Genomic DNA, 64,872 nt, shown 5'->3' with positions numbered 1-64,872 from the left:
TCAACTTATGATGTATCAATTTTTTGCTGGCTCGGTGTCCTGAAAGGATCAAATATTATGGCCTAAGCTTCTCAGATCTTCACTTTCTTATCCCAGTACAAATAGACATGAATCTTCATTTGCTTTCAGAAAGTGCAAATTCAGGAAGGGGCAGCTCTTATCTATCCATCCCTCAACATAGAAGGCCCTTTCTACACCTAAGGATTATCCCAGGAAAATGGAGGGATCATGCCTGCCTGCTCCCGGGATCCCCTGTGTGTCATTTGGATGCCCAGGGAGGATCCTGGGGAAAAAGGCAGGTGTAGAAATGGCCTAAGATTTCATGGACAGGGTTGGTATCAAAACATTGAGAACCTGATGGGTAAGGCCAAAGGTCTATCTAGTCAAACATTGTGTTCCCACAGTGACTAACCAGATAACTATGGCAAGCACACCAGAAAGACATGAGTATAATAGGATTCTCCTGCTAATGTCCCTGAGTGACTGGTATTCAGAAACATGCTGTCTCTGATCCTGGAGTTAGTATAGAAGAATATATGAGAACTTCATTTCTTGCTCACAAAACATGCAAGCGTGTCCTGTTTGAAGCTCTGAATGCAAGTGCGAGCACATGCTGACCAAAAATATTTGCACTGTCGAACACATGCCCACATCCGTCTCTTTCCCATTTTGATTTGCACCAATGTCCTAATTTGCACCAATGTCCTCTGTGGACTGAATCAGCCCCGCTTTAGTCTATGGAGGAAAGTTTGGCAAATTAGCAAATATGCACAAATTTGGGGAGATTTGCACAATTCTCCCATTTGATCGCTGCTCGATTTGCACAAGTTTCCAATTTGCGAAGAAGAAGCAGTGAACATAAACACAAATGGGAATTATGCATGGGACAAGTGGTGAAGCAATGTTTGGAAAATCAAGGCTATCCCAAACATTGCTCTTTCGCCACCTTGATAGCCAATTATCCTCTATTCCTTTTACCCTAAAAATTTGTTTTAAAAATGATACAGATTTTAACGCAGCCCATTGAACATTCTAGGCAATATGGTTCAAATTCATATAACTTTGTCGTAATGGCTTCTTTCTAAACTTTAAAATCTAAAGTTTCCTGAAGGTGTTCTTTTGGAATGAGCTATGCTTGGAAATACAGATCTTTTTTAAAATAAATAAAAATAAAGACTTGATCTGTAAACGATTAGGTTAATCTCACAAGGAGAATAATTTCCATGTAAACATGTCTATGATAGGGCTGTGGAGAAGAGATCCTTTGTGAACATCTTGAAGGAATTTTAAATGGCAGCTGTTTCACCCCTGATATGATGTTCTCATTTGAAGGTTTTTTGGTAATTGTTGAGGGGAGGGGTCTCTCTGAGTGTAGGGTTGTGTGTGCATTCTGCTCCTACCTAACGACATGAATTGTATATACGCTTTACTCTAAAGGCGTAAATAAACAATGAAATTCTGTGTTAAGACAACCCAATTTGTAGTCTAAGGAGAACAGAATTCCACAACCTGAGTAAGTAAGGCAAATTTCTGCATATTTTGCTATTCTGCATAATTTGCAGTCCATTACTATGAAGCGGATCCTGAAGTTAGTCCCAAGGAGGTCAATGGAGTTGACTCTTAAGTAGGCATTCATCACACCTTGGATAGCTCCGTTAGATTTCTGAATGGTCCTTATTGAAACCAGGAGCAGATTCACTAGTGACACCGGAGCCACCAGCTTCCACTGCTCCTCAGTCATTGGGTGGGCCAAGAAGGCATGTGGGGCATTTGAAGAAAGCGCCCCTGATTCACTCCCCTTCTAACATTTGAGATCTCACCAGGCGCTGCGATGCAGTGCCAGTCCCATGGGCATTCTGGACTTGAAAAGGGTTCTGGGAGACTGCTGGAGAACCTTGTGGCTTAGAAAAACGTATGAGGAAGAAGAAGGGAAAAACCTTCAGACATCTGCTCTATAAAACTAAGAAAGGTAAACCAAGGCCACCCCAAGAAATTCTCAGAAATCTTCCCTGTCCCCTGAAAGCAGCCAAAAATCCACCCTTTTGCTGGGATTAAATCATCCCAGGAAAGGGGGTTACATTTTTAACATGGCTCTCTTGCTCACATGATTCTTTGCAATCTAAAATTAGGAAATCTGCTTTTTGATTTTTCTTTTAAAAAGTGATCTTTCAGGATGCCATACTCTGGCCCCACTACCAATTCCTGCAATTTAGACATGGCTGAAGAATACAGACTTGACCATCTCATGCCATGTCTTTTTCTTTCTTTGTTTGTGTACACAGTGTATAGATATAATGATGTAATAAGAAATGTGATTTTGAAAAATCCCTTTGGCAAGAAATTAAAATATATTCAATGAGCACTGCCCATTGTTTTCATTTCATTTCCATGCAGTTTTTGAAGTGTATGTATGTTTTACATTAATATGCAAAGAGACATCGATTTATATTTTATACATCTCTCCTAAGTGTGGGAAAATAATTTCTACTAAATACCATCTCATTATGAAACTATGCAAAAAAACATAAAGCCTGTGATAGTCTATACTGCTTGAAGGCCCATTTGGAAACACATTTAACTTTAGTAGATACACCCATTCTGGTGCATGATTTCTATAGCAGTCATTTTCCAAGACAGCTGATGGGCGAAGGAAGATATGCAATAAGATAACTCATAGAATAGAATCATTGAATCATAGAATAGCAGAGTTGGAAGGGGCCTACAAGGCCATCGAGTCCAACCCCCTGCTCAATGCAGGAATCCACCCTAAAGCATCCCTGACAGATGGTTGTCCAGCTGCCTCTTGAAGGCCTCTAGTGTGGAGAGCCCACAACCTCCCTAGGTAACTGATTCCACAACCTCCCTAGGTAACTGATACATGAACGAATGCATGTAGAAAGCTCATTTTGATAGCAAAGTATACTTTAAAAAAAACAAGTCAGGATAGGTAGAAGAGCTATTACTCGTCATTGTAATCACCACTATCGCCTAGTATATAGAATGCCAGACTTGGACTAAGAACACCCAGGTCCAAATCCTTTCAAAGAGAAGACTAACCATTCTTTGAATAGTGGAATATCAAATGGGAGAGATGGCCACCATACTGTATAATACAGTGACCAAGGGTAGAATATAATAGGGTGCATGCATGTGCAGCAAACCCTGCTGGCCCTGGTCTGCGCACTTCTGCCCCCACTGCCCCAAGTCTGCATGCATCCCCTACCATGCGCAAGCCCTGATGCACACAAAAATGTGCATTTCTGAAAGGGTCCTGACGTGCCCCTTCTGAAAACGGGGACTTTACACATGTGAGAACTTGCCCCCGGATGTGTGATATTGTGATTGTGCATGGGCATGGGCTGATGGGGCTGTGCGGGTGGGCTGGCCATGTACGCATGTCCCCTATTGGATACCACCCCAAGTGCCCAGCTTTCAGAGGGGAGTCCTCTATTTGAAGGTGTCCTTAGTTTTAAAGGTTGTTCAGTGAAAGACATTTAAAAGATAAAGAACCATAATAACAGAGAACAGGGACCTTCAATTATGGTATTTCTTCAATTTGAATCATAGCCCATAGCTACACGGGGCTCTATCACATGATGCACAGGGGATCCAGGGATCAGGAAGGGATGATCATTCCCTTGCCACGGGATCTCGCCCTCCACTTTGGCCCCGTTTTTTCCGTGGTCTCGGGCAGAGCCCGAGACCGCAGACCAAGTGGCCGGTTGCCGCGGGTTGACCCGGCTCCTTGCAATTCCTCGCGAGGAGCTGGGAGCTGTGCCCATCGGTGGTAGGGTGGGTGGGAGGGAGTGGGGGAAATAATTTAAATTTAAAAAAGGACTTACCTTTTGCACACGAGCGCTCATGTGCTGCTTGCCCTTTAAAAATAAAAAATGGCGGTCGCAATGCCTCTCCTTCTGAGGTCGTCATGCGTCGCTTGTAAACAGAGGAGGGATCTCGCATTAAACACAACGTGAGATCTTCCCTCCTCTGTCACGGGATAGCAGGTAGGTCTAGCTAAGGCCATGGTTACTATTTCTAAATTTGCATCTATGTCTGAATTAGCATATGCAAATTGGTGTCTTTCCCCCTATTGTTTTGGTAATGCATTTCCTCGTGTGTGTGTGTGTGTGTGTGATGTATAAATGGCCACTCTACTGTTTAAAGAGAGCACCCATGTTGTGGTTCAATTCAGATTGTGAGAATGGCACTAGGAAAAGTGGGGGTCATCTCTTTCCTGATGAAAATACCTTCTCCCTTGTAGCTGTTGGCCCCATTAGAGAGCCAGTGTGGTGTAGTGGCTAAAGTGTTGGACTGGGAGTCAGGAGATCCGGGTTCTAGTCCCCACTCGGCCATGGAAACCCACTGGGTGACTTTGGGCCAGTCACAGACTCTCAACCCAACCTACCTCACAGGGTTGTTGTTGTAGGATAAAATGGAGAGGAGGCGGTTTATGTACAGTATGCAGCCTTGGGTTCCTTGGAGGGAAAAAAGGATATAAATGTAATAATAATAATAATAATAATAACAACAACAACAACAACAACAACAACAACAGCCTATGGCTTAAACTCTACCCCTCCCAGTGCTTTGGTTAAGATCTGAATCCCCAGCCCATGGCGGCTTCTAACAAAATGTAGAGCGATAGCTCTGATCTAAGATACTTGAAGTTTTGTCTAGTTTGGTCCTTGGTTGATTGTGAACACGACTCCTGCAACAGAGTTATAAATACAAGACGACAAATAACCAAGTCTTTTTTTTCTATAATAATTTTTATTCATTTTCAACACTATATAAACATAGATAAACATTTCCAAAATATAACTGAAACAAACACAATAAGAAAAAAAAAATACATCAAATATCTGTTGCATACATATTGAATAATTGTTGAGTACAAATATCAAAAACTATTACATATGCCTTATCACACTACAACATCTTCATTCTTAACATAAAAGTGCACCCCCCACCTCGGGATCATTCTTGAGTCCAAAATCTAATCATTTCTTCTGCTGGTGGTTAATAACCACAAATAACCAAGTCTAAAGCTGAAGAGAGAAAATCCAGGTAATCCTACTACACATTTGCCGATTCTGGCATGGCATGACCCTGGGCTGTAGGCCTCAACCTCATACAAGTTTAATCTTGGCCTATCCCCAGCCTCAGTCAAGATCGGGGGGGGGGGGAGGGTGAGCAGACGTTGGCTCTTTTCCCGGTTCAGAAATGCCAGGCGCCGACTTGCGCCCATTTCCAGGCCGCAGGAAGCTGGCAGCCTTCCCAGCTTCTGCTTAGATAATCCAAATGCAATGAAACGGCTTCAGATTTGGGGGCTTCTGGAAAAAACAAGTGCAGCGTTCTTCTTTGAGGGCCTGTGTAGGTACACACAGCTGGTGTGTCCACACACACCACAGCACACCACCAGCACCACCACAGAAAGACGCAGAAGGTAACGTCGGTTTTGAGGTGTCTTTTGGCTCAGATCTTTGCCCCAATGGTATCTTCTTCCACTGAACAGAAGGATTGGTAGGGGAGATGTTAGGGGGCTGTTGGGTAGCATTTTTTTTATTCACCCAAGCATAAAGTAATTGCTTTTCTTCTTTCTTAACACACTCAATAGCAGTGGAGGGCATGAATGGCAGTTTATTGTTCTTTTTGTGGCTTTGATTCATAACTGTCCCTTTTAATCAGAGGCAGTTGCTATTTTCAAATCACTGTTCCTGGTAAATCGCTGTTCTTGTCTCTTTTGTTTTTCCTCTTTGGGATGCTTTGTTCAATTTTTGATTGTAGGAATTGCTACAGTGGCCATTCTTCGGATTTCTCCAGTGGAGGCTGGTGGATCCAACCTTGGTGGGGCTGTAAATCCATTCTGTCTTTCAGTCAGAATCAGCCAGAATTCTAAAGGAGCTTTCTGAAAAGCTGGACCCTTTCCCCAAAATTGGTTCAGCACTTTGGATAGCTCCTTTAAAATTCTGTTTTTTTCTGACTCAAACCCAGAGTCACCAAACTCAGAGCCACCAGCCACCACTGGATTTCTCCATTCATCTCTTTATACCACGGATTCTATCCAATGCTAGTCTAACTTAAGCCCCATTCAGTTCAAATATATTTTAATACTTTTTTGACTCATGAATTCTGTCCTGACATTTGGAGAAGTGTGAAATCTGATGGCTTTCTGACTGGTGCATTAGTCCTGGTGTTGTAGATCGGATTAATTCATACTGGAATTCGTGCAGACGGAATTCCAGAAAACACCCCATTTTGAGGGTCGTAAAAGCAGATGTAGTTCTGTCGTTTCCTTCCTAATGATAATTCAGCTTTCTCTGGACATGCCATTCTTTCTACCTTCATGAAAATATGGGCAAACTCTATGCCCAGTAAGTCTTCTTATTAGTTATATTGTCAAAGTTCAGGAACAATTTCTTGGAAAGAAGACTTTTACCCTGCTTCCCTTTCAGGTTCCTGAGATGCTGCTCTACACATATATACATACATGAGAATTCACTGGAGTCCCGCCACTCCAATATCCCACTGCCTCTCCCCATAATCTCGCAGTGGCTGGGGTGATAGTATAAAAGAAAGAAAGAAAAGAAAATCAGGAGCCTGTTTCATGGCGCAGGGTTTCATGGTGCCACCTCTTTCTGAAACCCCATGGTTTCCCTCTTTCAGGGCTGCATCGAGAAGGAGCACGGGGTTTCTGGGTAGCCATCCAGGTACCAGAGCCACCCCCTGCCCTCTTCCTTGTGGAAGGCGACAAATCACCAGTCGCCTTCCACCAGGCATCGCCCCCCTCCCCCTGGACTGGCCCCGGAGTGACATCAGATAGCTGAAGAGCCATAATGATATCGCTCCAATTGAAAAAGCCGGGGTAAATCCTCGACTTCTTCAATCCACAGCTTCACAGGAAAGCCCCATGGTGCTGTCAAGCTGCGCTTGTGTCATCTAACTGACGCAGTACAGATCTGCAGCCACCACAGGGCTTTGCCGTGTATAGACAGACCCCAGGAAGAGAGAGCTGGTGGATCTTCTACCTTGTGTGGGGCTGCTGAGGATGACCTCAAGAATGGGCTTTGCCTGCATGTAATATAAGTAGGGCTGTGCAGGGACTCCCCCCCCCGATCCACCTCGGAGGCCGATCTGGAGTCCCCAAAACAGCCCTGATCTGCCTCGGGGCTGTCTCGGGGGTTGCTCATCCACCGTGGCATTGAAGCTGAGGTGAAATTCGGACCCTCCGAGGCGACTCAGAGTTTTCTGGGTTCCGGCTACGCAGCCGGACTGTGCAGACAGCCATGGCCTACTTCCAGGCTTCAGAGTTGTCGGAGTGGAAGCCGCCGGACGCAAGCCGCCGCCAGCAGGTAAGTGAGGAAGGGAGAGGAGGGCTTACCTGCTGCCTCCACTGGGGAGTGGGTTTTCCCCCCGAAGCCCAGGCAGTATTGTTGGAAGACTAAATCCACTTTTTTTCCTGCCCAGCTCTCAATCTCTACATGCAGTTTGGAAACAGGGCATAGACAAGTGAGACTTCCCTTTTGTGCGGGGGTGACACCTTTTTGGCTACCTCTCAGCAACATCGGCACTCACAGCCTCAACATCAGAAATAGAAGTTATGGTTGTTTGTCATGACATGCCAGCGTATTTGGAATGCTTCACGTCACTGGAAGCCCCTCCATTGTTAAACTTTTCCTGCTCTTCTCACTTTCCTTCAGTTTTCCATGCGTGAGTGAACATTTGCGGGCTGCTTGCTGCTTTGCCTTTGTCCAGGGATTGGTTCTAGAAGGATTAGAAAGGGCCTTAATAATGTAGCCAAGTTGCTCACCACAGTGCTCTCTCACTGCCTGGCTAGAGACAGCTAATTTGCCCAGCTTGCAAGTCTGCGAAACTATTTATTAAGAACTGCTTGCTCCGGTGACATCAATCTGTAGGGTTGTGCTGCCACCTTCTGGCTGGAGGATTGTAACAGCAACGGACGTTTTGACGGTCATTGATTTTCTAGTTCAAAGAGAACCATTCTGGTATTGTAATACACGGACAACACATTGTTTACTCAGTCTCACTGAATTCCTTGGAGATTGCTGTCAAGGAAGCATGCATATGCTGCAAGAGCATATAGTTTATATGCTATATTTTATATTATGTTTTTTGCATGCTAAAAACCTGACTTCCTTGATCAGCAAAGGTGATGAATGCCTAGGGCCATGACACTACTAAACCCAGAGTGTAAAATTACCTCACTGAAAGGCAGTGTGGTGTAGTGGTTAGAATGTTGGACTGGGACCAACATTCAGGTTCTGCTCCCCATTCGGCCATGGGTGACTTTGAGCCAGTTACTGGCTCTCAGCCTAACCTACCGCACAAGGTTGTTGTGAGGGTAAAATGGAGCGTTGGAGGATCATGTAATTTGTCTTGGGTGCCTCGCAAAAGGAAAAAAAAAGGTGGGACAGAAATGTAATAATAAATACAATTAAAATGCAAACAAAAACTGACCACTCCCCCCACCCCCATTGTCAGGTGTACTCTTTTTCTTTCACTCCTCCTCATGCTAGACACTGTCTGTCTGTCTCTTGCTTGCTGGTTTGCTTGCTTACACTTACTTCCTTGCTGGGCAATCTCTCTCTCTCTCTCTCTCTCTCTCTCTCTCTCTCTCTCTCTCTCTCTCTCTCTCTCTCTCTCTCCCTCTCCCCCTCCCTCTCTCTCTCTCATTCCCCCTTGCTTGATGTACAGTGGCTCACTACCTCTTTCTTTTTCTCCCTACTAGTGGGTTGGTCTGCCAGAACCTTCCCAGGAAGCCCTGCAGACAGTAGGGGTATGGGGTAGGGATGGGTGGGGCAGAAATGAAATTGGCCACTTAAAATTGTCAAAAAAGAGGAAACATGTTGCCAAAAACGAGGACAAAAGAGAGCACCAACTTGCATAAAATGTGCATATACTAATTTATAGGGATAGATGCAAATTGGCAAATAATCATTAGAATTTAATTAGAAATGCAGTGCATCTCACCCTAGTTTGGACAAATAACTCAGTGACCTGATGCCCAGGTGATGTTGATGGACAACCGTTCTTATGGTTCTTTATCTTTAAACTGGAAATGGACTGGGCAGCCCTTCAAACAGAGAACAACTTCAAATAGAGGATGGTCCTTGGTAAAAAAAAAAAAAAGAAGAAGAAGAAGAAAAGGACACATGACTACTCTAAGTTGTGCTGAGACAAATGCCAGACAGCATCTGCAGCTGCCTGTAGCTAAACAACTATTTGAATTCTCCCACAATTGGCTTTGATGGAGCATTGCACCGTGTCACCAGGGGGTGGGGGGGAATAGGTATTATGTGGAATTCAAAGGGCCATTCTCTGCAGAAGATGTCCGGAGACTTTCCCGACACTAGAAAAGATCTAAAGGGGTCCAGGCCAGTCAAGGCAGGTGTCAGTGACAGTGGGTTGGCCATTGCCCCTGGGCTCACAGCATTTGCCTGGCTGTGCTATGGATTGACGCCTGGCTTCATCCTTCACCTCCAATCCCCTGGCCCACCTCTTGGCTCTTGATTCTGGGTTCCCAGATCATCTCTGACTGCTGCCTATGGGGCATTGTGAAGCTCAGCAGGCCTGGACTTACGAGCAGAGTTTGTGTCATGCAATAGATCATGCGCCAACAAGTCTTCTATACAGTGGTGGAATTCCATAGTTGATATATAGGTCTTTCTCTAAAGTTCATAGGTGAGCACTCCAGAGTAGGTGGTCTGGATTCTGTCAGTGGTGCAATGCAGGCCCTTTACCCCAAAGTGGAGTCCAAAACTTCAGGCAGTCGTGTTGATTCAGATCAACAAACCAGTTCTGGCAGTTTTCATCTCCAATAGGAATGGGTCATTTGTAAACCTAATGACTCTTAGTTGCCATTCAAGACCAAGCCAAGCAAAACACTTTGCTTTACAGCTGGGAACAATCTATTGCCTTTGGAAAGATTCATCCCCACCAGCAGCAGCAGCAGCAGCAGCTAATCTGATGATTGCAGCTAAATTCACAGGGAACTGGGAAGCCTGAGAGGGAAGAAAGATGCCATCCGCATCCACTCTAATTAAACAAGTGCCAATGCGGTGTTCCTTGAGTCCACTACACCACTGGATTATGTGGATGCAAGAGGGCCATTCTGCTCCTCTGTTTCTTTATTTCTGCACTGATTAGATGGGCACATGTTGACACAAGAGAGGTTTCCCAGAAGCAAATGGCTAGAAGACCACTGTAACCAATGGGTTCAGAAGTATTATGTAATTCAGTTAATGGCATTTGGAAAACAAAATATCCCACTTGAACCTGGGTAGGGTGGACGTTCGCTGTCCTATCCCAACCTCTCCTGCCCTCATAACTTCCCCAACTCCTGCAGAGCTCCTAAAAACAAATAGATCATTGATCTCAGAGGTGGATTTCCTAATGTTTGAGAGACCACTGATAAAAACAACAACAGTGAAGCCTATGAATGACAGCCTAAATATTTTCCTGGACTTGTCCTACTTTCCAATACTTCGCATTTAAAAATAGAGATGTCGAGTCACTGCACCTAAAAAAAAGATATTATAGAGCTGGGAAAAGGGCAGGAAAGGGCAACTAAAATGATTAAGGGGTGGAGCGTCTCCCCTATGAGGGAAGGTTACATCAATTGGGATTGTTTAGCTTGGAGAAAAGGAGGCTAAGAGGAGACATGACAGAGGTGTACAAAATTATGCATGGTGTGGAGAATGTGGATAGAGAGACATTTTTCTCCCTCTCTCATAATACTAGAACCTTATGAGGTCATCCCATGAAGATGATTGGTGAGAAATCCAGGACAAATAAAAGGAAGGACTTCTTCACACAGTGCATAGTTAAATTATGGAACTCACTACCACAGGATGTAGTGATGGCCACCAATTTGGATGGCTTTAAAAGGGGGTTGGATAAATTCCTGGAGGCAAAGGCTATCAATGGCTACTAGCCCTGATGGTTGTGTGCTATCTCCAGTACTCGAAGCAGTAAGCCTGTTTGCACCAGTTGCTGGGGGACATGGGTGGGAGGTTGCACCATGTCCTGCTTGTTCATCCATGGTCAACAGCTGGTTGGCCACTGTGTGAACAGAGTGCTAGACTAGATGGACCCTTGGTCTGATCCAGCAGGGCACTTCATATATTATTATGTTCTTTTTTTCAACCTTATTTTTACCTCAACAATAAATGCCCCCTCCCCCCCGGCACCCAATTAGATACAGTCTAAGGTTCATTTCTGCAAGCTCTCTGCTGTATTCATGTCCTCTGCAATACCCAAAGATCAATAGCTGATCTAAAAGCAAATAGTGTGTTTGTTCTTTCAGTTAAAGATATACTGGAAATCTGGACGGCTCCTATAACATGGGACCAACAGTTCAAAATTGGCTGCAGCATGTGTGAAATGGCTACACTGGGCAGTCCATGAGGCCCTAGTATTCATGCACATACATCCATCTGCAAATGAGGCAGAGATCATAGAATCATAGAATAGCAGAGTTGGAAGGGGCCTACAAGGCCATCGAGTCCAACCCCCTGCTCAATAACCTCCAGAGATTTAGGGCACAATCTTATGCATGTTTAGACACAAAAATGGCCTACAACTCCCAGCATTCTCCAGCCAATAGGACTTTTTTTCTGGTGGGGTCAGGGGGATGGAATGAAATGAAATGTGAATACCAATTTTTTTAAAAAAAACAAAAACACAAACCTAGGGTTTTCTTATTTCTGCACTTTTAAACTAACTGACCTAATCTGATTTCCCCAGAATCATAAGAAAAAGTTATGGTTTAGACTGTGTGCTTGTCCAAATTTTCTCAGCTCAAAACGCATACTTTAGAGGGGAAATGTGTACAAAACGTGCTTTTTAGGGCAACCGCATTCAATACATGTGCATGTTTTAAGGGGAAATGTGAGCTCTTTGAATGCAGTATTTTGTGTGTGTGTTTTATATATGAAAAAAATCTCCAAAAATGGGACAGAATGGATTTATTTGATTGCTTGATTGATTGATTGACTGATTTTATTACATTTCTGATCCATCCAATAACTAATGTTCTCTGGCTGGATTTGTGATTGAGCACATTAAAAAATGTCCTGGAAACAGAACTGACTTGTTGATCCCTAACTCAGAACAACAAATAAGGAACATAATTTACCAAGGCCGCTTGTCAGGAATTTGGGACTCTCCTTGACAAATAGGTACATTTGGAGCAAAACTGTTCTTTTCACTCTGATAACTCCATTCTCTCCCCGGTCTCTTCCCTGCCACATTCCCAGACAAAGCTAAGGAAATCCTAGCACAGAAATCAGTAAAATACTCTAAACAAAACCGATTACATTTCAAAACATTGGATTTTAAGTAGAAAAGCTCAGCCTTTGCCATCCTTGCAAGTCAACTGCCTTTCTCTGAAGTCAGTAGGAGACTTTTCTGGAGTAAAAGCATTGGATCTTCTAGATACAAAAGGGACATTCCGCTCTCCTGTTTATTTATTTTTTCAGCGGCTAGGTGGATACATTTTTTTATGATCTCGGATGAAATGAAGAACAAACGGTTGGAAACAGTGAATGTTTTCTATCTCAAAGCAAACCACAGGGAGTTTTCAAAGCAAGGTCACAATTATGCCAGAATTGCGTTCAGAATATTTTCTACCTAGATCATTTTTTATAGCATAGAAAAATATGTGGATTTCCTTTCGAGGTAGAAATAGGGAAAAGACAGGGGTGTGATTACACAAGAAAAACTAAACAACATGTTTCCCCCTCTTATTTGCTTAGGCAATTGAGAGAGTTAATGATTTCCCATGTGGACCTCAGAACCACCTTGCTTTAGGAGAAAATGCTGCACACATCATCCAACATCAAATGATGCCCTCACTGTTTTAGAACTGGACCTGTAACCCAGGTAGGCTACCTTTTTCTTCCTATTGGGCATAAGGGAGTGGATTGATTTTCACTGGACACATTGCCAGTCAATTTGTGCTAAAAGATACTTAATGGCACATGTGGATTAAGAAGACAGGTTTGGAGCACTGCTATGTGGGTTCAAAGGAACACAGAGGGGTCATTGGAGTAGCTTATACATACATATTGTTAGTTTGATGTGCAGTCATGTGCTGACCTCTCACTGGGGAACTCTCAGCAGTATTTGTACGACTTGCTTGGGTTGTCAACTTTTCAGCCAGCCTCTGTAGATCTTTAACAGCAGCTTCACTTGCAGACCTTTGGAGCTGCCATGAAGGAACCCACCAGCTCATTTCCTGCACATCAGCCTGCTCTTAAAGGCAAAACTCCTGCAGGGGCTGAGTGGAACATTTCTGTTGGCAATCCTCCTACAGCGAGTGGTATGAAATGTTCTCTCTGTGTTGGTTAACTTGTTATGGCTGATTTGCATGCCGAAATAGGCAAACTGGTAACTCTACCTCTAAAAGAAGGTGGAAGATAGGTATAAGTTGCCATGTCAAGATGAGTAGGGTGACCATATGGAAAGGAAGACAGGGCTTCTGGATCTTTAACAGTTGTCTAGAAAAAGGAATTTCAGCAGGTGTCATTTGTATGCATGCAGCGCCCGGTGAAATTAGCCCTAGGTTTCGAACTATGCGCAAGAGGAGAATCCAACTGAAATTACATTTGCGCAAGTGCAGATACGCAAGTGGTCATGCATTATGCTTGCGCAATCTGTTGTGCAACCACTTGTCCACAATGTCAGTGCAACCCATTGTGCAACTCGTTGTGCAAGCAGTCATGGTTGTGCAAGCATAATGGGTAACCTTTGGGCAACTGAATGATTCAGCTGAACTCTGCTAATACTATTTGAATTTGAACCTTTGGATACTGTGTGAGATGTTTCGGACTACAACCCAACCGCCCCATCATTTCTGACCATGCTGCCTGGGGTTGATGGGAGTTGAAGTCCAAAACATTTGGTGGGCACCCAGTTGGGGAAGACGGGTCTGGAGAGGGAACTTGGCAAGGACTCTTCCAAAGGCAAGGGCTCTTTCAAATCTTGTAGTGAACAGTTTTCTCTCCCCATGTTCGTATGATATCTGAAAGGGGCCAACACTTGGTGATTCAGTTATCTCTTTGATATCTGCATGGGGTTGACTTCAAAAGCTTTCTTAGCTCCAACAAGCGGAGCCTGTATTTGTACACGAGGGAATGAACTTTGCTTTAGGCCATGAAATCTTAGCTGCCAAACCATAGGCCAGGAGTCCATTTTTAGGATCAGCCAAGGATTCAATAGAACTAAAATCAAGTCAACCCAAGATATTATCAACTTTTGAATGGATGTTATATAGACACAACTTGCAAATAGATAAATATAGAGATATCTGGTCTGCTTTTCTTGAAATCGTGGTATAACTCTCTCCCCTCCTTTTTTAAATCAACTGTACATATGATGGGAAATGACGATATATACTTAATGTATGGGTTTTTTTTTTTCATTTTCACAATGTATTTTCTGTTTTGTTTTGTTTTGTTGATATTCACAATAAAAATAAAAAGATAAAAAGATAAAACTTTACAGAAACTAAAGGATTGTTTACTTAATAATATCCACGTTTCAGTCCCCATAAAGTGTTTTACTTTTTATGCAATGTTCAACAGAGAGGAGCTATCATTCAGTGGCAAAGAACATGATGTGCACAAAGACATTCCTGGAGAAGTTTTATTTGTTTGTTGTGAGAATCCTGCTATTCAGCTTCAGCATCTTCTGAAGAGCACAGATGGCACAATAGATAAACATGGTTTATTTATTGTATTTATTTATATACACATTTATATTCTATTTAGAGTCTAAGGGCATGTCTATACCTCCCGGCATTCTGGGAGGGAGGAGGAAGGATCTCGCAATATTGTGCTTGCTAGATCCTCCCCTTTGCACAGACGTGTGTGCGCCATCCCGGGAGGAACGAGTAATGTTGCACCCGCCATTTTTTTTTAACAGACGATGAGTGCACGTGCGTTCCAACAAAAATGTAAGGTATGTTTTTTATTAAAAAAAAACCAACCAACCCAATCCCATTCTCCCCACCCCACTCCTGATGGGCATGGAGCACCTGAAGAGCTCCGTGCCCGCCTCCTTGTGTTTACTCACGAGGAGCCGGCACAAAACCAGGATAGCCACTCACTCCTCCCGCAGTCTTGGGATGATTCCAAGACTGCAGGGGGAAAAGCCATCCCAGTTATACGGGGAAAATAGAGGGATCATCTCTCCCTGCCCCCAGGATCCCCTGTGCGTCATGTGGATGCACAGGGATGATCCACGGGATAAGGCATGGTGTAGACATGCCCTAAGACTTGAGGTGAAGGGAAAAGAAGGATTTGATGACACACACCCCATCTACACCTCCCCTCTCTAGGTGGCAAACCAACGAAAACCTGAATTCAGTGCTCTATCCGTTGTTCTGAACTATGCCAGCCATGTTGATCATGATATTTTCATTTATTATTATTATAATTATTATTATTATAATTATTATTATTATTATTTTAAGGGTGCTTTTAACGTAGAACATTCTGAAGGCAGCGTACCAGATCAAAGAAGTCCAGAGCAATGTAAAATAAATACCATAAAAATTCAATAAATAAATTGTCATTGGGTAGTGTCCTATTGTGCAGCTCATGCAGCAGCACTTCGTGTTTCTAAAAATACTCCAAAACGAGCAGACCATTTGTTCCTGGGAAGGGGGAGGCCAACGTATCTCACAGAAGAGTGATCTACCCTGATCTGGAAATAATCCACTCATTTCTAGAGTTATTTTTAGAAGTGCCAAAGCCCCATTGTGCAAGCAGTCACTCCCACAAGTACAACAGAATCAGCTGAGGCGGAGCGGCCCTATTGGATACTGCCCAATAATTCTATAGACACATAGCTCATGGTGTGCAGTTTGAATAAGTCATGAGCAAATCCTCCTCCCTACCAATGTGCATTGTGGAGTGGAGGCTGGTGGCTCCGATGTCAGTGGGGCAGCGAATTCACTGTGGGATTCAGTCAGAACCAGTCAGAACTCTAAAGGAGCTATCCAAGGTGCTTCCACACCTTGGATTGCTCTTTTAGAATTCTGACTGGTTCTGATTAAAAACCGGAGCAAATTCGCCACCCCACTGACATCAGAGCCACCAGCCTCCACTAGTGCCAGGAGCGATGAATCTGCATTGTCAGCATTCAGGGAATGCCTGACTCAGAAGTACTTTCAGACTGTGGCACTGTGAGGCCTCAAGAAGGGTCAGGATCTAGGAGATGTAGGTCTGGAACTGAGAGGGGAGGGATTTGGCTATCCAGTGGGGCCAAAAGTATTTACAGGTTTTGCAGGGGAGGCATCTGAGGCAAACCAAAAAGTGAAGAGTGTTACAGCAGGTGTGTGGTCAAAACCAGCTAAGGGGGCCCTTGTGAATTGCCCAAAAAAGAGGAAATGCATTACCAAAAAAAGAGGTCAAAAGAGGACACCAATTTCCATAAAATTGGCATACCCTCGTTCTTATGGGTAGGTACAAATTTAGAACTAATATTATAATATAAATGGAAATACAGTAAATCGCTCTCCAGAACATGAAAGACTTTGACCAGGTAACCTTTGTGCCTGTCTATTCAGTCTTCTGTAGAGATGCAAACTGCAGTTCTTATGGTTCTGGAAATGGACCTTTTACTGAAGACAGTCCTTTATTTGAAGGGTTGATAGAAGATGTTCCTCTATCAACAGACCTTCAAATAGAGGAGCCCTTCAAATAGAGGAACATCCCTTATCAACCCTTCAAATAAAGGACTGTCTTCAGTAAAAGAGGACACGGCCACCCTAAGCCCAGCTACCAATCACGATCCAAGGCAGTAATTCAAGACAGGAAGCAGAAGCTTAGGTAGCCTTCTCACATCAGAGCTAAGATTGTCAGATTGAGAAGCAAGCTCTAAGATAAGGGCTTTATATAGGGCCTGGTCTGTGATTGGCTCTTGGGATCAGCTGACCTGGAGCACCAGCTAAGCTATCAGGGCAGCTCAGATGGCACCCTCAGAGCACGGAGCTCAGTCTGCCAGACTTGCAGTGGGAAACGGGGGTCAGGAGGAAAGGCACCTCATCCTAACTTCCTGGAGGTTTGGTTCAAGATCTCCTCTCCCAGTGCTTTTCATGCATCAATGCAGCATCCAAAGATTGGTTGGTCACAGCTCAGGTTGCGACGTTCTACCAGTTATCACAATGCTCAACATCAGGACGACAAGGGCTCTCAGGATTGGATTGCTCAAAGTAATTTCTAATTGAATGGTTGAGGTTTCCTCTCCCCACAACTGGAAAAATGGAAACAAAAGCCTGTAAAGAAAGAAAAGAAAGAGTGAGAATGTTGTATAAGTCAATAACTTGAGGGCTTCCTTTGTGGGAAACAGGGAGATCATTCAAGACAAGAAATCATGGAACCAGTGGACACTGACGTGGAGAATATGAATGGATTGGTCATGGAAATGGAACCTGAAACGCAGTCTTTGAAAGATCAAACTGACCTGGAACTCACAACCAAGACGAAAACGAAATGCTGCAAAGGGCTTAAGGTTGAGTAGATTCCTAATTAATTATTATAGTTTTTAGAAAGCATTTTTCTAACATAATTATTTTACTTTAAGGTGTCTTCCATGCAATTTGGTGTTGCTTGGCACCATATTTAGTGCCACCCTTTTTGTCTGCCCCTTCCTTATTAGGAAAGACACTTCAGTATTTCCAAAGAACTCTTTATTGGTTAGTTCCAGTCCCAGGCATAACTATCGTTCCTTTCTCCTTCTACTGTGCTTCCTTCACTCCCCCTACCAGGTTCCACCTAGGACAAACTTCTCAAAACTTAAACTAACAGGATACAAGACCAGCATTGATGGGATTCAGGCACTCCTACTTTATTTCTTGTTTTATATTATTTTATTTATTTGCCACCCCACAATAAAAAGTTCACCCAATGAAACAGGTCAAAAACAAATACTATAACAAAAATCTGAAATGTGTAAAATGCCTTGGGGGAAAAGAAAGGTCTTTGTCCCATGCCAAAAAAGATAGCAGTGTGGATGCCAGTCGAAGCTACTTGGTGACAATGTTCCATAAATGGGGCACCATGACTGAGAAAGGCCATCTGCCTGTCTTCATTCATTGGGGGCACCCAAAGGAGGGCTTCTGAAGATGACTTAAGGGTCTGGGCAGCACATACAGGCATGTCTGTTGCCAGGAAATCTGGCCCATTTTGGGCTCGCCGGATTTTCATGGCGCCGCCCAACTTGGCTTGCATAGAATCATAGAATCATAGAATAGCAGAGTTGGAAGGGGCCTACAAGGCCATCGAGTCCAACCCCCTGCTCAATGCAGGAATCCACCCTAAAGCATCCCTGACAGATGGTTGTCCAGCTGCCTCTTGAAGGCCTCTAGTGTGGGAGATGGTGGGAGATGGCATTTGTGAGATGGTTTTCTTCTCCAAATCGGGGAACATTTTCGTTGTTCTTTTTGTTTGTGTTATAGCAATTTGTGCAAATGACAGCTGAGAATGTGTGCAAATTGCTACTTACGCAACTGCTCCTCCCCAAATTTTGCGAACTGGCCCAACTCAATGCAGATCAAGATGGGCCAGCTCACAGGAAAACAAACCAAAGGCCATGGGACCAATCTGATGAAAGTTGGAGGAATTCCTTTGGCATCCATAGTAGGTACATAAAGGAATAGATGTTCCTTTAGAAATTCTGGCCTGAAGTCATGTAGGGCTTTTAAAGTCAACACAAAAACATTGAATCAGGCCCAGAAACTATCTCTAAGATAGAGCAGCTGCTGGAGCCCTGCCATCATATGATCATATTGACTGGTCTCAGTTAATAGCTTGACAGCTCTATTTTGGGCTTATTGAAAGTCAAATGTTCATAGCTTTGGGGTGTTCCTGAACCTGAGTAACTACAGTTCACTTGTCACTCTTAGGCCATAACTAGACCTAAAGTTCATCCCTGGATCGTCCAGGGGTCAAACCTGTTCATCTAGGTGACACACAGGGGATCCAGTGCTCAGGCAGGGGCAAACCCTGGATGATCCCAGGATAAACTTTAGGTCTAGCTGTGGCCTAATACAAGTGGGAATTGTGGTATAGAAGCCATTTTGGAACTTGGGGATCAGATGACAGTGTGCAGAGCCGGCCAAGGTTAGATCTGTTATCTGTTAACGTGACTGGCATCAGCACACAGCATCCCTCACACTGGGACTACCTCTGCTCACTTCCTTTAAATAAGTTTCCCTGCTTTGGTGAGTGCCAGGCTGATGTTAGGAAACAGAGATCAGTAGACAAGAACAAAGAAGGAGGAGAGGGGATGTTGTTTCAGAGTTAGTGGGAGTTTTTAATTGGGGTGGGTAAAGGTGTAAAATTTCCTGAAATTTTGAGGCCATGCGGGGGCGGGGGGGAGAGAGATTTTCCTTTAGGAAAATGGAAATAGAAGCAATACTTATTTTTTAGCACTCTTTACAGATCTAAAGCCACTTTGTTGCTTTAAGGGCCTTGCTAGACCTTCCTGAAAATTTGGGCACGTGGAGGGGCCAGCCCATGCTAGAAGGAGCACAGGCTGTCACTCCTATCCACACGTCAGATGCAACGGGGTAAAGGAAAGCCACGTCGTGTCAGCCAATTTGTTTAATATCTTAAAGGGGCTGGGTGTGCAGGAGCACACCAGCGACTAAGGTAGCTGTGTGTGTGTTTTTTTAAAAAGGGTTCCCTGCTCCCCCCTGTTCCCGATTTCCCCACCCTGGCCACGATTCCCCCCACAATCTCCGATTCCACCCCCTGCCCGCGATCTCCGATCCCCTCAAACTGCGATCTCCAATTCCTCCCCATCCCCCCTGGCTCCATTTCCTTCCCCATCCCCCCTGGTTCCATTTCCCCCCCATCCCCCCTGGCTCCCATTCCCCCTATCTCCCCACCCTGCCATGATGGCTGCGGAGCACTGCGCGCCATCCGCCACTTTTCCCAGCTATTCGCGAATAAATGCAGTAGCCGGAAAAAGCGGCGGACTGGGCTACACGCCCACGGTCTGGGGCTCAGCCTGAGACCGCAGGAAACACCGGGCCACAAGCGGTGCCGGTTACCCCGGGGCCAGGGAGGTTTGACCCCTGCCTGAGCCCGTGATTCCCTGTGCATCATCTGGACGCACAAGGCCTCGCACCGGGCTAACCCGTTGTCTAGCAAGGCCCTAAGACAGCCTTCCCCAACCTGGTGTCCTCCAGATGTTTTGGATTTCAGCTCCAAAAGCCTCAGGCAGCATGGCCAAAGGTCTGAAATGCTTGGATGATGGAAGAAAAGGCACAGGAATTTTCAAAATCTGTACATCAGCAGGCATCCCACTTGGGCAAGGCTTTACAGCTGGTTTAGAAGCACAGCCCATCAGGTTCAGGGGGAAGGGAAGCAGAGGCTCTTCTTTCACCCCCACTGCCATTAGGGTCTGCCTTGGTCGCCCTGTGGGATGACCTCTGTTGGGAGAGAGACAGGGGGAGTGTGACCCTGTTGGTTCTCCTGGACCTCTCAGCGGCTTTCAATACCATCAACCATGGTGTCCTTCTGGATAGGTTGTCTGAGCTGGGAGTTGGAGGTACTGCGTTGCAGTGGTTCCGCTCCTACTTGGATGGCCGATTCCAGAAGGTTGTGCTGGGGGGTTATTGCTCTGTGCCATGACTCCTAAGCCATGGGGTTCTGCAGGGCTCTATCTTATCCCCTATGCTGTTTAACATATACATGAAGCCGCTGGGGGAGGTTATCCGGAGATGTGGACTGAGGTGTCATCAATATGCGGCTGATACCCAGCTCTACCTTTCCTTTTCATCAAACCAGGTGAGGCAGTGACTGTTCTGAACCAGTGCCTGGGCACGGTAATGGACTGGATGAGGGCTAACAAACTGAGACTCAATCCAGACAAGATGGAGGTACTGTTAGCGGGTGGTTCATCTGTCCAGCGAGGTGATGTTTGCCTTGTCCTGGACGGGGTTGCACTCTCCCTAAAGGATCGGGTCCATAGTTTGGGGGTGCTCTTGGATCCAGAACTGTCACTGGAGGCACAGGTGAACTCAGTGGCAAAGAGCACCTTTTATCAGCTTAGGTTGATATCCCAACTACGCCCTTATCTGGACAGAGATAGCCTAGCTACAGTTATCCATGCTCTGATAACCTCTCGTTTGGATTACTGCAATGCGTTATACGTGGGGCTGTCTTTGAAAACGATCCGGAAGCTTCAGCTCGTACAAAACAGGGCAGCCCGTTTCCTAACAGGGACTGGCTGGCGAGATCACATTACGCCAGTCCTTTTACAACTTCATTGGCTGCCAGTCCAGGTCCGGGCCCGATTCAAAGTGCTGGTATTGACATTTAAAGCCCTAAACGGTTTGGGGCCAGGTTATCTGAAGGAACGCCTCCTCCCATATGTACCTGCCCGGACCTTAAGATCATCTACAGGGGCCCTTCTCCGTGATCCCCTGCCAAAGGAAGTGAGGCGGGTGGCTACTAGGAGGAGGGCTTTCTCCGCTGTGGCACCCCAGCTGTGGAATGAGCTCCCCAGAGAGGTCCGCCTGGTGCCTACACTGTACTCCTTTCGTCACCAGCTGAAGACCTTTTTATTCTCTCAGTATTTTAACACTTAATTTTAACTTAAATTTAAATTTTACTGTTCTAACTCTGTATTTTAATCTTATATCAATTTTGCTGTGTGGTTTTATCCTGGTTGTGCTTTTTATACTGTATTTTGTATTTGTGCTTTTAACCTGTTGGTTGTTTTATTTTGGTTTTAATCTTTGTAAACCGCCCAGAGAGCTTCGGCTATTGGGCGGTATAAAAATGTAATAAATAAATAAATTAGTGGGGGTAAAAGAAGAGCCTCTGGAAAGCATGTCATTCCTGGATATTATGGAAAATTACAGAAAATTCCCCGACACCCAGGACAGAGCAAAAACCTAGACAAATCTACGGAAATCCTGAGAGTTGGTCACCCTCCACATGAAACATTTGAAAGAAGGCTTTTCTAGTGCTATATTTCAATCCCGGGAGGGAAGTCAATCATTTTGCCTGAGCAAAATAAAATCTGACTGTTTGCAAGTTTCGTCTTTATTTTTTGCAGGGTGTGATCAACAGTATCCTAAAGTTCAGATCTTGATTTATTTTGTTTATTCACGTGTAACTATGTTAAGCAAGTGATTGTAACTTTTACCCTGTACATCATGAGTCTATTTGTTTTGGGATCACCTGAAATAAGAAATCTGTGTTGACCTATCTGGATAATATTTAAGCAATCATCAACCAGTGTTGTGTTTTGATAAGAATGTCTAGAAAGGAGAAGATCTCAGTTCAAAGCCTACTTTGGCTTCTGTCCTGGAAAAGTGTGTGTGTGTGTTTGTGTGTGAGAGAGGGGTGGGGGGAACTACTGCTTAACAAAACACACCACAGGTGTCTTGTGGTGGTCAGTGAAATAAGGACTTTAGTGTCTTCTTGCATAGTCAAAATGGACGAGAAATTAGCATATAGCCAGTTCCAGAATTCTGTCTCTTAGGCCATGGCTAGACCAGGCCTATATCCTGGGATTGTTCCGGGATCATCCCTGTGCATCCAAATGACACACAGGGAATCCCGGGAGCAGGCAGGGACGACCCCTCCATTTGCCTGAGATAATCCTTAGGTCTAGCTAAGGCCTCTGTAACATTTTGGCATAACCAAGAAAGAGAACCTAGGTCAGGGCTGGGTAGATGAAAGGGGGGGGCTGTGCTAGATGATAATAATAATAATAATAATAATAATAATAATAATAATAATAATAATAATTTATTTATTACCCTCCTCTCCCTCTGGATCAAGGCAGGGTACAACACAAATGCACACACCATGCAAAGAAGACTTGATTCCCAGGGACTCTCATTAAGTCTTGTAGGACTCTGTAAGTAGGAATGGGTGAGAAATATGTTTCGGATTGTTTTTGATAAGAATGTACAAAACCCACAAATTCCTTCAAATTTGGAACAGAAAAAAACTGATTTATTTATTTTTTTAAAAAAAGTTCAAATGTGGAAGAAAGTGAAACAGACAGATTCATCCATCCATCCAGGTCCAGAACTATGGGTACTTAGTTCTTAAAAAATTGGATTTGGATTTCTGTGTGTTCAACCAGGTTAGTGCTGAAGTAGAGCTTTTCTACAAGAGGCATTTATTGTGTGCTCATCATTTCCTACTCATGGTGGTTAACGGGTTCTTTAGATGATGATTTGACTTTCCAGTTTTGCATCTGTTTTTAAAGAGCATTTTTTGTGGTGTGTGTGTGTGTTTTTTAAAAGAGGGTAAAATGGAGCATTAATTGTGAAAGTGAAAGAAAATGTATTTTGCTACTTTTGTAATTGCGTTATTCTGGTATAGCACATCGCCACCTAGGGATTACATAATGAAAAGCAGGAAAAGAAAAGCTCTTTGTGTAGAACCCTAAAGTAGATGCAGCAGATTAACTATATCATGTGGGAAAGCTCTCAGGGTTGCCACCTCTATTTTTCATATAGGCTCCTCATTTTTAACAGTTATGTGGCAGGCAGGTACAACATGGTCCTTCTCCATAGCTGTACTTATTAAATTTGGCCAGTGCAGATGGGTGAGAATTTCATTTTAGTTCAGTTTTGATAAGAATTTACCAAAATCTGCAAATGCATTCATATTCTGGACAGGAAGAATCTGGGATTTAAAACATCGGAATGCAGGAAAAGGTGAAATTGATAGATTCGTCCATCCCTAGCTGAAAACAGCAAGACTTTTCGAAGAAGGGATATAATCTATTGTCCTTTCCTAAGAAATCAGAGTTACCATGGGCAATGACTAGTCTTCCAGTGTTTGGCCTGAGGACACGTATTTATTTCTTCCCATATAAGTGAATGGCGGCCAATGACATTCATTCCTATGAGAAAAATTAAAGCACTTTGCATGGAGACCATCTTTTGTTGCAAGCAAAACATGCCCTCTGTGAGTAATATGAAAATAGTTTGAAGAGTTCGCAGATGAGAGTTGCAATAAACAGTCTGTCAAGACTAATGGTCAAGGTGAAAAAGAAAACGGTAAAAGCTTTATTCCAAGTTAAAAACAAAAAACAGCAACATAAGCACTCATCTCAGGCTTCTGGAGATAAAAAGAAAGAGACCTCCTTGCAAAGCAACGAGGTAAGCCATAAGAAAGGGCGGAGGCCAGATTAGAAGGGAAGTGGTCAAGATATTGGAGTGGAAGAAAGGGCAGAACCAATTAAACCAATAAAGACAAAAGGACGGTTAATCAAGTTAACCTCTTATTGACTAGTGAGAGAGATATACTGTTTGTCTTATACTTTGAATTGTTTTAGTTTTTGTGAACTGCCCAGGGTGCTTCGGCTATTGGGCAGTAAAAAAATGCAATAAATAACAACAACAACACAAGGACCACTTTAATCACCACCTCCCCCTGGTCCAACCAACCAACCAACCTCTTACTGTCAACGACGTCACGCTTACTCCGGTCAAGGAAGCTCGTAGTTTTGGCTTTATATTTGATTCCTCGCTCTCCTTTATTCCTCATATCGAGGCAGTAGCTAAATCCTGTCGTTTCTTCCTGTATAATATTGCCAGGATTCGACCATTTTTGTCTGTCTCTTCTGCCAAGACTCTCGTTCACGCACTGGTTATCTCTCGGTTGGACTACTGCAACCTTCTTCTCTCTGGCCTTCCCTCGTCTCACTTCAGTCCGCTGGTCTCTGTCCACCACTCTGCCGCTAAGATCATCTTCTTGGCCCGCCGCTCTGACCATGTCACTCCACTTCTGAAATCTCTTCATTGGCTTCCAATTCACTCCGGAATCCAATATAAACTTCTCCTGCTGACCTTCAAAGCTTTTCACGGTCTAGCTCCTGTCTATCTCTCCTCTCTCATCTCACACTATTGCCCCGCTCGTGCTCTCCGCTCCTCTGATGCCATGCTTCTCGCCTGCCCAAGGACCTCCACTTCCCTTACTCGGCTTCGTCCTTTTTCTTCTGCTGCCCCTTACGCCTGGAACGCTCTTCCAGAACACTTGAGAACTACCAACTCAATCACAGCTTTTAAAACTCAGCTAAAAACTTTTCTTTTCCCTATAGCTTTTAAATGTTGAGTTTGTTCTGACTCTATACTGTTAGCCTCACCCTACCCAGTGCCTGTTTACACTTCCCTGTGCCTGTTTGCATTCTCTTTCCCTCCTTATTGTTTACTACAACTTTATTAGATTGTAAGCCTATGCGGAAGGGTCTTGCTATTTACTGTGTAATCTGTACAGCACCATGTACATTGATGGTGCTATATAAATAAATAAATAATAATAATAATAACCAATCAGCATCCTTGTCCATTTCCAACACCCTCACCACTGGGACTGACTGGAAGGGCCAGCACTGAATAGTGTACAATATATTCAACAACAACAACAACGGAATTTTAAAGAATGAAATAACACACACACACACACACACACACACACCAAATACCACTGCACCTGTTTATTTGTGGTTCTCAACATACTGTGGGAATGGCTCTTTCTCAAGGGAAATTCTTGGGTGCTTTCAAAACTTCTACGTGGTGTTATTTCTTTGATCAGCATCTTGTGTTTGATCCCTGTTCGCGTTTGTGACCTCTGCTCACTCTGCACGTAAGGGAAAACTGCACAAATCAAACAGCGATCAAATGGGAGATCTGCACAAGTGAATTTCCTCCATCAGCTAAAGTGGGACAGATTCAGTCTACCAAGGAAATTTGCACAGATTTGGAAATTTACATAAATCAAAATGGGAATTGGGAAGGAGATGAATGCAGAGGATGTGTTCGACAGTTTGTGAACGTTTTCGGCAGATGTGTTCTAATGTTTGGAGTAACTGTTTTTTGAGTGTGCTCCAAAGCCCGAGTATTGCAAAACCCGGTTATCATCAATATGTCTTCAACAAGAAAATAAACTTTGAATAGGATTAATGTATCCAGTAGAGCATTTCCTTGTTTTGCTCAAGTATACATGGATAGGTATTTAAATGTACACAGCTTTTTAAAAAAGCTCTTTGACATCTATGGTTGGCTAAAACTATTTAACTCCATGATGGCCTTCCTTCAGAAAGGCCAAGAGTTTCTCTTGGAAAGATCTTGATCTCTCGGGCTGTCAGGAAGGGTAACTATCATCATCCCAGGAGAAACTTGTCCTCATTGATATGTTTCTTCCCACCTTGACCTGCTTCCATCTTTTTTTTTTAGACTTTCATTGCTGCGTTGGCATTTACCTACTTCAGTAAAGTGTTTTCTGGGGCCATCATGAAAAGTTCCATCACGCAAATAGAAAGAAGATTTGGCATTTCCTCATCTAGAGTTGGAGTCATGGATGGAGGCTTTGAATTGGGTAACTGGTATCAGAGAAGCCACAGGCATGGGGAGTTGGGAACGCTAGACCCCAGGGAAGATAAATGTACAATATCATAGAATCATAGAATCATAGAAAAGCAGAGTTGGAAGGGACCTACAAGGCCATTGAGTCCAACCCCCTGCTCAATGCAGGAATCCACCCTAAAGCATCCCTGACAGATGCTTGTCCAGCTGCCTCTTGAAGGCCTCTAGTGTGGGAGAGCCCACAACCTCCCTAGGTAACTGATTCCATTGTCCTACTGCTCTAACAGTCAGGAAGTTTTTCCTGATGTCCAGCTGGAATCTGGCTTCCTTTAACTTGAGCCCGTTATTCCGTTTCCTGCACTCTGGGAGGATCGAGAAGAGATCCTGGCCCTCCTCTGTGTGACAACCTTTTAAGTATTTGAAGAGTGCTATCATGTCTCCCCTCAATAACCATCCATTTCCCCCACCCCTGCCCTTCCTTCAACACTGGATAACCATTCCTGGTGGGAAGAGAGCACCCTCAAGCCCCATCGATTCTCCCAGAGGCTGCTGAGAGAGGGCTTTCAGTCTACAAGATCAAACTTCTTCAGATCTTCTTTTTCCAATGAGATGCCTAATGCTCATGGGTGGGCAGAAGGTAGACCAGGATCTGACCCCAATAGTTTAACTATAGCAAGTAAAACTGAAAGTTAAAAATAAATAAATGAAAACATCTGCCATGGTTGGCCCTGTGCTTAACTTTTGGCCTCAGTGTTCCTCACTTGTGCATTAAGAATATTTTTTATTAAGTTTTCGTTGTAAATTTTAACACAAAAAATCATAAAAAGGTAAAAAAGAAAAGAAAAAATATCTAAATAATAATAATAATAATAATAATAATAATAATAATAATAATAATTCTTACCCACTTCTCCCTCTGGATCAAGGCAGAGAACATCATTAAATACAACAATACAATACATAAAACTGGTTAAAAGAGCATATAAAACTAATACAATATTAAAATAACAATCACAACATCTTAACTTTCTCAGGTTTAAAATTCATCTGGGTAGGCCTTTATGGCTGTCTTAAACTCAGGGAGATTATTAAGTTGACAAATCTCCTCTAGCAGGCCATAAGTAAATAAATCAATTCCACAGTCTTGGGAGGCAAAAAACAAGGTCCTCTGGATAACAGTTGTCAGCCTAGTTTTGGCTGAGTGGAGTAAATTCTTCTCAGAAGAACTGAGTGTGCGGGTGTGGACTGTATGGGAAAAGTGATCCCAGAGGTAACCCTAACCCTAACCCTAACCCTTATCCAGCCCATTACCGCCTCCAAGCATTCATTCAGAAGAGACACACTATCCTTAGCTGATGCTGTTGTCGAAAACATAGAGAAATATATTTGGGTGGCATCAGCATACTGATAGCACCCTGCCCCATGCCTCCGGATGATCTCTCCCAGCGTTTCATGTAGATGTTGAACAGCATTGGGGATAGGATGGCACCTTGTGGTACACTATACAACAGCTCCTTTTTTGAGGAGCAGCTATCCCCAAGCATCACCATCTGGAACCTACCCAAGAGGTAGGACTGGAATCACTGGCGCACAGTGCCCCCGATTCCCAATCCCCTCAGGTGTTCCATATGGATACCATGGTCGATGGTATTGAAAGCTGCTGAGAAGTCCAAAAGTACCAGCAGGGACCCACTCCCCATGTCAATACTCATGCGAAGATCATCCACTAATGGTCTCAACTCCATATCCTGCTCTGAAGCTGGTTTGAAATGGGTCTTGAAAATCTGTATCATCCAAAATTGCTTGGAGTTGGAAGGCAACTGCCCTCTTGATTAACTTGCCCAAAATGGAAGATTTGATACTGGTCTGTAATTACTAAGGTCCAGGGGGTCCAGGGAGGGCTATTTTTAGAAGCAGCTGTACCACCACTTTTTTAAAATATGGTGGGAAACTCCTCTCCCTGAGAGATGCATTAATAATATGCTGTTGTTGTAGTCTACCTCCCTGGATGACCAGCCATGAAGGACAGGGATTGAGAGGGCAAGTTGTCTTCCTCATTTATCCAAATTGCTTGTCCATGTCCTTCGTACTCACTGACTGAAACTGATCCAGTGTAATCCTACTCACGAAGTTGCTGGACACTCCATTGTCAGCTTCTGCTATAATGACAGTATCTAAGTTGGCTCTTATCTGAGAGATTTTATCTCTGAAATGATTATTAAAGGCATCACAGTGAACTACCGAAGGCTCTAAAATCAGGTTCAGGGGGTAAGGTGTCTGAGTTAGACCCCTCACCACCCTGAACAGTTCTGCTGGATGCGAATTTGCAAATACAATGTGTGCAGAGAAGAAAGCTTTCTTTGCTGCACGTATTGCCACCCCATAGGAACAAAGATGTTCTCTATGTTGTGTCTTGTCAGATGTAAGTCGAGCTTTCCAGCATTGGTGCTCTAGCCATCATCCTTCCTGCTTCAGCTGCCTGAGATCTTCTGTGTAATATGGTGCCTAATTGGAAGCGGGTCAGAAAGGACGTCTGGGGGCAATCATGTTGATAGCCCTAGTTAGGTCTTGATTCCCTCTATTGACCAGGGCTTCAACAGGATCGTTGACAATACCAGCCATAGAACCCTCCAAGGCAATCTGGAATCCAAGAGGATCCATCAATCTTTGAGGGCAGACCATAGGTTCACCACCCCTGCAGGTGTGGATAGTAGACACACTGCATATACAGTTTTCAAAGCAGTAGTGTAGATCCCCCCTTATATCTAGGGCCATGGCTAGACCAGGCCTATATCCCAGGATCGTCCCAGGATCATCCCTGTGCGCCCACATAACGCACAGGGGATCACAGGAGCAGGGAGAGATGATTCCTCCCTTGGCCCAGGATTTCACCCTTCCCTTTTAGCCCGCTTTTTCCATGGTCTTGGGATGATCCCAAGACCCTGGAACGGGTGGGCGGGTGTCGTAGGTTGTCCCGGCTCCTTGCGAATAACCGCAAGGAGCCAGGACCCGGGCATGGGTGTGGGGTGTGGGGTGGGCAAGGGTTATTATTATTATTATTATTATTATTATTATTATTATTATTTAAAAAAACTTATCTTGCGTTCAAGCTCTGCTGCTCTCATTTCCCTTTAAAAAAAAAATACCAAAATGGCAGCCATGATGTCGCGCACCACGTGTAAACCAGGGCAATGATCTCACGATCATAAAATCATGAGATTGTTGCCCTACTACCTCCTCATCTAGCCATGGCCTAGATCAGCTTTCCCTAACCAAGTCTGCAGCTCCCATTATTCCTAGCCAGCATGGGAATAGTAGTCAGTGGCCAATGTCCCTGGACAAACAGGTTCCAAGATCATCTCCCCTCACTAAGGGTGCTTTCAGGTGACACCGAAGTTCTGTGCTTATCATCCAGAATGATCAGCTGGTCATTGAGCAACCAGTATGCAATGAAGCCAATATTACTGTGCCTGCACCACCACTATTTCCCTGCAGTAGCCAGCCTAAAACCACCATCAGGTTCTGTAGTGTCATAGCCAGAAGGGGTGGCCATTACCACCTGGTGTGATTATATTGGGTCGTCTTTTAAAAATATATCCTGTGATCCTAGTAAAATTATTAGCCATGATGGCTATTGATAATGAGTAGCTTTCACAGAAAGGTCACCCTAATTGTGTAAAAAGAAGAAGGGTGGGTGGGAGAGAACCAACAATATGTAATACACAGTGTCACACTTTTTGTCCAATTAGGGCCTAAGGGGGCTCAAATTGACTGGAAAAGATCCATCATGTGGCATTTGTCAAGTTGTTTTGTCACTTGTGCACACATTTGAGTATTACATATTTCCAGCTCTACCCCATAAATAAAGGTGTTTTTCTTTCAGCAAGAGCTACACATCATGCCTAATAATTTTACTAGGGTTGTAGTCTAGGACGGGAGGGGAGTATCTAGGTTTATTCCTGAACAGGGAACTAACCGCTCCGTTTAAAAACCCACGTATTTGGTCAAAATGGGGTTGACACATGAAGGGGAGATGATGTTTTACATAGCTTCATAGAGCTATGACTGATCACTAATGAGGGTCAGTTAGCAGGCTGAATGAAGAAAAACATGGGCCTCATCTACACCAAGCAGGATATTGCGCTATGAAAGCGGTATATAAAAGGCAGGAGCCACACTACTGCTTTATAGCGGTATTGAAGTGCCCTGACAACTGTTGGGGCCCATTGACCCGTACCATATACCGCTTTCATACTGCTATGTCATGCTTGGTGTGTCTCCTGCCTTTTATATACCGCTTTCATAGTGCAATATCCTGCTTAGTGTAGATGAGGCCATGGTGTCTAATAACCAGAAGACAGATGACACCTCAACCTCTATGAATGATTTTGTTCATAAGTCAAAACTAAAATAATAATAAAAAACTTTCCCCCTCCCCAATCGTGATTTACAGATTTTGCATTGTCTTGCATCTTTTCAGTGATGCTTCCAAAACTAATTTAAGGACATGATGGATTTTTTTCCAGTCAACGTGAACCCACTTGGGCCCTAATTGGGCAAAACCTGCAAAACCCAAAGCTCCAAATGGAGCATTATGTATTTTCACCTCCCCCCAATTATTATTTTTTTTACACAATTACACCTGCAATCCTATACACACTAACCTTAAAAGGTAGGGGAAGAAATCTCATTGAACTCAGAAAGGCTTATATCTGAGCACTGCACTGTAAGGTTTTTGTTTCGGTGAAATCTACTGACAGCCATCATGGCTAATGCTTTTATTAGGGTCATACGTGATTAAAAAAAGAAGTCTATCTCATGTGATATTTCCAGATGTTAATGACTACCCCATTTTTAGACCCATGGCCCATGGGACTACTGAGGACAGGTGATAAATTATTTAGCATGAAATACTCCCACCCCCTCAGTAATTCTTTGCTTTATTTTCCAGGGAATTTGTTGATGATTGCATTTGTGAGTTACTTTGGGGCCAAATTCCATCGGCCAAGAATAATCGCTCTTGGTTGTTTTATCATGTCCTTTGGGAGCTTTTTAACAGCAATGCCTCATTTCTTCATGGGATAGTAAGTATGTGTTTACATGTACTTTGCTACATTGCTCACGCCTCCATTCCTGAAGCCACTTGTTGAGATGGGCAATAACGTTTATACAAATGGGACCTCAAACAAAACGTTCAAATGTAGACCAGTGGAGGCTGGTGGCTCCGATGTCAGCGGGTGGGTGAATCCACTCCGTGTTTTGGTCAGAACCAGTCACAACTCTACAGGAGCTCTGCGCCTTGGGTATTTTATTTTATTTTATTTATTTAAGGATTTTTATGCCGCCATTCAGCCAAAAAAGGCTCTCGCGGCGGCTTACAAAAGTATTTCTTGACAGTCCCTGCCCACAGGCTTACAATCTAAAATACATGACACAAAAGGAAACAGGACTGGGAGGGAGGAGGAGGAGGAGGGGGGAAAGGAAAGCAAATTCAGGCACTACAATCTTAGTTGTAAAGTTCAGAGCTGCTTCACACCTTGGATAGCTCTTTTAGAATTCTGACTGGTTCCGACTGAAACCTGGAGCTGATTCACTGCCCCACTGACATCGGAGCCACCAATTCCCACTGATAGAGACTGCTTCTGTTCAGGATTCCAGACACTCCAATCCCTTTCCCTCTACAATCAGCATTCCACATCCACAGAGCATGCATTGCTCAGTCCTCCTTGGGCTGATTTGGGGAGGGCAAGGCTTGGCAAATCATGGGGTTCCCCAAGCTTCTTGATACTTCCCTCTTATGCATCGATTTGGCTACGTAAGAGGGGCCAGTATCAAGGGTAGGCAAAGTCGGGCATCTTCTTGACTTGCTCCTGCTCTTCACCATTGCAACCTGTGTGTTTGCCTGCTTCTCGCTTCACCCCCAGCAATGCCGGGGGTGTGAAGGAAGGAGGAGCAGTAGTTGCCTGTCAAGCAACGATGGGGAAGAAGAAGATGAAAAATAAATAAATAAAGCATATCTCCCTATCCTTTCATCCACCATGACTAAATGTAACTTAGAGAGAGAGGGCCTTTTCTGTGGTGGCCCCCCAATTGTGGAACAATCTCCCTGACGAAGCCTGCCTGGCGCCGACATTGTTATCTTTTCGGCACCAGGTCAAGACTTTTCTCTTCTCCCAGGCATTTAGCAATGTGTTATTAGCCTGGGTTTGTTTTTGTATGTTTTTGTGGTTTTAAATTGTATGTTTTTGTGATTTAAAATTTTTGTATATTGTTTTTAAGTGTTTTTATCCTATGTAAACCACCCAGAGAGCCTCGGGTATGGGGAGGTATACAAATGTAAATAATAATAATAATAATAATAATAATAATAATAATAATAACAACAACAACTTTGTTTTCAGTTATAAATATGATACATTATCACGTTCACCAGACAACTCAACATCCAGTATCTCTCCCTGCTCATTGAATCAAACAGTTCCAGGGGTAGAAGAGTTGCCAGGGTCAGGTAAGGTTGTCATTTCTCAGTAGGGACAGGTAAGAATTATACTCCATCAAGTTGGTTTGTTTTTTAAAATCTCCAGTTTACATCTCCGGAGACTTTCAGTGAGCCAAGACAGAGCTGTGCTCTGAAATTCGCATTTTTGTGAGCTTTTCGATGCAGTTCACGATGGGACAAATGCACATGAACAATGGACATATTAGGTGAAAGTGTGCACAAAACAACACTTCAGCAACGTAAAGTAAATTTGTAATTTTAAAAATGTGCACAAATATGCAATTAGAAAAAATGCACACAACAAAGTACACCTTTTCATATGGAATTTTAGGATGCTTTTAGGATGCATTTAGGATTTTTTTAAAGGAAGTTTTAACAATGTATACTATGTTTTTAATCAGTATTTTATGTATTTTATATTTACTGTTGTTCCCTACCTTGATCAGGATGGAGAGGCATGTAAGAAATAAAATTATTATTATTATTATTATTATTATTATTATTATTATTATTATTAAAAATAAAAACTTGCAAGTTCATGCTGAAACAGAACAGAAAACAAGCGTGATCCCAACATTGATAATGTTGGCATGACCAAAATTGTCAAATCTAATCTATCCATATTCCTCAGTGGAAATTTGTAAGTGTGATGTGCAGAACTATACATTATGTTTGAAGCAGGGCCACCGCTGTTTTCAATCATTCGTGAGGATACGATCCTATGTGTTTCATGGCTTTTTCTTCTGCTGTAATTGCTGTGACTTGCAGGCTGTGAAAAGGAAAGTATATCTTACACATGGATTTTTGTCTTGATGGGGAATCTACTACGTGGAATAGGCGAAACACCAATAACTCCACTGGGCATATCTTACATCGATGATTTCTCTAGAGAAGAAGATGCTCCTTTATATATTGGTAATGTCTAAAATGGAAGGCTTCCTTGTGGTACTGAGTAACTGAGGATACTTAATGGATAACTGAATCATTGTGAACCACCCAGAGAGCTTCGACTATTGAATCATAGAATAGCAGAGTTGGAAGGGGCCTACAAGGCCATCGAGTCCAACCCCCTGCTCAATGCAGGAATCCACCCTAAAGCATCCCTGACAGATGGGTGTCCAGCTGCCTCTTGAAGGCCTCTAGTGTGGGAGAGCCCACAACCTCCCTAGGGAACTGATTCCATTGTATAGAAACGAAATAAATAATAATAAAGGCAGATTTTCTAGCTGAGACGCTCTGGTTTCTACACCTCCTCGCCCCCCTGCACTCAATAATTCTGGTTTCTACACCTCCTCCCCCCCCCCCCGCACTCAATAATTCAGTACTTTTGCCTCTGTTTCCAGATTCTTTAGAAAGTTCACCTAAAGAGTGAGTCACTCTTTCCTTCATGCAAAAGCTTCAATGAAAATTACTCCCCATTTTTGGCTCAGCTCTGTGTACAACATCTGAACTATATAGCTAAGAAAATTTTAATATGTGAATTGACCCTCAAAACTATGCTGGTCCCATGTACTCAATGCAAAACTCTACCCGTCCACATGAAAATATACCATCCAACTGATGAAATTCACTAACCCCATACGGCTGAAGTGGCTCTAGACAGGCATGGAACAAACCATTGCAGAATATGCAAGGTTAGCGTCTTGGAATATAGTGACACTGTTTTCTTTATCATTGTAGGCTGCTTGCACACAATAGCAATGATTGGTCCGATGGCTGGTTACCTCCTGGGAGCTCTGTTAGCCAGGCTGTATGTCGACATTGGCTTTGTGGATCTCAGTAAGTGTGATGCAAGATGAACCTAGGCCATTGCAATATGTACTATGGGACATGGCTTGGTTTATTGGTTTAAGTCATGTAGAGTTAGCTCTGCAGATGTCTTAATATGAACGTGCTCTCTAAGGCTTTCAGTGATTATGCTTTCTTTGGTGGAGGAACAGCATCCTAATGGATAGAAGGTTTAGCTTCCAGCCCTGTGGTTCTATATCTTCCAGTCCTATGGGTCTATGAGTTATACAGCAGTTTGGTCCATGGTGCTAGTCATGGGTTAGCACCATGTACCAAAATGCATGGTGCTAATCCATGCATTTTGGTGTTGAACCTTTGAGGTTTGGAGAAGGTCTTGAGGATGCACTCAAGTGATGGGTAGGACTGAAAGCAAAAATGGTGGCATCAGAATACCAAAAATGCCAGCATAGTGCAGCGTAAAGCTCTTACTGCTAGTAACCAAGACTTAGGAGAGGCATTTTCACCTCCTCCAACTTAGAATGGGGAAAAAACTGCACCAAAGCCAAGAAATCACCCAGGAAAGGGAAGCCTTCTGGGCAACTCTGGAGAGCTGGTTTGGAAGCTCAAGTGGGCCAAATCTGGCACACAGACCTGAAATTCAAAGTCTCCAATTGAAAGCCTTGTGTTACATTCATGAAGGTTGTGGGTTAAATTTAATCTTGGGGAGTTGCCCCCTATAAAACAGGGATATGCACTTAACAACTAAGGGGTGATCATAGAATCATAGAATAGTAGAGTTGGAAGGGGCCATGATGGGTGAGAATGATGGGAGTTGGACAACTGGAGGGCAATAGGTTCTCCAACCCTAGGCTGTAGCCACCTCCTACTCACTGAAAATACTGTCAGCTATTCAGAATTATGGGTGGATATTAAGTACATTGGGTATGTAGGCAGGCAGGAGATGACTAAAGTGAAAAGTTGGGAATCCCCAGATGTGGACTGTGTAAGCATAAGGCCTGAGGATAAGACTGAAATGCTAATTTCCCCCCTCCCAAACCTGTGCTGTCCATCTTGTTGATCAAGCATGCACTCTTGGCTTTATCTGTGATTCCTCCATCTCCTTTGCTGTACATATTCAGCCCATCACCAAGTTATGTTGCTTCTTCCTCTGTTGTACTATGAAAAATATAGCTCTTCCTTTCTGCCCCCTTGGCAAAAACTCCAGTCATCTCTTGACTTGACCATAATGACCATCCCCTCTCAGATCTTCTGTAGTTGTGCCTCAGTTCTCTCACCTCTGCCTAAGTATGTGCCACCGCTCTTGCTCCTCAGACAACATGGACCATCTACCTAGTTTCCTGTCCACTCCTGGATTCACCACAAATGTATTTTCCTCATCTTCAAAGCCCTCTGTGACTTTGTCTTGCCCATCTTTCTGCCCTCAAGTCCCAATACATTTCTGCTTATGGCATTTTTGGGTGGGGGGCAAGTATCTGCATTATTGTTTGTTATCCTGCATGCACATTTGATGGTGCTTGATCAGGGGTGGTGAACCTCTTTCAGCTCAAGGGCTGAATTCAATTTCAGAGAAGCTCCAGGGTGGGCAGGCATTCCAGTTAAGGGTGGGGCCAATGGCAAAAAGAAGGCAAGGTCAAAATGACCAGCATATATTAGCTTAAAGCTCTTACTTCAATCTTTAGAATGGGGCAGGGTGGAGGAACATAAGAACATAAGAAGACCCATGCTGGATCATATCAAGTGTCCATTGAGTCTAGCAATCTGTTCACACAGTGGCCAAGCAGCTGTTGACCAGGAACTCACAAGCAAGACAAGGGTGCAACAGCTTGTAAAAGCTGGGAAGCCACCAAACCAATGGCTGGGAGAAAAGGTATGGTGTAAGGGCAAGTGGCCAACTGAGGAACCCTGGAGAGCCAGATTGGGACCCCACATGGGCTAGATTTGACCTGAGGTTCAACACCCCTGTGCTATATGAACAAATAGATAACAGAATTTGGTTTAATCCATCCCTTACTCTAGGTACAGTAACTATAACCCCATCTGATGCCCGTTGGGTTGGTGCATGGTGGCTGGGCTTTTTGGTAGCCGGTGTCACCAATCTGATTTCTGGCATCCCTTTCTTGTTCCTGCCTAAAAGTCTGGACACAAACAAAGAGAATGACCACATCAAGCCAAAAATGGATGTGGTGAAAATTAATGGTGATGAAAGCCATATGGAGAACTCTGAAACTGAGCAAGGAGTGGGGTGCACGGGAAAGCTGAAAGGTAAGAACATGAGGATGAACTTGCTTTAGCCCACCCAGGGTGCATTTACACACATCAGGCTTCAGAAAGGGTCAGATTCTGGGTCCCAGGAGCATAGCCAACATTTGGTAGCAGTGGAGGATCAGGAGGCCAGAAGCATTTAAATAGTCTAAACCAAAGTGGAGGCAACAAGGCCCAGAGCAGTCTACTGCCTTAGCTAGACCTAAGGTTTATCCTGGGATCGTCCCGGTGCCTGCTCCCGGGATATCCTGTGTGTCATTTACATGAACAGGGATGACCCCGGGACGATCCCGTGATAAACCTTAGATCTAGCTAAGGCTATCATGTACCAGAATCAGGCTAACACAGGAGATGTCGCTCAGACTAAGAACAAGCTCTGAGACAAGGGCAGCCTTCCCCAACCTGGTGTTCTCCAGGCATTTTGGATGAAAACTCCAGAATCCCTGATTCTGATCAGGTCCAGGAGAGGATTCACCACATCACTGACATCGGAGCCACCAGCCTCCACTGGAAATCATTGCTGTCATATAAATAGAAAAACGATGCATCTCGCCAAAGTGGGGCAGACTCTGATCTGGTGATGAGCCTGCCCAGTTGGCTGTCCACCACTCTCTCTTCTTCTGGTTCTTCATGTCAAACTGGATGTCAGCCGGACAGCCCTGCAAAGTAGGACAGACGGCCAACCTATCCTTGGGGTGGCTCAGCTGACCTAACGCTCAGCTAGGCTGGAACTGCAAGCCAGCTGATGCCCACTGCTCTTGAAGCATAGCATCCAGCCTGCCATGCTTGCAGTAGAAACTGTGGAATGGCTACTTAAATGCATGACCCAACGCAATGCCCATGATGGCCTGTTCAGACAACACGCTAAACGGGGCCACTGTGTACAAATTAAGTATATTACAGTCACAATTTGCACAAATTTAGGAATATAGGGGGGGACAGACAAAAATCTGCATAAAATCAGGCTAGCTCACAGATAAGCGAACTAAAGTGTGTGTTTGTGTGTGGAGGGGTGAGGGGTGAGCTGATGAAAGCTTGGTAGACTTTACCCCTGACAGTTTCCTTCAGCTTCCCTAGCGCATTACCCTAGACCAGAGCTTTCTAAACTTTTCATGTTGGTGACGCACGTTTTAGGCATGCATCATTTCGCGACACAGTAATTCAGTTTTACTAGCAAACCGGAGGTTAAATTAACCCCTTATAAGAGGTACGGACACATACATAAATTGTAATAACGAAATGTATGGGGACACAACATATCTCACGAAAACCTTTCATTGATATTTTTTTAAAATATATGATTTGCAAGATAATAACATACATTTCCAAGACTTTTCACATTGAACCAATTTTGTCGAGCTGCAATCGAGCGGCGGTTGAGACGGTGTTCTATCAAAAAACTGGACCCATGGAATTTCTCGAATGCGTCACTTCCGGTGCAGCCGCGTCACCGGAAGTGACGCAGAATCAGCTGTTTCGACCTGGTTATGCATACTGCGCATGCGCAGTACCTGTATGATCCCTCGACCGTGGTGTGCATACACGGATACGACGGAAGGGGAATATACTAGTGCACCATACTAATCGGCACCCTTGCTGCGTAAAAATGCGTGCAAGTTGGTATTGCTTATTTCACATAGACTCAGAGGTTTCTCGTTACGTTCGCGTGACACACCTACGCACTGCAGCTGACACACTAACGTGTCGCGACACACAGTTTGGAAAGCTCTGCCCTAGACCTTACAAATCTTCCATTCTTTTTCCTGATCACTTCAGAGAAACTCTTACCAGAGTTCCCCTATTGATCGCTATCAGCATTGGATCTCTGATGCTGGATGCCATCTGTGAATACAAGGCTTCCTTCTGGCTATTGTGGTTAATAGCCACCCATTGACCTATCCCCATGAATGTTGAAATCGTTTTTCAAAAAGCCATCCCCACGTCTTGTGGTAATGAGTTCGGTGCCTTGATTAAGAGGCTTGCAACCAGTAAAGAAACTATAATGACCAACTGTTGGGTTACTGATGGGACGTCAATTGAGAACAGGGTAAGGCACAAGGGAGGGGCTGTGGTTCAGTGGTAGAGCAAACATCAAGTAGGGCCCAGGTGTAAGCGTGGCTTCCACTAACCACCAGAATCTCTTCCTTCCAGGGTTCTTTAAGTCCATGAAGACTTTATTGGTTAACCGAATGTATTTTGTACTATTGTGTGTGACGTTGCTGCAAGCTAACAGCTTTATCGGTTACATGACATATAACCCAAAATACATGGAACAGCAGTATAGCCAGCCTGCATCAAAGTCTAATTTTGTAATAGGTGAGTCTTGTCCTCCCTTTCTCTCTCTCTCTTCTGGGGTATCCCTTACAGATTACTCACTAGTACAGTGGCTTCTTATAAAAGAGGAAATGCATAATCAAAAGAGAGGACAAAAGAAGGCACTGATTTGAACAACATGTACATATACTCATTTATATGTACAGATGCATTTAAAAAAATAATTACAGTAATTGAAATAGAAATACAGTAATCTCACCATAATGTGGAAGACTGGAAGGAGGTGACCGGTGTGCCTTGCTAGGTCTGCTGTCCAGGTATTGTTGATGGGCAGCTTCAAGGCTCAGTTCTTCCTTCAGATGGTTCTTTATCTTTAAACTGGACTTGGACTGGTCAGCCCTTTAGAAAGACGATGCCATCAAAACAGAGGACTCTGGCAGTGCTTCTAATATAAATGCTCAAACGAATGAATGAATAAATGAATGAATGAATGGATAAATAAAACATAAAAGGCTATATCTAAAGGGATGTAAATAATTGAATGAGTGAATAGATAAATTACACAAGGTAAGATTTGCCATGCTGGATCATCAAAGAGTCAGGACTACTGTCTAGCAGAGAAATGGGCCCAACAATTTAAGAAGGACATAGACAAATTGGAGTAGGTTCAGAGAAGGACAAAGGGGGTGTGATGAGTGGCATGGCAAACATGTCCTGTGTGAAAAGGTTGTAGGAACTAGGTATGTTCAACCTAGAAAAAATAAGACTGAGAGGGGATATGATAGCACTCTGAAAAACCCATGTCCTCTGCTGCATTAGGGCTTTCATCACAAGAGGGTGGATTTCGGTAGATCAATAGGAGAAACATGTGGATGGTAAGAGCAGTTTAGCAATGGAACCAATTATCTAGGGGGATGGTGGATTCCCCTTGCTGGACATTTTCAAGCACAGGGTGGATATGAGTTTCAGTTGGTACAGCTTGATGACATTGACAAGGTGCTTGGACAGGTTCATGCAACCACCTCTGTATTGGATCCTTGACGCTCTTGGCTAATAAAAGCTAGCAGGGATGGAACAGCTGGCTGGGCCAGGGAAGTGATTAATGCCCCTTTGTGAGAGGGAGTGGTCCCAGACCATCTGAAAGAGGCGGTAGTGGGACCATTCCTGAAGAAACCTTCCCTGGACCCAGAAAATCTTAATAACTACAGGCCAGTGGCAAATGTTCCGTTCCTGAGCAAGATCCTTGAGCAGGTGGTTGCGAGCCAGCTCTTGGATGAGACCGATCTGGATCCATTTCAGTCAGGTTTCAAGCCTGAACCTGAAACAGCCTTGATCACCCTGTATGCTGACCTATGTCAGGAGGAAGACAGGGGGAGTGTGACTCTGTTGATTCTCCTTGATCTCTCAGCAGCTTTTCATACCATCGACCATGGTATCCTTCTGGGATGACTGGCTGAGTTAGGAGTGGGAGGTACTGCATTGCAGTGGTTCTGCTCCTTCTTGATGGGTCAGCTCTAGAAGGTGGTGCTTGGGGGACACTGCTCAGGCCCGTGGATTCTCCAGTATGGTGTTCCACAGGAGTCATTTTTGTCCCCCATGCTGTTCAACATCTACATGAAACCGTTGAGTGCATTCATCCAGAGTTTTGGAGTGCGTTATCAGTATGCTGATGACACACAGTTCTATTTCTCCTCATCTTCACTGGGTGAGGCTGTGGAATAGCTGAACCAGTGCCTGGCTGTGACTGGATGAGGGCTAATAAACTGAAACTCAATCCAGACCAGACTGAGATGCTGTTAGTGAATGGTTCTGCTGACCAGATGGAGGGTGTTCAACCTGTTCTAGATGGGGTTACACTCCCCCAAAGGAGCAAGTTTGTAGCTTGGGGGTTCTCCTAGAACCATCTCTGTCACTTGAGGCTCAGGTGGCCTCAGTGGCATGGAATGACTTCTACCAGCTTTGGTTGGTGGCCCAGCTACACCCCTATCTGGACAGGGATAACCTGGCTTCAGTTGTCTATGCTCTGGTAACCTTCAAGTTAGATTATTGCAATGCACTCTACGTGGGGCTGCCTTTGAGGATGGTTCAAAGCTGCAGCTTGTGCAAAATGCAGTGGCCAGATTGATAATAGGGACCAGAAGGTTTGAACATATAAGACCAACTCTGGCCCACTTGCATTGGCTTCCTGTACGTTTCTGAGCTAGATTCAAGGTGCTGGTTCTATCCTATAAAGCCTTACATGGCTTGGGACCACAATACCTGATGGAACGCCTTTCCCAACATGAACCTACCCATACACTACGCTCAACATCTAAGGCCCTTCTCTGGGTGCCTACTCTGAGGGAAGCTTGGAGTGGTTTTAAATTTTGAATAATAATAACAACAACAACAACAACAACAACAACAACAACAACAACAACAAATAATAATAATTTATTTCATACCCGCCTCTCCGATTGGATCGAGGCAGGGAACAACAAGATTAATTGTTCAGAGGAGGACAACCATGTTCAGAGGAGGGCAACCAGGGTGATCAGGGGTCTGGAAACAAAGCCCTATGAAGAGAGACGGAAACAACTGGGCATGTTTAGCCTGGAGAAGAGAAGATTCAGGGGAGACATCGTAGCACTCTTCAAATACTTAAAAGGTTGTCACACAGAGGAGGACCAGGATCTCTTATCGATCCTCCCAGAGTGCAGGACACGGAATAATGGGCTCAAGTGACAGGAAGCCAGATTCCGGCTGGACATCAGGAAAAACTTCCTGACTGTTAGAGCAGTACGACAATGGAACCAGTTACCTAGGGAGGTTGTGGGCTCTCCCACACTAGAGGCCTTCAAGAGGCAGCTGGAGAACCATCTGTCAGGGATGCTTTAGGGTGGATTCCTGCATTGAGCAGGGGGTTGGACTCGATGGCCTTGTAGGCCCCTTCCAACTCTGCTATTCTATGATTCTATGAATTATTTTAATCTTATGTAAACTGCCCAGAGAGCTTTGACTATGGAGTGGTAGAGAAATGTAATAAACAATAATATAATATCCATCTGTTGGATATGGTTTCCCCTGTATTTCCTGGACTGGATGGCCTGCATGACCCCCCCCCCCTCTCAACTATGCAATTCCATATTCTATCCTATGAAGTTGGGAGGAATACTGGATGGTTATGTCTGCCCCTTTAACATTTCCAGTGCATTCCTCCTATTTTCCCAGCCTGCTTTTTCCATCCATATTCATTTCATTTGCTTTCCCCCCCCCACACACACACACTGTGCATTTCAGCTGCAATAGAAGAATGTGACCTTCCTCCCTTCCCTGTCTTTCATTTTAGGTGTAGCAGTTTTGCCAGCTGTTGGCATTAGCATGTTTTTAGGAGGGTTCATCATGAAAAAGTACAAGCTAGGCATCGTCCGTGCTACGAAGATGGCAATTACAGTGTCACTGGTGGGATTCTTAATTTCATTGCTCTACGTGGCAGTGGGTTGTGACAACCGCACAGTGGCTGGATTAACGGTGTTCTATGATGGGTATGTAATATGTGTACGCATGGGTACGTAGAGCAGAGATAAGGAGCCGGTGGAACCCATTGCTAGCACAATGGGGAGCTAGTGGTTGTTGAAGCAATCCAAAATGAGGGAAGCAGAAGCAGGTTGAGGGAACATCTAGAAACATGCTCCATTTGGACCTTCACCCTGAAACTGCTATCAACTGTGCAGTGAGACGTCCTGGAAGACCACTGTAATCAGAAAGATGGTGACAGTGGTTTATGACAATGGTTCTGCCAGGGTCAAATCTCCGTGCTTGAGTCTCCCATTTCTAGAGCCCTCTGTCCCTGGGCCTTCTCAGGCTCTCCTGGAAGAATTTAGGAAGAATGTTCCGGGCAAGACAGCCATGTGTTAATCAGAGATACCAGTTGTGCAACATAACAACAAATCACTCGTGCTTACTGTATGTAACCTTGAAGTGATGTGTTTACTAGATAGACTGCCAAATGTGAGAATGTAGCCAAATCACAGGTGTACCTGACAGTTAACTAGCAATGCTAGCATGGGTTGGCAAATTGTATTCGAACTTATGGTAGAAATATAATATATACCCCCTGCGGGACCTTTCCGTGGACAAGGATCGCGCCACACCTGACTAGCCCTGGAGCACATCTATGACTGCAGTGGGGTTCCCAACAACTGAAGGGACATACCTTTCCTTTACTTGCATTTTCCTTTCCGTATTTCTTCTGCTGTTAATATCCTGACTCTCCCTCTAAATAAAATCTGAGAAAGGAACCAATTTGTCTTATCCAAATCCTAAAAATCCTCTGCCCTGGTGGAACAATTGGCCCAGGGTTCATCTACACCAAGCAGGATATTCCACTATGAAAGCGGAATATAAAAGGCAGGAGCCGCACGACTGCTTTATAGCGGTATTGAAGTGCACTGCAGGGTCTACACCACTGCTTTATAGTGGTACTGAAGTGCACTGACAACTCTTGGGGCCCATGATGCCTCGACACCAAGCAGGATATAACACTATGAAAGTGGTATGACAGTGGTATATGGCATGTGTCAATGGGCCCCAACAGTTGTCAGTGCACTTCAGTACCACTATAAAGCAGTAGTGTGGCTCCTGCCTTTTATATACCACTTTCATACCACTTTCATAATGGAATATCCTGCTTGGTGTACATGAGCCCGTAGTCAGCAGGATCCACGGAGCAATGCCACTGTGCTGTTTAGTTGCTGTCCTCAACTGGACAGCAACTGGAGGTTCCTGTGCCTCATCTGGTACCCTGAGGGATGCCAATGGCCTCTTCCTCCCACTTTCCCACTTGAAAGCAAAAGATACACGAAATAGTAATATCTCAGGCGATAGAATTGTCTGGCAGTGCAGTGTAAGGGGTGGAAGAAAGAATTGCTGAACATGTATGTGGCTGCCTTGTGTGGTAAGCTACTGCACTGCGGATATGAGCCTGCTCACCTTCAGGGCCTGGACTGACTCTGCCCATGCTTTATACTGAGGCAGAAAGGTGGGATACAAATGCCTCAAATAAATACATCTACCTACGTTCTAGAAGGACCAAAAGTACATACCTCTATCTTTATTCCAAAAGGCAACCTGCTACGTTGGACACCATTCCTTTGTCTTCAGTCTGCAACTCAAACTGCAGCTGCGCTCCGAACCAGTGGGATCCCGTCTGTGGAGAAAATGGGATCACATATGTGTCGGCATGTTTTGCTGGGTGCAAAGACATAACGGGATTCAGGAAAGAAACAGTAAGACTTGCTCATTTTTAATGCTTTTTACTGCAAGGATGAAGGCTCATAATTTCATTTATATTCTGGATTGGGGACGGAGAAATAAATCCTTGAGAGAATCATAGAATCATAGAATAGCAGAGTTGGAAGGGGCCTACAAGGCCATTGAGTCCAATCCCCTGCTCAATGCAGGAATCCACTCTAAAGCATCCCTGACAGATGGTTGTCCAGCTGCCTCTTGAAGGCCTCTAGTGTGGGAGAGCCCACAACCTCACCAGGCAACTGATTCCATTGTCGTACTGCTCTAACAGTCAGGAAGTTTTTCCTGATGTCCAGCTGGAATCTGGCTTCCTTTAACTTGAGCCCGTTATTCCGTGTCCTGCACTCTGGGAGGATCGAGAAGAGATCCTGGCCTTCCTCTTTGTGACAACCTTTTAAGTATTTGAAGAGTGCTCTCATGTCTCCCCTCCATCTTCTCTTCTCCAGGCTAAACATGCCCAGTTGTTTCCGTCTCTCTTCATAGGGCTTTGTTTCCAGACCCCTGATCATCCTGGTTGCCCTCCTCTGAGCTTGCTCCAGCTTGTCTGCGTCCTTCTTGAATTATGGAGCCCAGAACTGGATGCAGTACTCTAGATGAGGCCTAACCAGGGCCGAATAGAGAGGAACCAGTACCTCACGTGATTTGGAAGCTATACTTCTATTAATGCAGCCCAAAATAGCATTTGCCTTTCTTGCAGCCATATCGCAGTGTTGGCTCATATTCAGCTTGCGATCTACAACAATTCCAAGATCATTCTCGTTTGTAGTATTGCTGAGCCAAGTATCCCCCCATGAGAAGTTGTTTCTCATCCTGTTTTATTTTGAAGAGCTAGAATATATGGGTTCTGTGGCTTAATTTCTAAAAAGAGATGTATAGAGTGTCAATCCCAGAAGCCTAGCCTTTAAAGATGTATTTATTTATTTATTTATTTATTACATTTTTGTACTGCCCAATAGCCAAAGCTCTCTGGGCGGTTCACAAAGATTTTCCTCCTAATCCCACGTTTAGGTCTCGGCTCAGCCCAAGACCGTGAACAAACCGGGCCTAAAGGCTAGGGCAAGATCCTGGGGCAAGGGAGAGATAATCCCTTCCTGATCCCAGGATCCCCTGAACGTTATGTGGACACACTGGGATGATCCTGGGGATCACCCTGGGATTTTGCCCTGTCTAGCTGTGGCCATCCAGTGACAAAAGGATGGACAGATGGACTCTGATGCCAACCCAATGCCATCACATCTGTTTCTCTTTTAGGTGTTTCACAATTGTAGCTGCATTGAACAGGCGGGTTCTGTGATGAGAAATTCCTCGGCAGTGTTGGGAGAATGTCAAAGGAGAGACGACTGTTCAAAAAAGTTTATTTATTTCATAGCAATAAAAGTAGCAAGTTCCATTTGCTATGCAATAGGAACGACTCCTTCTTTCATGGTCATGATTAGGTAAGTAGGATCCACAGCAGAATGTTGCAGTGTATCTCCTTCCTTGTTCAAGGACTGGATGGGACCTTCCCTATTCAAGGTCCCATCCAGTCACCCCCCTCCAACTGGGCATTCCTCTCCTTTAGAATTCTGGCTAGTTCTGACTGAAACTCAGAATGGATTCCAAGCCCCACCAAAATCAGAGCCACTATCATCCACTGCACATGGATACATGGGAAAGACACATGGACCCACAACCAAATGTGCTAAAAAGATGTCACAGTTGATTCGTAGAATTTTGCAAATATATATATAAGCATATTTACCACTAAGGTTATTTTCCCCCATCTTTTAGATGTGTACATCCAAAACTGAAGTCACTTGCAGTGGGTGTCTACATGCTTGTGATAAGAGCTTTGGGTAAGAAACAGCATTCTGATTGTTTTGTACCTTACTGGACATTTTCTTCCAAGTGGTCCTTACATATCATAGAATCATAAAATCACAGAATAGTAGATTTGGAAGGGGCCTATAAGGCCATCGAGTCCAACCCCCGCTCAATGCAGAAATCCACCCTAAAGCATCCCTGACAGATGGTTGTCCAGCTGCCTCTTGAATGCCACTAGTGTGGGAGAGCCCAGGACCTCCCTAGGTAACTGGTTCCATTGTCATACTGCTCAGTTTTTCCTGATGTCCAGCCGGAATCTGGCTTCCTGTCACTTGAGCCCATTATTCCGTGTCTTGCACTCTGGGAGGATCAAGAAGAGATCCTGGCCCTCCTCTGTGTGACAACCTTTTAAGTATTTGAAGAGTGCTACGATGTCTCCCCTCAGACTTCTCTTCTCCAGACTAAATGTGGCCAGTTCTTTCAGTCTCTCCTCATAGGGCTTTGTTTCCAGACCCCTGATCATCCTGGTTGCCCTCCTACGAATATGCTCCAGCTTGTCTGCATCCTTCTTGAAGTGTGGTGCCCAGAACTCGACACAAAACTCAAGATGAGGCCTAACCAGGGCCGAATAGAGAGGAACTAGTACCTCACGTGAATAGACAGGAACCAGAGGAACCATGCGACATAAATGTTCCAAGATATTAGTTCAGTGTGTAGCTGAATGGTCATTGGTCAAGTGGTGGCCTAGCCTCATGAAGAAGAAACACAAGTCTTGAACTGCTAGATGGCACTGAAGGCCCACCTAATCCAGCATCTGCTCCTCCTATTACCTACAGTGGTCGACCAGGTGCCTCTGAGAAGCTCATTTACAAGAGCTGAAGACACTGACTGGGTTCACATGACAACCCATCGTGGGCAATAAGCCAGGGTGGGTTGTCATGTTGTGCACCCAGACCAATTCCTGCAGGGTGGCTTGTGCATGGGCCACAAGCTATCATAACAACCCATTGTTTGTTTTAGAGTTTTTGAACCCATGATGGGTTGGTATGTTGTCTGAACCCAGCACTGTCAACCCATTACAGGCATTAGCAAAGAAGCCGCAGAAATCCTTGCCACACTGGGATCAGGTTTTGGTCAGTTTTCTGCCATTCAAGCAGTTAGATTTTCTGCTTTGGAGAATGGCCCAGTTAGATGAGGTGTTCAACAGATTGGATACCTGGGCTTCTAGTGCTTATACATACACACACACACACACACACACACACACACACCAACAATATAGTCTAAAAATGTGCCTCTCACTGACAACCTGGTACATTTTTCCCTTCTTGATGTCTTCCAGCTGGAATTCCAGCCCCTGCATATTTTGGTGCAGTCATAGACAAGTCTTGCTTGATGTGGTCAAAGACCAGCTGTGGCCAGCGTGGAGCTTGTAGGATATATGATTCTAATGTGTACAGGTGAGATGCATTGAAATCCCCAAGGCGTCTGTGATCAGCCTCTCAATTGTAGTTTCCTAATTAGCTTAATACACTAGCTGAATTCAGCTTGCATGACAGCAGCTGCATGAGGGCTTCTGACTCTAATTGTCTCCATGTAAACTAATTTAATGTTTGATGCTAAGCTCGCTCTGTCTATCTATCTATCTATCTATCTATCTATCTACCTATCTATCTATCTATCGCAAGTTTAATTAGGAGATGAATCAACTAGAGCTTTAACCGATTAACTGGTTGCAGGCAGATTTTATTGGGCAAGGTCTTATTTTAGTTGCTGGGGATGAGATTGAAGTTTGCATTTTGAAGATGTGGTGTTACTGAAGTAGGGGAAGATAAGAAAAAAATAGCTGAAAAAGCTTTAACAAGGAATGGTAAACGACTTGCTTGTTTTGCTGTAAATTATCACATACCTGTGCAATTTCCCATTGCTGCGCTCATCCCATGTCCCCAAAACAACACTGTATTGTTTTTGCATTTGGCAGCAGATGATTTTTTAAAAAAGTTTAGAAGGAGCTGCTGCAGCAACTGAGGAATGAAAATAATAATTATTATTATTATTATTATTTATTTATTTATATAGCACCATCAATGTACACCAGCACCACCCACATCCATCTGGTAGTGAAATTCATTCCCCTTCCAAATTAGCAAAATTGTTCCACTTTTGCTGCCTTAACATTTGTGTGACTAGTTCTGACTGAAACACAGCCCCACTGACACCAGAGCCACCAGCCTCCAAATAGAGATTCCCCCAACGAAAAAGTCCATTTGCTCCAATGCGCAGCTGATGAGCGCCATGCATGGTCTTCTACCGGGCCCACCAATCCTGATGGCCACCAGCCGCCACTGTTTTCTCCTCCTCGTCCTTATCATTGCTACCCTACCCTCCCTGCTTGCTTGGCAGGCAGGCAGACAGCCAGCAATGGCATCTCCTGCTCATCTTTCTCATTTTTGTGAGCCTAACCACGCCTACCCTTAACACTGACCCTTTCTTGTGATTTATGCCTGCTAGTCACTTTCAGTTCCCCCACCCCCCTAAAAAAGAAGAAGCAGAAGCAGGAATGAAGTATTGGGAAATAACCTTTTTCTTTTTCTGGACTCCTTCTCTTACACAGAAAATCTTTCTTTGGTTTGGTATATGCCTTAAGAACTCCAGCCTTTCTGCTCAGTGCAGTGTTTTTCTACCTCGTCAAGAAACATTTTGGAAAACGAGAAGCTGACGCCAATGAAAACGGGACAAAAGAAGGCATTCCTTTGAATGGAGAAGTAAAGAAAAATGGCACCGCACACTAAGCCAGCATTTCAGATGGACACCAGCATCTAGAGGAACATTGTATTTACAAAATCATGCACTGATTATGGGAGCATCTTGGCTAGATAAAAGATTAAATTGACAATGAAGCAGTATATTGAGTAGCATTTCTTTAGGGTGACCATATGAAGAGGAGGACAGGGCTCCTGTATCTTTAACAGTTGTATTGAAAAGGGAATTTCATCAGGTCACCATTGTCACCTGGTGAGACTTCCTTTTCATCAAAACAGTTAAAGCTGCAAGAGCCCTGCCCTCTTTTGTATTTGGTCACTCTAGTATAGCTCCTGCAGCTTTACCTGTTGTGATGATGCAAGAATTTCACCAGGTGCTGCCTGCATCCAAATGACACCTGCTGAAATACCCTTTTCTATACAATGGCTAAAGATACAGGAGCCCTGTCCTCCTTTTCGTACGGTCACACTAATTGTATTGCTATTGCATGTTTTGATGCTTCATAATAACTGGAAATGATCTTGAAGCATAATAGCATGTGGTCTGAAATTTGGACCTGCATGTGCCTGCATGAGGGTGCCCCTGAGCATCAGAAGTCTATTTATGGCTCATGAACAGCCCTGGCTTCACATGGTTGGGTTGGCCTATCCCTTAGTTTGAGACAGAGAAGCCTTCAAGCAAATTTATACAGCTGTCAGAGTTGGACACACTCTGGTTGCTTTGTCTGATTGAAGCCATGCCCAGTGGCAGGTCTAGGCACAGTCCCTGCTCTGGTGCACCACCATAGCCCCCTCAGGGAGGGGACTGCCACAAAGTACGGAGAGTAAGAAGCCATATAACTCTGTTACTTGGCCAACATCTCCCCTAGCCTTAAACTGTATTGGGCTGCAAAGCTAGCCACTGGTGACGGAAGTCTGCCACCTAGTGACTGAAGATGTTACTGGAGACTTCCTCCACATGACCACGTTAAAGATCATTAAAATTTATTAATGCATTTTAAGACCGTACTAAATCCCCTTAGTATGCATACCGAGTTTCAGGTGCCTAGGTTTCATGGTCTTTCAACATGGCAGCGACAGACAGACAGACAGACAGACAGACAGACAGATATTGTCCTCTGTTATTACTGATTAATATTTATTTAGGCATTTCTATCCAGTTTTTCCTACATAAATAAATTCAAAACAACACTTAGGAAATGCCTACCCCAGGACATTTTGCTGCCTGAGGTGGACAAGCAAATACAGGTCAAGGTGTGTAGTACGTAAGGTATGGGGCTGATTATCAAATGCCCCCAAATTGCCTGTTTTGCTGCTAGGGAGACCCCATTTGCTCAAGAGCAGTCAATCTTGGCAGGTGGTGCCTTCTCATCCTCCCTATGTGACTCTGCCTTCTTGGGCTCTCATCTTAATTTGGGAGAGAGGACTGATCACACATGTTCTAATCCAGCCTTCCTCAACCTGAACTATAACTCCAGTTATCCTGACCATTGATCATGCTAGCTGGGGCTGATGGGAGTTGAAGCCCAAAACTTCTGGAAGGCAGCAGTTTGAGGAAGGCTGTTCTGGTCTAATAACATGGCTGATATCATGTAGTTCCTCTACGAGAACCTGGGCGGCTTCACCTGGCATGGTAATTAAACTTGTAGCCTCCTGTGCTAGAAGTCTCTTACATCCCTCCTTGATGAATAATTTCCAGTAGATAATCAAGTTATGATCCTGGCATTCCTGTCTACGAAGAGTACAACGCTCGCGCTAACAAGCCATTAAGGCCCTCTGCATGAGATTCCTGCAATGACATTAAACCAAGAAAAAAATGTCTGCTTGCAGAGACTAGAGCCATACACTCTACATGCTCCATCACCCCTTATAGACCTTGATCCCTTTTTTAAACAAGATCCATCAGTCACAGCACCAGAATATATCGGTAGAGGGATGCTAGCTGTATGGAAATGAGCTCTCCATCTGTCAAATTAAAATTCAGAAGTGTTCTGATTTGGATGCATGCATCTGTCTTTACATGAAGTCTGATAACAGCCTAGGTCCACTTACTTGTATCCTTGCCTAGCTGAGGCTGTTGGCTCCAATTTCGGTGGGGCTGTGAATTCAATCTGGGTTTCACTCAGAATTAGCCAGAATGCTAAAGGAGCTCTTCGAGGTGCTGAACCTATTTTGGGTGTGGGCTTCAACACTTTGGATAGTTTCTTTTGAGTTCTGGTTGGTTCTGACTGAAACCCAGAATGGCTTCACAGCACCACCAAAATCACAGCCACCAGCCTCCGCTGTCCCTTTCCAACAGCAGCACTTGACGTGCACTGTCAGTTGTAAATGCCAAGTCCATCTTGCATGCCTGGGGGAGGAGAGCCTGTCACCACCCCCTTGCACCGACAGAGGCCTTAGAGCAGGAGTGAGGAACCTCTTTTGGCCTGAAACCCATATTCATTGTTGGAGAAGCTCCTAGGGATGTGGCCAAAGAGTGAGGTCAAAGTCAAAAGGGTGTGTGGCCAAAATTACCAAAAACAGCAGCCTATGTTTTTGATCTTAGAGGTCATACTGCCAATAAGCTTCAGAGAGGCCTTTTTCAACCTTTTGAATGGGGGACTCCACCAAACTTTCAGTGGTTGAGGGGGAAGGGAGTGCAAGGGCTGTGAATATCTGAGGAATCCTGGAGGTCCAAATTGGGGCCATAGCTAGACCTAAGGTTTATCCCTGGATCGTCCAGGGGTCAAACCTGTTCATCTAGGTGACACACAGGGGATCTAGTGCTCAGGCAGGGGCGAACCCTGGATGATCCCAGGATAAACCTTAGGTCTAGCTGTGGCCCTGGTCTCCAGAAGTGCTGGATTTGGCCCCAAGCCTAAGGTTCCCCAACCCTGTGTTAGAGCAAATTGTGGGATAATTAACCCAGGTTACAAACCCACCTACTCATATGTTCCAAGGCTTCTGGAATGGCAAAGGAAGAATAACTAGGGTGGCTGAAACTGGAGGTGGTCTTTCTAATGAGCACATAACATCAAGCACTAGCACACACCCTACAGCAATGGAGACCCATCCAATGGGCATTAGAGGAAGGGTTGTGGCACTCTTAACAGTGATCACAGTGGGTTCCTCACCCCATGGTGTGTGAATCTAGCCTCTCAACTTCCTTTGCATAACTCAGCATCACTGTGCATGACAGATTTGTTACATTTTCATTACATTTTTTTTTTAAAAAAAAGTCTTCATCTGCACTATAAAAAAGAGCAGTAAAGGTGCCTGTCGTGCCTCTTTTGGAAGAGAGTTCTCTAAATGGCTAGACACTTCCTTGGATGCCACCCATGTATCTTCTGAAGCAGGGCACTCGGAGAATAGCCTCTGATGAAGATCTTAATATGTGGGCAAGTTCATTTGAGAAGTGGTTCTTCAGTTACTTCTGCTCATCCCCTGGAACTTCAGGTGGATTCTTCTCTTTTTTAATTTTTTTATTTCTGAGCATCACAAATTTATTTGTCCATGCATTCCCTTTACCAACAACAACAACAACAAATTCAGAAAAAAACTTGCAAAACTATTATGAACTCACTGCTAGCTTCAGGTTTTAGGGAGCCCTCAAGCAGGCCACCTTCCAATTAATTATCTAGCTAATTACTACCCTGATCTTCAAAGAGGAAAAAAAACCCATTCAGAGTGGCTAGCACAACATTCAATTAAAATGAAACCATTACAAATAAACCCTACAATAAAACATCCCCCCCCTCCATCTTTTCCCCAGCCAGCTTGCCCTGTCCTCCTGCCAAGTGAGTGATGGCAGATCCTCGTCACCATCTATGATCACTTGCTCACCCACATGCCCAAGAGAGTGTGTAGGTGGGCAGCAACAGGGAGGAAGAGAGGCGGCAGGGCTCAGCAGGTACCGTAGGATGCCATCTCCTGATGCCATCCTGGATGTACAGGATGGAGGAGACCTGAGAGGAAGGACACTGGTGCTAGCCAACCCACCATGCCTGGGTTTTCTCTGACATGCTAGAAACTGGCAGGCCCACCACCTGCCCCCTGCCCTACAGGTGCTTACCCAATTTGTCCAGACCTATATCCACTTGGATAACCCAAACCAAGGCCACCACGAACACACGAAGAAGCAATGTGGTGACCTCGGAGCAAAGAGAAAAGTTGTGGTAAATCAACACTTTCAAAAAGCACAGTTTCGGGGAGGGGGGGGAAGTCCACCATGGCTGTGAGTTGGCCGCTGAGTCATTTAAAGAATACAGCGCCACTGCGCAGCCACGATGGGGGTCAATAGGACAAATAGACAACTCCTCTTGTCCTAAATGGAGTTTAGAGTCATTGTCTCTTCCAGAGGATTGTGGGAATTGTAGTACTATTGGAAGGGGGAGCTCTGTGTGTGTGTGTGTGTGTGTGTGTGTGTGTGTGTGTGTGTGTGTGTGTTGGATGGTTATGAGACTTAAAGTACTATATATAACCAATTTGTGGTGTACCAATGTCCTCTGTGTCAATGTCTTTGTGCTCTATTATAGTCTCTGAGTGCTTGCATATTTGGGTTGAATAAAGGTTGGCTAGAAACTGAATGAATGGATGGATAATAAATATCCTCTCATGTATTCACTGCCTCTGGTTCCTCTCTCCGCAAGCTCTCCTGCGGGCGTTTCTTATGCAAGAGGAAATTCCAGGCTCTTTCATTCCCTCCAATTACTAAGGAGAGGGTACTTTCCATTTTGCCTGCTGTGCATATCTTACCATTTGAGATCCAGCCATGCAACAATAACAACAAAGCCCTCTTATGTAATTCCACCGGGTGCCCATCATTTGCACCAGGATCTCTTCTGTGCTGCTTTAGAAGAACCGATCAAGTATGCAAAGGGCTGCTTTTGCCGGATAAAGCTTTGTTTCAAGTTTCTCACCCTGCATTTTTTTAATATATTGCTTTTGTTTCTTTAATCCAAGAATAACATTCCCAAAGCCCGGGGGCTGCATAGGCCCTAGAGATCTATACTTTAAAGCAACACAGTGACATATAGTTAAGTACTTCCTTGCACTGGTCTTGTTCCCTCACTTTACATTTTGAACTCATACATGTGCCGTGTCATCAAAGAGTGAACAGTGCATGCACAATTATTAGGGAAGGATCCAGAGAAGTGCAAGCAGAAGTCTGCTTTACGGTGGATTCCTGCATTGAGCAGGGGGTTGGACTTGATGGCCTTATAGACCCCTTCCAACTCTACTATTCTTTGATTCTATGAATATGGACATTTCCCAGCTCTTTCTCTTCACTGCAGCTCTTTAGAACAACATAGGATGTGCTCCTGAGGGCTGAAGCAGGAACAGAAGAGCCTGCTGGATCAGACAAAAGACAGGAGGAAAAGGGTTCTTTCTTTGAAAGATGCATGAAATGACCCAGCCAGCAAACTTACTTGAATGCTCAGGAAAGGACCTCAAGTCCTTATATGGATTTTCCAGAAAGTGCACTAAATTGGGACACTTCAGTCTTAAAAACCAGCCACCACACTTACTATGTTAAAAGCAAAAGAACATAAGTGCCATGCTGGATCAGACCAAGGGTCCATCTAGTCCAGCACTCTGTTCACACAGTGGCCAACCAGCTGTCGACCAGGGATCAACAAAGCGGACATGATACAACAGCACCCTCCCACCCATGTTCCCCAGCGACTGGTGCATAAAGGCTTACTGCCTTGGATACTGGAGGTAGCACATAGCCATCAGTAGTAACCATTGATAGCCTTCTCCTCCAGGAATTTATCTAATCCTTTTTTAAACCCATTCAAATTAGAGACCATCACTCCATCTTGTGGTAGTGAGTTCCATAATTTAACTATGTGCTGTGTGAAGAAGTAGCTCCTTTTATTTGTCCTGAATCTCCCACCAATCAGTTTCATGGGATGACTCCGGGTTCTAGTATTATGGGAGAGGGAGAAAAATGTCTCCCTATCCACATTCTCCACATCGTGTATAATTTTGTACACTTTCTCTCAAACCTCCCCTTGGGCTCCATTTTTCCAGAGCTATACAATCCTAGCTGTTGTAACCTTCCCTCACAGGGGAGATGTTCGAGCCCCTTGATCATTTGTTACTGGTAAGCGCAACAATGTCCCTCCCCGCCTACTAAATTCCAGGAACTGGGAATTGGGAGGGAAAGAGCTGCATGTCTATGGAGTCCGCCTGACCCTCTGAAGCTGGTCTGGTGTGGAATTCGTGGACCGGATCGCAAGAACTTCGGACTTATTTTAATCCATTGCAGATTTCTCTGGCAACCCTAATCCCAGGTTCAATCCTCCATAGATTCAGGTAGGATTGGAATAATTCCTGCCTGAATCCCTAGAGAGATGCTGCCACTCAGGCCATAGCTAGACCTAAGGTGATGTGATGTGCAGTTTTGTCCATAGCTCTGATTCTGAATGGAATGAGTCTAGGGAAAACTGTCATCTAGCAACTCCCTGTTTCTCCTTAAGTCAGTGGTAGACCATGTGATTTGCATGCAAAAGGTTCCAGACTAAATCGCTGCTTTCTCACAACTATAAGGATCTTAATTAGGTTTTCTTTCCCACTTCTGCACTCTGCGTCCTTGAAAAGCCAGTGCTTAAACTGAGCTATATAAACTAGGGGTGTGCACGGACCCCCCGCTCCGCTTCACTTGCAGATCCGCCATTTTTCGGAGCGGGTCGCTCCGCCCCGCCCCCGCTCCGCCCACTTCCGCTCCGCTCCGCTCGGAGCTCCGGATCCGGATCCGGAGCTCCGTTTTTGCCCCCCCATAGGGTTGCATTGAAAGCTAAAAAAGTAAACAACTTTTTTTCCGTTGAAGTTAGAAACCTCACGTTTGGCACCATGACACCTCATGGGCGTATACACACACACGCCAAGTTTCAAGGCAATCCCATCATCCCCTGATTTTTGGCGAATTTTTGAAAATCGGGCACCCCATTCACACCCCTTGGGATAGCTCCGTCAATTTGCATGTTAGAAACCTCAAACTCGGCACCAGGGCAGCTTATCCATGTGTCCACATGCACGCCAAGTTGCAAGCAAATCCCATCATCCCCTGATTTTTGGCGCGGCTCTACCCTCTAACGCACCTCCCATAACCCTAATTCACACCCCTTTAGATAGCTCCGTCAATTTGCACGTTAGAAACCTCAAACTCAGCACCATGATAGCTTATCCACGTGTCCACATGCACGCCAAGTTTCAAGGCAATCCCATCATCCCCTGATTTTTGGGGAATTTATGAAAATCGGGCACCCCATTCACACCCCTTGGGATAGCTCCGTCAATTTGCATGTTAGAAACCTCAAACTCGGCACCAGGGCAGCTTATCCATGTGTCCACATGCACGCCAAGTTGCAAGCAAATCCCATCATCCCCTGATTTTTGGCATGGCTTAACTCACCCCAAATTGTCCCATTCTACAACTACGTCAATTTGCACGTTAGAAACCTCAAACTCAGCACCATGATAGCTTATCCACGTGTCCACATGCACGCCAAGTTTCAAGGCAATCCCATCATCCCCTGATTTTTGGGGAATTTATGAAAATCGGGCACCCCATTCACACCCCTTGGGATAGCTCCGTCAATTTGCATGTTAGAAACCTCAAACTCGGCACCAGGGCAGCTTATCCATGTGTCCACATGCACGCCAAGTTGCAAGCAAATCCCATCATCCCCTGATTTTTGGCGCGGCTTAAACTTTTTAACTCACCCCAAATCAAGTCCCATTCTACAACTACGTCAATTTGCACGTTAGAAACCTATCCTTTGGTCCCATGACAGCTTACCCATGTGTCCCCATGGACACCAAGTTTCAAGGCAATCCCATCATCCCCTGATGTTAGGGGAACTTTTGAAATTTGAACACTCCAGTATGTCAGGGATTTAAAGTTGCAATTGCAGACAGCTCAATGGGGCCAGTTCCAAGGCAATCCCAACATGCCACGAGATAACCCTAAATCTTCTGGCACATTTGAAAAAGGGATTATTGAATTTGATAAAGTCTAAGTGAGCGCAGGAAGGACTTCTCCCCTTAGTCAAAGCAAGACACATACACCATCGCTGCAAGGCGGGAAGGGGAGAAGGGAGGGAAAGCAGGCAGGCAGCATGCATTGTAGTGCCGCAAGGATGGCTTGAGCACTAACGCATAGCAAACCAACCCATAAGTGGGCGCAAAGTGAGGCAAAGATGGCTGGTTGTTTCTTTCTAAGCCAGCAGTTACGCCTTGAGGGGCACAGAGGAGGACGACTGGGAGCAAGCGTGCCGGAGGGTGCTGGCCACGAACCGCAAAGCCCATCTCCCAGGCACCAGGCGGGCAGAGCAGGCGAGGAGTCAGTCCTGGCAGATGCCCCACCACAGCAGCACCCCGGGGGAGGCGGGCAGACAGGCAGGCAGGCATGGGTTGGCGGGCCCAGAAAAGCTGGTACCTTGCACAAGTAAGCCATAGATCTGTGGGGGAGTCAGTCCCAGCAGATCCAGCTACCTCACAAGGATGGCTCCCAGGCAGGCGGGCAGGCGCCTCCACTGTAGTGGCTGTGCTCAACTCGGCGGGCGCACTACAAGACGAGTTGAAGTGAGAGCTCACTTCTCAGGAAATGTAGTGGCTGTGCTACGGGAGATCGGTGGACTGCTGGAGCTTAGCTTTTTCTCTGAGGGGAAGTCCATGAGTTGAAGTGACAGCTTGCTTCTCAAAGACAGGGTTACAGCGGAAGAGGGGTGGGACGAGACCGGGGAGACAAGCTCGACCAGTGACTACTACTAATCCCCACATCCTGGAGGACCACAGCATCCCACACAAAGTGGCTGTGGTGAAGTCAATGGCTGTCATGAGTCGAAGTGAGTGCTGACTTCTCAGGAGGAAACTTAAACTGTCCCTAGTATGCACTAAGTGGCTGTGCTATGGGAGTTCGGTGGACTGTTGGAGTACCAGCCACAATTGGGGAAGTGAATGAGTTTCAGTGAAAGGTTGCTTCTCAAAATCAGCACACAGATCAAGGACTCCATTTGATCCCCGAGCTATCTAAAGGGTGACCCGTGGACTGCTGGAGTTTTCCTCCGGTTCCCGGTGGCTGGGATGGGTCTCGGCTTCTCAAAGCCATGGCACTGCTGCATATGCAGTGCAGCTTCTCGAAAGAGAGCTGTCCCACGGAAAAACGGTGCATTACTGGAGCTTAGCTTTTTCTCAAAGGGGAAGTCAATGAGTTGAAGTGAAAGGTTGCTTCGGAAGTCTATGGCTTTCATGAGTTTCAGTGACAGCTTGCTTCTCAAAGAGGGCGTTACAGCGGAAGAGGGGTGGGACGAGACCAGGGAGAGGAGCTCGACCAGCTGCTGCGACTAATCCTCACCCACATCCTGGAGGACCACAGCATCCGCAGTAGTGGCTGTGGTGAAGTCAATGGCTGTCATGAGTTGAAGTGAGTGCTCACTTCTCAGGAAAATTAAACTGTCCGTACACACTAAGTGGCTGTTCTATGGGCGATCGGTGGACACCTGGAGTACCACCCGCACATAGGGGAAGTCCATGAGTTGAAGTGACAGCTTGCTTCTCAAAGATAGGGTTACAGCGGAAGAGGGGTGGGACGAGACCGGGGAGAGAAGCTCGACCAGTGGCTACTACTAATCCCCACATCCTGGAGGACCACAGCATCCCACACAAAGTGGCTGTGGTGAAGTCAACGGCTGTCATGAGTCGAAGTGAGTGCTCACTTCTCAGGAGGAAACTTAAACTGTCCCTGTGCAGTCAGTGGTTGGGGAGAGAGGCACGGCCAGCTGTGCCTCCACCGTAGGGGCTGTGCTCAAGTGTCTGAACTTGGAGTCGAAGTGAGAGCTCAAAATTGCTCCATATGAGACTGGGGAGAGAAGCTCGACCAGCTTCTGCTACTAATCCTCACCCACATCCTGGTGGAACAAAGCATCCACCGAGAAGTGGCTGTGGTGAAGTCAATGGCTGTCATGAGTTGAAGTGAGTGCTGACTTCTCAGGAGGAAACTTAAACTGTCCCTACGCACTAAGTGGCTGTGCTATGGGCGATCGGTCGACTACTGGAGTACCACCCGCACATAGGGGAAGTCCATGAGTTGAAGTGACAGCTTGCTTCTCAAAGATAGGGTTACAGCGGAAGAGGGGTGGGACGAGACCGGGGAGAGAAGCTCGACCAGTGGCTACTACTAATCCCCACATCCTGGAGGACCACAGCATCCCACACAAAGTGGCTGTGGTGAAGTCAACGGCTGTCATGAGTCGAAGTGAGTGCTCACTTCTCAGGAGGAAACTTAAACTGTCCCTGTGCAGTCAGTGGTTGGGGAGAGAGGCACGGCCAGCTGTGCCTCCACCGTAGGGGCTGTGCTCAAGTGTCTGAACTTGGAGTCGAAGTGAGAGCTCAAAATTGCTCCATATGAGACCAGGGAGAGGAGCTCGACCAGCTGCTGCGACTAATCCTCACCCACATCCTGGAGGACCACAGCATCCGCAGTAGTGGCTGTGGTGAAGTCAATGGCTGTCATGAGTTGAAGTGAGTGCTCACTTCTCAGGAGGAAACTTAAACTGTCCCTATGCACTAAGTGGCTGTGCTATGGGAGTTCGGTGGACTACTGGAGTACCAGCCGCAATTGGGGAAGTGAATGAGTTTCAGTGAAAGGTTGCTTCTCAAAATCAGCACACTGATCGGGTCACCCAGAGGTCCACAGCCTCTACGTAGTGGCTGTGCTGAAGTCAATGACTTCCATGAGTTTAAGTGAAAGGTTGCTTCTCAAAGGCGAGGACTTGCCTGTTTCATTTTCGCAGCGAGACAGGCAGCTGCAGTAACACTCACAACCACACACACAAGGACAGCTTTTGCACAGAGGCTCATGAGTTCAAGTGACAGCTTACTTCTCAAAACCATACTTCGGGATCAGGGAGTACGTCTTCCACTCCCAGGGCACTCCAAAGGGCGACCCGTGGACTGCTGGACTTTACCTCCCTCAGTTGGGGAAGTGAATGATGAGTTTAAGTGAAAGCTTGCTTCTCAAAGACGGGTTACAGCAGAAGGGGAAGAGGAAGAGGATGAGACTGAGGAGAGAGAGGTTGCATCGGAAGTCTATGGCTTTCATGAGTTTCATGAGTTGAAGTGAGTGCTCACTTCTCAGGAAAATTAAACTGTCCGTACACACTAAGTGGCTGTTCTATGGGCGATCGGTCGACTGCTGGAGTACCTCCCACACATAGGGGAAGTCCATGAGTCGAAGTGAAAGCTCACTTCTCAGATAACTTGAATTGCGAGACTGGGGAGAGACGCTCGGCCAGCTGCTGCAACTAATCCTCCTCACCCACATCCTGGTGGAACAAAGCATCCACCGAGAAGTGGCTGTGGTGAAGTCAATGGCTGTCATGAGTCGAAGTGAAAGCTCACTTCTCAGGAGGAAACTTAAACTGTCCCTATGCACTAAGTGGCTGTGATATGGGCGTTCGGTGGACTGTTGGAGTACCAGCCGCAATTGGGGAAGTCCATGAGTTGAAGTGAGTGCTCACTTCTCAGGAAAATTAAACTGTCCGTACACACAAAGTGGCTGTGGTATGGGCGATCGGTGGACACCTGGAGTACCACCCGCACATAGGGGAAGTCCATGAGTTGAAGTGACAGCTTGCTTCTCAGGAGGAAACTTAAACTGTCCCTACGCACTAAGTGGCTGTGCTATGGGCGATCGGTCGACTACTGGAGTACCACCCGCACATAGGGGAAGTCCATGAGTTGAAGTGACAGCTTGCTTCTCAAAGACAGGGTTACAGCGGAAGAGGGGTGGGACGAGACCGGGGAGAGAAGCTCGACCAGCGACTGTTACTTATCCCCACATCCTGGAGGACCACAGCATCCACAGTAGTGGCTGTGGTGAAGTCAATGGCTGTCATGAGTTGAAGTGAGTGCTCACTTCTCAGGAGGAAACTTAAACTGTCCCTGTGCAGTCAGTGGTTGGGGAGAGAGGCACGGCCAGCTGTGCCTCCACCGTAGGGGCTGTGCTCAAGTGTCTGAACTTGAAGTCGAAGTGAGAGCTCAAAATTGCTCCATATGAGACTGGGGAGAGAAGCTCGACCAGCGACTGCTACTTATCCCCACATCCTGGAGGACCACAGCATCCGCAGTAGTGGCTGTGGTGAAGTCAATGGCTGTCATGAGTTGAAGTGAGTGCTCACTTCTCAGGAGGAAACTTAAACTGTCCCTGTGCAGTCAGTGGTTGGGGAGAGAGGCACGGCCAGCTGTGCCTCCACCGTAGGGGCTGTGCTCAAGTGTCTGAACTTGAAGTCGAAGTGAGAGCTCAAAATTGCTCCATATGAGACTGGGGAGAGAAGCTCGACCAGCGACTGCTACTTATCCCCACATCCTGGAGGACCACAGCATCCGCAGTAGTGGCTGTGGTGAAGTCAATGGCTGTCATGAGTTGAAGTGAGTGCTCACTTCTCAGGAGGAAACTTAAACTGTCCCTATGCACTAAGTGGCTGTGCTATGGGCGTTCGGTGGACTGTTGGAGTACCAGCCGCAATTGGGGAAGTGAATGAGTTTCAGTGAAAGGTTGCTTCTCAAAATCAGCACACAGATCAAGGACTCCATTTGATCCCCGAGCTATCTAAAGGGCGACCCGTGGACTGCTGGAGTGTAACCTCCCTCACCCTCAATTGGGGAAGTGAATGAGTTTCAGTGAAAGGTTGCTTCTCAAAATCAGCACACTGATGGAGTCACCCAGAGGTCCACAGCCTCTATGTAGTGGCTGTGCTGAAGTCAATGACTTCCGTGAGTTCAAGTGAAAGGTTGCTTCTCAAAGGCGAGGACTCGCCTGTTTGCTTCTCAAAAAACCATACTTCTGGATCAGGGAGTACGTCTTCCACTCCCAGGGCACTCCAAAGGGCGACCCGTGGACTGCTGGAGAGAGGCAGCCTGGCTAGTGGTGGTGGTGGTGCCAGGCATTGCCTTGCCCCCTGCTTGCACCTCACCTAAACGTGCAGTCAATCATGGACAAACGGTTGTAAACCGCCCAGAGAGCTTTGGCTGTGGGGCGGTATATAAATGTAATTAATTAAATAAATAAATAAATAAATAAATAAATAAATGGAGTCTTTTGGAACTGGGTGGAAAACTATCCGGATGAGTTGACTAAGCTGTACCGGACGCCACAGAAATGAAATGAACTCAAGTGCGGTGCTTTGCCCTCACAGTCAGTCACACACACGCACGGTGACAAACTCTGCCTAGTGCCTACAGAGAAAAAACCAGCCTGCCTGAACTGTAGTGTGCCTGCCAACCCAAGGAGGGGTGGAATTAAAGGGAGCCTGCCTGTCACTCCCACGAGGGCTTGAGGGTGGGGTATCCCAGCAGGGGGAGATTGCCCTTCAGAAAGACCAGCTGCTCCACCAAGTCCGGCTCCAAGCGAGAGCGGTGAGGGGTCACTATGTCGCCCGCCATAGAGAACACCCTCTCGCTTGGAACACTGGTGGGTGGGCAGCTGAGTCGATCCATGGCCACCCGCGCCAGGTCCGGCCAAATCTGAAAACGGGATGACCAGTAGGCCAGGGGGTCCATGGAGGAGTCCTCGATGGGCTCTGACAGGTAACGCTGCACGGTGGTTGCAGCGTCATCCTGGCTGGTGGCTGGGGAGGGTCTCTGCCCAAACACGGTGTGCAGAGCCTCTTCCCAATACCCCTCGCCTGTGCTGCTGCTGGGAGGGATGCAGGTGAGGCTGCTGCTGGTGCTGCTGGTGCTGCTGCGGGGAGGGGTGGCCTGCTCCTCTGCCTCACTCTGCCCCACCCTCTTGGCCCATGCCGCCCGCACTTCGCCCACCAGCGTTTCCACCCAGTGCTGCCTGCTATTTGGCCCACAAAGCCCATCCTTCACACGAGGGTCGCACATGGCTGCCAACATGTGGACCCTGTCGGTTTGGATGGGCTCCAGCCTCCGCGTCACGCCGTCCCTCAGCCTAGTCACCGCTTCGCGGACCTCGGGCTCGAAGCGCCTGCCGGTGACGGGATCCCTGTACTCCAGAAAGTCGCCCATCTGTTTCTGGAGATGCCTGCATACAGGGATCACCTGGCTGAGGAGGGCAGAGCTTTTGCTCAGGGTCTCGGTGGCGTTCAGGAACGGCTTGAGGACCGCCACCAGCTGGGACATGGCGTCCCACTGCTGCTTGCCCAGGTGGTGGACGCCCATGTCCCTGACCCTGAACAAGTCGTGGATGGCACGCTGTTGCTCCACCATCCGCTCCAGCATCAGGTAGGTGGAGTTCCAGCGTGTCACCACATCCTGCACTAGCCTGTGCTGCGGGAGATTCAACTCCTCCTGCTTCTCCCGCAGCAAGCGACTGCCCTTGACGCTGTGGTGGAAATGGCCTGCCACCTTTCTGCAGCTCTCCAGGAGGTTACGGATCCCGGACAGGGGACCGAGGTTGGGCTTGCTGCTGCCCATCCCAAGGCCATCCCTCACCACCAGGTTCAAGACGTGCGCGATGCAGCGGACGCCCTCGAATCCGCCGTCGCGCACCGCCTTCACCATGTTGGCTCCCCCGTCCGTGACCATGTAACCGCGGGTGACCTTCTGCCCAGCTAGCCACCCATCCACCATGCGGTTCATGGCCTCCGTAATCTCCCCTGCCGTGTGGGACTGGTCCATCACTTGCGTGTGGAGGAGGGCCCAGCAGTAGCCCTCCTTGCCAGTCCCTGTAGTGCTGGATCCTTCCTGCCCCACGGCTGCCCACCAGTGTGCCGTCAGGGACAGGTAAGCGTGCACTCCGCCCTCGCTGGACCAAATGTCCGAGGTGAAGTGCACCATCCGTGCCTCTGCCTGGCACAGACGACCCAGCACTAACTCCCTGCAGGAACGGTACAGGGAAGGCACCACCCGCCTGCTCAGGGTGGTGCGACACGGCAGCTTGTAGTATGGCACCACAAGCGCCATCAGCCTCTTGAAGCCTGCGTTGTCGACGAGGCTGAATGGCTGGTCGTCCAACGCCACCATCTCACCGATTGACGTGGTGATCTGGGAGGGCGTTGGAAAACGCCATCTTGTGGTTCCATACTTCCCCCACCCCATTTCCGGCAGGGTTGCCTGCCTAACCCTTGTGGGGATGGGAGATGGAGAGCTGAGACTGGAAGTGCCAGCAGCAGCAGCAGCAGCAGCAGCAGCAGCAGCCGCCGCCTTCGGCTTTCCCCTGGAACCAGTCGCCTTGCCCGCCTCTTTCCCCAGCAAGACCGACTGGTGCTGCCTCTTAAGATGCATCTTCATGCTGCTGGTTCCATAATGCCCTGTCGATGAACCCCTGCTTAGGCTGAGTTTGCAGTGGCGACAGACAGCAAAGCGGGGATCCGCTCCCAACTCAAAGTGGTCCCACACGATGCTTGTCTTTCGTTTCCGTGGTGACACCACCAATTGCCCGCCTGAGCTCTCTGGTGTTGCCACAGAAACAGGGGTGTGGGATGAGACTGGGGAGAGAGCCTCGGCCTGCTGCTGCTCCTCCTCAGCCCCCACATCCTGGAGGCCCACCGCCTCCTCCTCCTCCTCCCCCCCCTCCACTGTGCTGAGGACCTCGTCTAGGTCCATCATCGGGCTCGTGGGCTGAAAGGAGAATGAAGGAGTTGGGGATACTCCTCCTCCTCTAATGGCACTGCTGCCACGTGCCTCTTGCAAACGGGCACTTTTCCCATTCCCACCCTCAAAAAGAGAACGCCGGGCACAAGTTGCAGAAGAGAGTGGCTCTGCCTGCTGCTTGTCCTGCTTCTGTTTTGGAGCAGTCAGCCAAGGAGTTGCCCGTTTGAGTTTCACAGGAGGAGAGGAAGCCTGCTTACTGCTGGCAGACTGAGCCTTGCTGCTTTCAGCACGCCTGCTTCCTCTTTTCATGATGACTA

General features: G+C 45.8%; 1 protein-coding gene across 2 annotated transcripts; it reads left to right on the top strand.

The window, feature by feature from the left end:
- The first annotated feature begins 12,796 nt into the window (after positions 1-12,796).
- Positions 12,797-49,153, top strand: LOC134404161 (solute carrier organic anion transporter family member 1B3-like). 2 transcript variants are annotated; one of them, XM_063134793.1, is made up of 15 exons: positions 12,797-12,903; positions 17,377-17,538; positions 26,243-26,384; positions 31,323-31,455; positions 32,773-32,879; positions 33,639-33,785; positions 34,551-34,649; positions 36,636-36,881; positions 39,033-39,197; positions 42,484-42,679; positions 44,260-44,422; positions 45,696-45,880; positions 46,215-46,279; positions 47,590-47,707; positions 48,862-49,153. In XM_063134793.1, the coding sequence occupies exons 2-15, from the start codon at positions 17,401-17,403 to the stop codon at positions 49,037-49,039; spliced, it is 2,082 nt and encodes a 693-aa protein (XP_062990863.1). In that variant the 5' UTR covers positions 12,797-12,903; positions 17,377-17,400; the 3' UTR covers positions 49,040-49,153. The 2 variants fall into 2 exon arrangements, with proteins under 2 accessions (XP_062990863.1, XP_062990865.1); XM_063134795.1 differs by lacking the exon at positions 12,797-12,903 and adding an exon at positions 13,274-13,342.
- The last annotated feature ends 15,719 nt before the right edge of the window (positions 49,154-64,872 follow it).

This window comes from Elgaria multicarinata, chromosome 9 (genome assembly GCF_023053635.1).
Source record: "Elgaria multicarinata webbii isolate HBS135686 ecotype San Diego chromosome 9, rElgMul1.1.pri, whole genome shotgun sequence".
NCBI lineage: Eukaryota > Metazoa > Chordata > Lepidosauria > Squamata > Anguidae > Elgaria > Elgaria multicarinata.
The sequence above is the reverse complement of the archived record's forward strand: the minus strand, read 5'-3'. Positions and strand labels throughout refer to the sequence as shown.

Bases quoted from the DNA above. Each gene is read 5' to 3' on its own strand.
- LOC134404161 (XM_063134793.1), top strand. From the start codon at position 17,401: ATGGAACCAGTGGACACTGACGTGGAGAATATGAATGGATTGGTCATG. The intron at 31,456-32,772 runs GTAAGTATGTGT...CTTTGTTTTCAG, and splicing joins CCTCATTTCTTCATGGGATA to TTATAAATATGATACATTAT. The intron at 36,882-39,032 runs GTAAGAACATGA...TCTTCCTTCCAG, and splicing joins GTGCACGGGAAAGCTGAAAG to GGTTCTTTAAGTCCATGAAG.